This window comes from Adiantum capillus-veneris, chromosome 30 (assembly GCF_014529385.1).
Source record: "Adiantum capillus-veneris isolate H3 chromosome 30, ASM1452938v2, whole genome shotgun sequence".
Lineage (NCBI taxonomy): Eukaryota > Viridiplantae > Streptophyta > Polypodiopsida > Polypodiales > Pteridaceae > Adiantum > Adiantum capillus-veneris.
Genome location: NC_140960.1, coordinates 100,877,459 through 100,949,547, shown reverse-complemented (window position 1 = coordinate 100,949,547; position 72,089 = coordinate 100,877,459). Strand labels below are relative to the sequence as shown.

Here is a 72,089-nt window from a genome sequence, read left to right as displayed (position 1 = left end):
CAAGCTCATAGAGAGTTGCAATTCTCTATGTATGTGTGTGTGTGCGTGTACACATAAGCTACGAAAGTGGTTTATAGTCCCTATATCACTCCACGAAGCTGAAAATTCTCTCTCTCTCTCTCTCTCTCAAGTGTGGTAGATTGGTTATGCCAATTTGCTCTTGAATAACAGGTCTTGAGTTCAATTCTCCTCGTCGGATAGATCTTTAAGGTCTCCTGGGATAGTTTCCTCTACGACCTTAAAATTCTCTTCTTCTTCTTCTTCCTCTCTCTCTCTCTCTCTCTCTCTCTCTTGAGATCAAGACTCGTCGATTAGATCTTTGATATCTAATCGGATTGTTCTTATGACAATAAAAATTATTTCCTTCTTCCTCCCTCCTTCCCTCCCTCTTTGCCTCTCTCCCACCCTCTTTCTCTCTCTCAATGTCATCAAGTCATTAGTCAAGATTGACTCTGTGCGTGCGTGCGCAAAAACCTTCGAAGGTAGGCAATTCATCTCGAAAACTTCTCATTTGCAAGTTTTAAAGTCTGCGGTATAGAGGATTGTGTATCGGTCAATGCTCGAAAAAACTGAGGTTTAGTGTAATCTCAACCATAATTTTTTAGGTTTACCGTTAAATTCTAAATTTGAAGGAAAAAAAATCTAAAAATCCAAAATAAATTTAGCGTAAAAACCTTCAAATTACCTCTAAATTGCTCATATTTAAGTGCATGGTTAACAATAAAAGCGATCTAGTATAATCTTATATGCATGGTTTTCAAGTTTGCATTAAACAGTATTGTGTGTCCTCAAAAAAACCCGGGTTAAGTATAGTTCCAACTACAATATTTTAGGACTTACTTCTAAATTTTAAAGTCGAAGGTGAGAAAATCTACAAAGTCTACAAAATTTACGGTAAAAACCTTCAAATTACCTCTAGAATTTCCTGTGTTTATTAGCATGGTTAACAAAAAAAAAGATTTAGTCTAGTCGCGACTGATAAAATTTTTAGGTTTACCTCTCAATTCTAAATTTGAGGGCAAGTAAGCCAACAAAGCCTAGAAAAATTTAGTGTAAAAAACTTCAAGTCACCTTTAAAATTTCTCATATGTAGGAATGTGGTTAATGTGAGAACGTGGTTACAATGGAGGCGAACGAATGTGTGCTCACCTTGCAAGGTATATGCATGTGCAAATTGTCCCGATGTTCTAATGTGAGTCGTTCTTTGTCTGCTATGGTCGGCCACCACAAATCATCGGTTGTCTTCGAGCACGACTTTGAACATTTCTATCTATTACGTATGGGAGCAAGATCTTGACGAGCGACTTTTGCTTCCTCTTCCTCTCTCTCTCTCTCTCTCTCTCTCTCTCTCTCTCTCTCGCTCGCCCTCCTATGCCTCAACCTCTCTTGCCTTTCTCTCTCTTTGTGTCTTTGTGCACTTGCAACACAAGTGGTCTTGCCCTTGCTCCCCCCCCCCCCTTTTCTCGCATACTCTCAACAATGCTAAAAAAAACCTAGATTTAGTGCAATCCTACCTACATTTTTTTGAGATTTACTGCTAAGTTTTAAATTTGAAGGTGACAAAACCTACAAAATTTAGTGTGAAAACCATTCACAAGAGTCAATTTACCTCCAAAAACTTTTCTATAGGTTTTTCAAGTTTTTGGAAAAAGTGTCTTTCAAGCATTGACTCCCAATCTCTCTCTCTCTCTCTCTCTCTCTCTCTCTTTGTCTTGAATGCACTACTAGAATCCAAACAAATGCGGGAGCACTGTCAATGTGTCAACCCCCCCCCCCCCCGCCCCCCCTCCCCCCCCCCCCCCTCTCTATACACACACACACACACACACACACACACACACACATTGAATGCTCTTCCCTGGGCAAGCCTTACCTTCTGGACTTGCAAACATGGAAGTCTCCATTGGGAAGCACTCATTTTTATGCTTTATCTAAGGCATCACCCACATTAATTCCGCAACTCATCTCACCCTACCATAGAAATGATATGCAACTATAACTCTCTCTCTCTCTCTCTCTCTCTCTCTCTCATAAAAGCTAGTACGTCACATTTATCTTCTATATTATAGAGCAACTGTACTTGGGACTGCCTTGCTCTAGGCTTGTACACCCATGCATGTCTTGGGCTTCCCGCTGAACTTGATCAGTGTCCTCATAATCATGTTGTTGCATATGCTATATTTGATCCAAGCCATGGCCTAGGTGTCATCTTTTGAAGTTATTGCAAACCCATAAGAGCACAGACATGATAGCATCACCTACAATACCTCCGGCAAAGAGCACGCTGGCCATGCACAAAAATAGAACAATGCACAGAGTGTCGGGGGATTTGTGTTCGAAAGGTGAGCAGGGAACACGATTCTGAAGATTGATTACCCAAAGCGGACAATTAACAGTACCGCTGCTTAAATTATTTAAAGTCCTTACATCATGTTAATTTGCCTTCATTGGCTTGCCGAGCTTGCCTTGATAATAATTGTCTCCTTCGTTCTCCCTCTGCTGCTTTAAGATAGATAGATAGATAGAGAGAGAGAGAGAGAGAGAGAGAGAGAGAGAGAGAGAGAAAGATTCCAAGAAAATGGTTAATTATGGCTTGAGAAAAAGATTACGGCTTGGGTTATGGCTTCTTTGATTAGAGTGGCTATGGAAGCTTGGATTAGAGTGGGCTATGGAAGCTTGGAAAAAGAGTTAGAGTGCTCAAAGCTTTTGGCTTCCTCCCTTGATACAGCAGAGAACAAAAACTTGAATATCTCCCAATCGGTGCAGAATTAGCCTCTGTGCGTGAGATGCAAAACTGCTCAAAACGCCCTTTTCCTTCTCCTTATACGGCCTGTTTTGTCCAGAAACCTAGTTCATAAAAATTTTACAGACTAAGACTTTTTTGGCCTCCTTCATGCAGAGGTGTGAAGTCTCTCACACACTTTCCTTTTTACCACTGACCACATGTCTTCCTCTACCCAAGTTGCCTTGTATGTCCTAAGAGCCCTTTCACATGTAAAACATTTTCTTCAAGTATGAACTCTCTACGCTTGGGCCTTTATAACCACATAAAGCATACTCTTTCCGGATCTCCTTGCTTGTTCTCGAGCCCCGATCACTGCTCAATAAACGTGTGAGCTTCAAATAGAATTTTTCTGCTTCTCTTTGCTCTTTTTTCCATCATGGAAACGGAGCCGCATGACAACAAGCACGGGATGAGGCTAAAGAAATGAAGATGGGTGTGAGAAGCACAAGGGTGATGACAATGCCGGTGACGGTGAGGCCATCAAGGAAGAGAGAGACGCCGCTATTGATGAGCATGTTTTGGTTGGATGCAGAAGCATTCTTGTGAGCGCTCTCAAAGATGCTATTTACTCTCTCCCTCTCCCTCTCTCTTTCACATACACACACAGGTTGTGCTCACACGCAACCATACATGTCTCTCTCTCTCTCTCTCTCTCTCTCTCTCTCACACACACACACACACACAAAGGCACAACGTGCTCACACTCTCTCTCTCTCTCTCTCTCTCTCTCTCTCTCACACACACACACACACACACACACACACACACACACACAAAGGCACAACGTGCTCACTCTCTCTCTCTCTCTCTCTCTCTCTCTCTCTCTCTCTCTTACACACACACACACACACATAAAGGCACAACGTGCTCAAACCAACCCTACAAAAGGAGGCAGGATGACACCACAATGACGACGACTCAACGTTGGAGTTAAAAAAGGAGGCAAGACGACACCACAAAGACAAAGGCTCAAAAGTTGGCAGAGGTGCAGTCTATGCAATGCACAAAAAACTCACCGCGTGGAGGCTCTCTCCTTTCTAAACAAGTGAAAGGGTCACGGTGGCTTTTTAAAACAATAAGAAAGTGATAAAATCATTAGGTTGAGTTTAACTAAAATTATATAAGGTGGAGCATTGTTCAAAAATGTCTCTCTTATTAAGCAACCAATTTTCCTCCTTGGGAAAGAAATAAACTGGAAATACTAACATAAATTTTAAAATTTATAGGATTTTTGAAATCAGTTCTCACATGTTTCATTGGTTTTTTCTTCCCTTTACCATGGTTCATTCATTAATATATATATGTGTGTGTGTATCTATAAAATTATTCAAGGTGATGCTTCACTTTATCATTCTAAAAGAATAGAATGCAAGAGAAGTCAAGCCATGTGAGGATGCAAAATGAAAGGTGAAATAATAAGACCCATTTAAGGTAGGTCTCAATCATCGCTGAAAATATTGAAAGTATGCTTAACTCAACTCTCCTCTAAGGCTACTTTTAGAAAGCCAAAAATGTTAAGCTCCATTGTATATAGTATAAAAATAATGATCGAAGATCATTTACGACATGGAAAGTCTGTGAAAACCTACAAAGGGAGGTTCATTGGGTAGGAGATACATGGAAGAAAACTTAGAGAAGCTCTTTACGGCCTTCAAAAATGCAAAGTAAAGGCACCATTCAAATTGTTTTTAAAAACAAAAGTATTGAGTGGGCGTTGGGCAGCCTTGAAATTTTGAGAGTGTGCACTAGGTAGCCTTGAAATTTGAGGGCGGGAGTGAAACTTCATGGCCTTCTCAAAAACTATACATACTAAAAATAGTGTACTAAATTTTTGACTCTACATCGTCACCATTCAAAAGTCTTTTCATTTCCTATCATCTTAATATTTATCCTTGACTTTTGCATTTTAAATTAAATGTTTTTTGAGGTTCTCAAAGGGAAGCAAAGTGTGACACATGGAGGGTCTCTCTTTCCTTGAAAATTTCAAGGTCCATTATATATAGTATAGATAGATGCATGTTTGTTGATGCCAACTTTAGGAACAATGGAATTGACGTTCAAGTTGGAAGCGTATGTGAAGCCCTCACTTTGCACTTGCTACAAATTTTTCAATTCTTCTTAGATCTACCACTATTAGCCATATGCTACAATTAAAGAGAAGCCATCACTCTGCATTGGCTATAAAGTTGTTCTTGGGCCTACCCGTATTGGGAATATGATACAATGAAGGCATTCAAAGATGGACATCCATGATACAATGAAGGCATTCAAAGATGGACATCTTCAAAGTCACCGATCGCGGGGAAGGTGATTAGGGCCATCCATTCACAAGCCATTATCTGGCACATTCCTTGCATGGACCGTCAAATTGACGCCACCTCAGCTCGCAAAAGGTCAAAATACAAGCGACTAGTACTTGCCCTCCACATCAGCAATCAAAATGCATCCTCCTATTGACAACTAAGCATTTAGAACATGCGTTGCTTGCTCCAACCAACGAGGAGCCACTACATCAGCAAGTGAAATCTGAATTGCAGGACTCTCAAGCACTGTCAGATGGCACAAATTGTCATGGATGCTTGAGAGTTAGTCGGTTCTAGAAGATTCTAACCTCCTCAAGAAGAACCTAAAAAGTTCTAACCTCCTCAAGCAGCCTCCTCAAGCACTAGTATAAATAGGGGTCTTGGGCCACAAACCCCTCGGTCTTGCCAACACTAGTTGTGAGGCTCCTATGAGGAAATCCCTCTTTGAGTTCTTATGTTGAAGTCTTGTCCTTGCAATCAAGTCTTGTCTTGTACTCAAGTCATGTAATCCAAGTCTTGTATCTAGTTCTCTTAATAAAGTATTAAGTCTTATAATCAATATGAAGCTTATCATCAAGTTCAAGTTCTTTTACATTGTGAGCGCCTCCTCTTGCTCTCTTCTAGCTCTATACACGTCATAACAATTTGGCAAGACTATCACCTCTTAATCTTCTCAAGCCATCATGGAGCCGACGATGGAAGGTGTCATCAACACATTGCAAAGCATCCAAGGCCAGTTACAAGAACTTCGCGAGAGTAACGCTCAACTTCAAGCAAGGCAACCCCTAATCTTGGGACCGGTGTTGCAAGATCTTCAACATCAAATTCACGAGCTTCAAGAGACAAGCATACATCAAGTACAAGCTGCAAGATCCAGCTATCCTCAACAACATAAGAAGGAGCCGAAGGTCAGCATGCCTGAAAAATTTGATGTGACTAGATCAAAGTTTAGAGGTTTTCTCCAACAAGTGCGTCTCTTCATTCGAAGGCAACGAGAGCATTATCCAGATGATGCCTCTCAAGTAGGCATTATTGGGACCCTTCTCTCGGGTAAGACTCTCTCTTCGTTTGCTCCCTTACTTGAAAAAGAATCTCCTCTCCTTCATGACTTTGAAGCTTTTGTGCGGGAGTTCTCTGCAACCTTTGGGGATACTGATAGAGCAAGGTTTGTTGAAACCAAACTGAGAAATCTCCGCCAAGGATCAAGACCCGCATCCGTCTATTCATCCAAATTTCAACAACTCACTTGTGATCTGAATTGGCATGAAGAATATTTCATTATCCAATTTCGGTGGGGATTAAAGGATGACGTAAACGATCTTTTATTGACTATGCTAAAGGTTCACACATTAAGCGAGTTCATCTCTCAAGCAATGGAATGTGATAATCGACTATTTGAGAGGAGACAAGAGAGGTATCTTGGGGCACCATTGCGACCCCAAACAGAAGTGACATAATGGCTACACACCTCAACAGGGCCATGAATCAAACATTGAGCCCATGCAAATTGATTCAGTACGGTTTTAACCTCTCTCAGCCCCGGAGAAGTAAAGGTGACACATTGATGGCTTATGTATGTATTATGGAGAGTGGGGGCACATTGTTCAACAGTGTCCAAGAAAGAGAAGGATGAAGGTTCATGGTGCAATGGCCTCAACGTGTTCGGAAAACATGGACGTCCAACCCCAATAGAGACCAACTGGTTCGACAAAAGACAAGCAAAAAAAGGTCTCTTTCTTCCCACTGATTCCACTTCAAGTTTTATGCTACCAAGTCAAGATTCATACACCGGGTAGGCACATGGATTGTAAAGCATTACTAGATTCAGGCGCAATGGCGTGTTTCATGGACAAAGAATTTGCAAAAGAACAAGGCATACCACTTCTGGAGAAGTCTAATCCAACAACTGTAGAATTCATTGATGGTTGTCCCCTCGCTTCACGGGATGTCATGTATGAAACTCGCCCCATAGAAGTAACATTGGAGGAGCATGTTTCAAGAATAGCGTTCAATATTATACAAAGCCCAAGCAGCCCAATTGTTATTGGGATACCGTGGTTTGAATTACATACTCCTGACATCGATTGGAGGGCTCACATAATTGAACCACGAAAAGTCCAAAAGAAGAAGGGAAGGCATAATAGGCCTATATATCTTGGAGCCAAGGTCTTCATGTGTGCATCATCGCCTACATCATCACTAGAAGGCTGTACAGGAATCTAGAAGGATCTAGAAGATTTTAGAAGGTTCTCAAAAGTATCAAGGAGATTCTAAAAGTTTCTAGAAGCATGGAGAAGATTTCGAAAGAATCTAGAAGTTTTTGGAAAGCTCTAGAAAGTTGAAGAAGGTTCTAGAAGAACTAGAAGGATCAAGAAGGTTCTAAAAGATTCTAAACTCCTCAAGAAGAACCTAGAAAGTCCTAACCTCCTCAAGCACTAGTATAAATAGGGGTCTTGGGCCACAAGTCCCTCAATCTTGCCAACACCATTTGGAGGTTCCTATGAGAAAATTCCTCTTCTAGGTGTTATGTTCAAGTCTTGTCCTTGCAATCAAGCTTTGTCTTGTACGCAAGTCATGTAATCCAAGTCTTGCATCTAGCTCTCTTAATAAAGTATGAAGTCTTATAATCAATATTTAGCTTATCATCAAGTCCAAGTTCTTTTAAATTGTGAGCACCTCCTCTTGCTCTCTTCTAGCTCTATATGCGCTCATAACACAAATTTTGTTGCAAGTAGTGTAGGTGGCCCCCCTTCCCATGACTTTGTTTCGTTGTCTTATCTCTAAGCTTAATGTTTCGTTGTCTTATCTCTAAGCTTTGCAAACTTTGCAAAAAGAAAACTACCAAAAATTAATGCAAAAGCTTTTTGTGTTTGTGTAAATGGACCACACATTGTCGTAACACTTTGCGTCCACAATGGGAAAAGAGGAGATTAAGTGCTTTGTCCAGTATTTGGGGAAAAGTATGTCATAGCTTAACCTTGAGCTGGTTAGAAAGTTGATTGAGAGGAGGTGAAGAGGGGAAATTCCGCTTGGATTTTGCAAGAGAGCAACGAGTTTTACTTGAGGATTTCCTTCAAGGGATTTCTGTATGTTTGGAGGAAGGCTTTTCTCAATCAATGCTTCAAAAGATTTTTAGGGTATTATTTGCAATTGTTTTGGGTACAAATATGGGCACTTGATCGATTGGGTTTGGTTTTGGGCATTGTGGACAATGGCCTCTGGACATTTTTACGATCACCGAATTGGCAGGTATTCTAACGTCTTCAATGAAGCTCGGAGATGGGATTGACCACGTGCAGAATTTCACCCGAATGTCAAGGTGATTGGAGGGTGCACAAAAGATCAATGGTGTGGACTTCCCCCTTGCGTCCAAGTTTCGAACACACGACCAATGCCTCAACTACACGCTTGTGTGGGTTTCATTGATCCCATAGCCATTTCCGCTATATATAAAGTAAATCAATGCAGATGGAAGTAAGCTCGAATACAAAAAAAAGTAAACTCAAACCCATTGATCGGCTATTGAGCGTTGCAAGAAACATGGGCCCTATTTTTGTGCTATCGATGTCAGACGTAAAGTACAACCGTGGGGGGGGGGGGGGGGGGGGGGGGGGGGTGCAAGGACCTAATCTACACATGTATTTCCGAGGGGGACTACTAAAATAGGGACTAGGGGTCTATATAGGGGCAAGGCTCGATGGTGATTAGCATATGGTAGTCCTCTAGTCCTTTCACTGGTATCAGAGCTCACGGGAGAGGGGCAACAGGGAAGAGGCATGGCGGGCTTTGCATGAAGCATGCCTGGACTCTCTCTCTCTCTCTCTCTCTCTCTCTCTCTCTCTCTCTCTCTTGCATCTCAAACTTCTATGGAGTTGCTCGAACCAACCATGGGAATCAGAGTTTGCATGGCGAGGATGCTCAGAATTGGCATGGGGAATCGTGGGAACACCCACCTACGCACATACAAGGAGGTCTTTAGACTAGCACGAAAAAATGAGCTGCTAAGCGTGGCGTGGTCGCCTTAAGGAGGGGAGTGTTTTGCATCACAATAGCTCGGTGAGGAGCAACCCACATGGGACGTAAGATGTCGCCTACTCTTGCATGCAGGTCCTACCCGCCTCTTGAGATTTGGAGTGGCCAAGGGTTGATTCTTCCCACATTCCTCCCCGTTTTTGCAGCAAGAGGAATTCGTTTTTGCAACATGCATGATAGCCACATCTCCTTGCTCGTTGTCATGGTCATCTATGGACTCACAAAACATTACAGATCTTGTTTTATAATTTTTTTTTTCTAGATTTCCTAACCAAAACGGGCGTCCTTTCCACAATGTGACCGAATGTAACATAAGGGATGTGGCCAAGAAGCTTCATGGTCAGAAGTAAGAAGGTCATTGACCATGAAGGTAGCCAAGGACTTTGACGATAGCCAAGGGTGTCTTTTGACTCCTCTCAAGGGAACAAGTCAGACATTTTCACCACGAGGCAATCACGATAGGCTGTGATACAAATCTTGCTTCCAAGGGCAGTGATCCCAGCCATGGTAACTAGGGTTGCCATGCAAGGACGATTCTAGCATCATGCAAGCCTTTTTGTCAAGTACAACAAATGTCAATAGAGTTTTGTCACTATCAAATGCAATTTTTAGCAAGCACCCAAAATACTCTGAGAGGGCTTTCCAAAGTCGATAAGCAAGTTAAATTTAAAGTTTCACATTTTGAACTTATTGAATCTTGCCAAACACTCTACAATACAAGCACCACAAGAAAAAGTTTCTTATGTAAAGAAAGGTTTTGAAGTGAGGCAACACATGATAGCTAAGGTTCTTGCGATCTCGACATGTAGCAGTCTAAGGTCAATTATTTGGTGATGATCAGCAAGGTCAATTTTCTTTTAACTTTGCCAAGAATGCACAATGGTACATAAGTTTGTAGGTTTCTAGTTTTATGATATTTTGGCACAAAAAAGGGTTTACAACCCCTAATGCTTGACAGGTACATTGCAACATTTTCATTCTCTTTGCTATTTTGGGTGGACAATAGTTTGTTTTGAGTACAAATTTCATGGGTTGTCCCTTGAGAGTTTGGTCATGCATGTCATGTGAATGCATGCTGATGAAACAAAAGTTTTGAGGATAGCAGCTCAACAACTCTGTAAAGCAAGGCTTCCTCTTTTATGATTATGACATAGTACATTCCAAGGTCTAGGATATGCTATGAACATATAGACTTAAGGGGATCTGCAATTTTATGTGCATGATCATTCAAAGGGTGCTCCTATGCACCAAGAAAAGGGTCTTACAAGATACATAGGATGAGTTCTAAGCACATCAAAACCCATAGCTATGAGCTAGAGTCAAAGTAAGCAGATGAGAACCCATGGCTATGAGCTAGAGTCAAAGGAGCATACTTTCAAAATCATGGCTATGGGATGGATTCAATCTACAATTGCAAAATCAGACTAATCTTCTCTCTCAAAACTAAGAATTTTCGTTTGGATTTCAAGACAAGTACTGGCCACAAATGGGTGACAAGGTCACATACAATCTTAAGTTCTTCTTGTTTTTTTAAAAAATTCTATATAACATTTAATTTGGAAAAGATCTTCTACTTTGCAAAGCAAAGTGCTTTGAAGGCCATAACCAAGAGCAAGCCTTCTACTTTGCTCCAAGGCACTACTCATTGACTTACGATCAAGGGAAAAGCACTTAGGTTTAAAAAATTGGCAATATTGGGATATAAGCTCACATTTTACGTATAGAAATGTCGAGTCATGATGTACCCATACCAATATAGATTATGAAAGGCACTATGATATTGGCTCAAACCATTGAGGCTGTCATTATAGCCATGGGCTTATCAATCTATTCTCACATCTGCATGCATGTCATACCAATAAGGTAATATTAATTCCACTCAATCATTAGTCACACTTCCACTGCACCAGCTACTCTATCAAGGACATCATTATCCACCTAATGGTCACGATGTATTCCCTCGATGTGATGTCCACATGCACTGGACTCGCATGCTTCTTTAAGATGAGGTAAGATCTTGTTTGTTTTCAATGATTTTTATTGACGATTCTCCCATTAATGTTGTTGTAGGAGTTATGCATTGTTGTGATCTTCTACTCAAAAGCATTTAAGGCTAGTATCTCTCCTTGTGTTCATTGCATCTCAATGCATTGACAAGCATTGTATATAATTCATTATATGCATATGCACTATAAATGATGGTTTTTGTCTATAATAGATATGGTCTCAATGTCAAGTAGCTAGTTCATGTGATAACATGATTCTTTAAGAGAGTCTCAAGGCAGGCAACCTCTTGTTTTGAAAACTAAAGAATACCTAGTATGACTAGTTCCTTTTTGATATTTCTCTTCTCTCAATGGGGAGATATAATTGTTTCAAAGATCCAATTGTGAATAAGAGTCCAACTTGACATGATATTTTTCTTAGTCTATAGCATGGATTGTGTCTATAGGAGTGGTTTTTTTAGGGGCATGGCTCAATGTTTACGCTCATTGATTGGCCTCTTCACAATTGTACTTTCAAGGAAAGAAGTTCTCAACTGCAAAGGGGTGGTATCTAGGTTCACTTTACCAAACTGCTTACAATCACTATTGGTAGCATGGTAGACTATGTTGGTGTCTTAGCTACCTAATTGTTAGGAAGAAGATGGGGTCTAGGAGGGTCTCTTTATTTTCCATGAGATTAAGGAGGTGATTAAAATTATGACGAATAGGTGCATGCTATGCATGCAAGAATGGTGGGTGTGTAAGAGAGGTGTAAGCGTGATCAAAGGATGCACTTTTCCTCCCAAAAAGTGGGTGGACAACTTTATGATTTTTGACCCTCCATAACTCCTACATACGATCTCGGATTTGAGCGGAGATTGTAGATTTGTAATCAATGCGCCAAGCTCTTTCCATAGATATGCTACATGATATGGTTTTTCTTGCTAGATTTTAAATTTCATTTTGGGGGGAAAATTTGAATTCAAATAAACTAGCCATTTTCCTTATTTGAATTCAAAAGTTGTCCGTTGATTGCTTTCTTAATACTAGAGCTTTGACTCCCTTAAACTACCAAATAAAGAGGCCCTCCTAGACTCCATTCTCTTCCTAATGGATTTAAGTAGTTTCTGTTCAAAAATCTCACCAAGGTTTCAAATTGCTAAGGCAACACTAAGAGTTCTCACTTAAATATTATTTAATCTTCACCTCTACTTTTAGTGTTTAACATGTCAAAGAAATAGAGGAATTTTGGTCATGTATCTTTGAAACTTGAAAATTGTCCTTGATCTCCACGTACCTCATAGTAAGCATATACTTTGGTTTTATTCCTTCTTTGAATATGCTTGCATTGAGAGTTACAAGCAGGATGCATATGTTGCAATATTTTCATCCACTTAATTCTTGAGACACATGACAACGTCATTTATGAGAAAAGGAGTTTGGGAAAGTGGTGTACCCGGTACCATTTTTGCAACCTGCTACTTTCTCTCTTAACTATTTTTCTGACACAATTGAGGGTTCACTCCCTATTACAATGGTTATAGGCCTACCTAGTAGGGTTTTATTTGGCACATGTTGTTAGTCACAAGGTATGGAACATGTCCTAGGAACTCATGGAGCTTGGGTAACCTCATGTGGAGCAAGATTCATAAAGATCCCTCTTTCCTATCGTTGATTATTTTCAGTTAGTACCTCCGCGTCTTGTGCTTCAAAAATGTCATATTTTTTGACATCATTAAATGAGACATATTCCACATGTGGAGAATATGAGTCTGTGGGTTGGTTCCAATTTCTTAATTATATGTCGTGAAAGAGTCCTTGGGTGATGATAAAATATGTTTAATAGACCATTTTGAGCGCGTAGTATCATGAACAATTTCAATGGCCAAAAATTATCGGATGCCTAGTAAGAGATTTGTCAAGGTTACAAATACTAATTAAAAACATTAACATTGCTTATGCATATAGCAAAGCTATGTCATACTAAAAAAAATGTCTCATTGTTTGTACCTAGATGTGATTTATTTTCCACTTTTGATTATGGTCTAAATGTTATAGCAAGGCTTTCAAGTAATTGTAGTGGGAAGTATTTAGTTTCTCTTTGTAGAGATATTTACTCATCTTATTTCGTCCTCTTCCATGTGTTCTATGGGCATAACATTTTCCATAAGTATTCATGAAAATGCAGGTCGGATAAGTTTGTGCTAAATGCATGGACACTAGATGTTATGGCATATATCGCAACAAACGAACTGATGGGCTGCAGCCCTTCCACCTGCAGGTCGCGGCCTCTGTACCTTGATGGGCCCTGACTTGATTGCTCTCGGTTCTGCCAGCCCTATAATCGACTGTGTGGTGCCCCTCTGTTTAGCCCTGCATATGGCCCCTCCTGGTCCTTGTTGTTGATCGACCTTGCTGGCCCCTCTCTGAAACCGGCTTCATAGGCTCTTCTCAATCCTCTAATGCCCCCCCCCCCAGAATCGCATTTGCATGGCCGTTTTTCTCCTCCTCTGCCCACGCCCTTGGCAACCCCCCATATGGCACCGCTTTCCTCCTGGCCGCCATGCTTTCCAATCAGATGGCGCTTCCCCTCAGCTCTGCCCGTCCACCAGATGGCGCTATCTTCATTATGGACTGTAGCTTGCCTTGATCTTTTTTTTTAATAGCATGGCAATCTTTAAAAAAAACTTGACTTGAGACTTAGCGGGTGTTCCCACCAAACGCAACCCACAGCCAATAGCTTTGCATCTCTTACCATAATCTAAGACCTTGCTTTGGAACCAAGGCATTCACGGCTTTAAGTAAACATAATTGATCCACAAGAATCAAATCCCCGGATGCTTTGATAATTGACGATAATGGCGACTGCAACAAACATTGGCCGCTCCGAATCCCAATGCAGCCATGATAGATGGCCACATTCAAACTCTGGTTTGGAATGGATCTCCAAAAGAACTCCGAGTGACAAGCCAAAAAAAACAAGCCATAGAGTAAACAGTGACTATATTTCATGTACGTGCAAATATCTCGATCATTAGAGGCCCAAAATCATCGCTTGACCTGTAAAGTGCCACATCTGGCACACACATCACAATCCAACTTGCTACAATCTGCATCTAGTATTTGCTCCATCGCTTCTTCATGAGTCCTCACAATTCCACACTGAAGCTAGTACCACTATCTTAGGTCGACACAACTCACTTGCACCATCATTGCCCAACCTCTCGTTGAGCATTCATGCTCAACCGTAGCATTATTTAGGTAAAGTAGCATTGCATAATAAAAAGTTGATAGATAGTATTTACATGAAGCAATAGATAGATAGAGTGAATCTAGTAGATAGATAGAGAGCTTATCTGTTTGCTGCACCCGCCTGGGTCAAATAGAAAGCTGCATGCTTCGCCAAGCATGATTCTAGTCCCGCCCGGATAAAAAATGCGGCTTTGGTCATCCGTCTGTAAAACACACACAAACCATCCTTGCTTTGTACCAGAAAACCTGCAAACTAACTACTCTTGCTTGGCATAGCCCGGTCTTGCTTCAACTTGTATCCATAAACTTGCTTTGTACCCTGGATAAGAATGAACTATACCAATTTCTGTAGCAGCGGCATCATATGAAACCAACTCGCCATCGGCTAGAGAGCTGGCCATATCATGCTTGTCTTCAAACAAGATAACCTGTAGCAATCGGCATAGAGACGCTTGCATAGCAACCTTCAGTAGCACATCCGTCAACAACAGCATGGCACCAACGTGTGGCAACTGATCATCCAAAGTAGACACTGGCATATCTTCACCTGTACACTCTTCAAACATCACTGGAAAAGGCAGCAAGCCTTGCATACCTTGTATTCTTGCCATAGCTTTAGCAACCAAAACTTGCGACTCGTCATCTACATCGACCACTGGCTCATCGAATACCCAATCACCTTCATCAAGACATTCTTCTTCAGTCAACATGGCCTGACCATCACAAGGCATGAGAGAGGGTGCCCAACCCCTTGGTCTTTGCAAACTGGCTCTTCACCTGCAACCTGGTGTTCTTTGACCACCTTATCGACATGCATAACATCGTATGTCTCATACCTTGAGAAAGCAGACTCCGTTTCCCATGTGCTGTCCGTACCCAAGGCACTGCTATAGCTCGAATACACCTCGACTTTCTCCACAAAACTCACCGGCTTTGGCACTTCAGCTATCTTCTCCACTGCTTGCTTTTTGGAAGTCATTTGGTCAAGCACATTAGGCGGTACCGAGCGTACTCGGTAAACTTCTCTCTGCAGCTCTGCTGATGCGTCATAGACCCACAAGGGATTGTCTCTACTCTATCATCACACCTACCCGCTTCTACCATATGTGCATCAACAAAGGGTCGGATTACCTGAAGCTCTTCCCTAGCAATTGGACTTCGTACCAATGGACTCGCCAGAACCTGCTTTTCCTGTTGCTTCTTTGAAAGCTTCTTCATCCTCCTCTGTGCATAGGCTACTCCTCCTCGTACGTGTATGGTCCATCTATCTCGACTTTATCCCGCACTTTTACATGCAAACAGTCCACAAACTTGGTCATCTTCAAAGAAGTTGCATTCTCTACAGTAGTTACGTTAACCAACTTGCTCCATATGGATTCAAACTCCCACACAAATTCTCAGAAATCACTGTCAAGGCTTTGCTTTAGGTTGTTTATCATCTACTTCACTTCACTCCACTGCGTGTTGGCCACATATCGGCTTCGGAATGCCGCTTCCAATGTGCTTCAATCCTGTTTTTCTTTAGCCTGCAAGCCCTCGTACCATACCTTTGCTTTGCCAAGAACCAGGAGTGGGAAAGCTTGGGCCACTCCCTCTTCTCCTGACAAGCCGCTCTCCAGCAAAAACAACCGATAGTCTTGCAGCCACACTTCTGCATCTTCAGCACCTATAAAAGTTGGAAAACCCGACCATGCCATTCTTGTTAGATCCTGCTCTTCAAACCGCAACACCGTTGTGAGCGGGATGGAAACACACAGAACACCTCTATAATGACCCGACATACACTCTTGGGATTATACACACACACACACTATGGGGCACCACTCGGCTTATACAACCCACATGGCCGAGAGAGGGAACACACCTATGGAGTGAGAGGAGAGAGACTATCCACTTGCCCACTCCACACAGACACACACACACGCACACCCAAAAAACTCAGCTCAAAAGAGGATAATTTCTGATGTTCAAATACAAATGAGCTTGGGCCAACACCAATGGGGCAAATAGCTCACACAATATGAGTAAAAAAGTACCAGATACAATCACAAATTGGAGCAGAAGTTTCTCTCATAGGAGAAACTTACACAGCAAAAACAGTAGAAAAAGAGTGAGGAATTTGGCAAAATGAACAGCTCCATCGCGTCCGGAACGGCCCACAACCCCAGTCTACAATGTCACAGTGCTCAAATCCAACCTCGGATGAGCAGTTTACGGCCAAAACAGGCTCCAAAATGAGCAAAAACACAGTTGCAGCTGTTCCTCCTCTTCTCTCCACTATTTTTCTGGTCTTCTCTCTTGTTTTTAAATTCCCACACTTAGCTTTATTACTTGAGCACCCTTGGCCTTTTAGATGACCTCAAACGGACCCCGAACAGGCCAAAAACTGACCTCGCAGTGGATAGTTGTCACCTTTTTGCATCCATCCGCACACCTGGCACTCAACGTTTTTCAATAATGCATCCCGAAACCATGTGAAGTGGCCCCAAAATATGGTCCGCATGATGAACTTTTTGCATAATTATCACAAGAAAACATCCACGTCGTGTCCGTACTCATCCACGTGCAAGTATTGACCCATTCGTCCTCCTCACGCCACTAGATGCCATCTGACGCATCTGCTTACTGTTGGGGTATAAAGCCCAATGTGGTCGCCCAGGTAAGTGGGCGGGCCGCTAGGTATGTACACATATTCTTTTGTAAAAACCTAATAAGAACTCACTATGGTCTACACATTACAGTAGAGCGAGTTCACCATATCTTCGTGCTCTTCTTCTCGCACTCTCTCGCGTCGCACTTCCGCTCGTACTCCTTCAATTGGTATCAGAGCTCAGATCGAGGCTCGGGGCAGCACTGCAGGAGGCTAGAGTCACCAGCTTAGATTGGAGTGAAATTCGACAGGCAAAGACACGGCCCCAAATCTTGTGAGGTCATCTCGGTCACTGTTCGGCTTCGACAAAGTTCTGCGCAGGCCATTTTCGACTACGTGGTCTCAGCGGGTGCAGATTCGACTCTGCAAATTTGGGGTTTTTTGGCCTAAGACTGCAGGTGCTGAGGATATCGACACTCCCAGAGTGTTGATTTGTGGCTGTCTACACATCGAAGGACGGCTCACAGTTCTCGGAGGCGTGTCACATACGACACGGGCGCATCTACACACAGACTGTAGGCGACATCCACTAGTTCATCAGGTAGCTTGTGTTTGCTGCTTGATATTCCAGATTTCATCCTGACATTGCAGGTACTTCCACATGGGATGTATTGTCAGCGATGATGTATGTTTGTTGAGGGTTTGCTGGCTGTGAGTCACGCAGCAAACAACCGCCGCAGCGGTTACAACATATAGTGGGAAATTTGTTGATGTATTACTTTGTGGGAAGTCTATGTACTGTCAGATTTACTGCAGCCTTTGTTGAGAGTCGAGTGAGGTTTTATTGAGCTGGGGGATTCTCGAATGTTGAGATCCTTTCGGTGATACAGGTTTTGGAGCGATCCTTCGAGCACCCTTAGATAGGCAGCTAGGATGTATTGACTGTGAGTTAGACAGTTGGGGTTGCATCTTTGCTTTACTGCCGTTGAGGCATTGTCGCAGTCTATGCTTACAGGACAGTGACAGGACAGTCAGAGACAGTACAGGTGCAGGACAGGTTTACCCACAACTTACAGTGTTAGAGAGACAGTGGTTTTTTGAGTTGTTTTTTGGTCTGTTTTTAGTACACCAAAGCCATTTTACAAAGGAGACTCTGCCAAAATTTGTGCAGAATCTGAAGCTTTCTTGGTTCATTTGACAGGTTGATATTGGTTCAGAGGTCAGTTTACAGGGGAAACTCTGCCGAATTTTTCCCAGGAAAGTAAACTACTGTGAAGCGTAGCTATGGATGGATCACAGGACACTGCTCTTTACAATATCAAGAAGCTGGATGGAACCAATTTCTCATTGTGGAAGAAGCAGATTTGGCACGGGTTGGTACAAAAAAAGCAGATAAAATCTATAAAGCTCAAGGGGATAAAACCAGAAGATATGGACGAAGATGAATGGAGCGAAATGGATGAATTGACACTTTCTACCATTATGCTGACATTGGCAGAAAGCGTTTACTTCAATGTAGGAGACGAGATGTCGGCTTATCAAGCATGGTTAAAGCTGAGTGATCTTTATGAGAAGCAGAGTGCAGCTTCACAGATATACTGGCTTAAGAAACTTGTTGACTTGAAGATGAAAGAAGGGACACCTATGTCCAATCATCTGAATGAATTCAACACAATCTATAGTCAGTTGTCAGCTCAAGGTTTCAAGTTTGATGAACCTGTTAGAGCTATGTTCCTGTTGATCACATTGCCGGACAGTTGGGACACTTTTCGCACAGCTTTGAGTAATTCTGCACCTCCAGATGGTTTGAACATAGCAGGTGTAGAAGAAAGTCTGCTTACTGAAGAAACCAATAGAAAGACCATGGACAAAGGCAAAGGAACAACCTTAGTTGTCAGGGGAAGGACCAAAGAAAAGTACAAAGGTGGAAAGAGGAATCAATCTCGTAGCAAGTCCCGCAGTGCTAAAGGCAAGAGTGACATAGAATGCTACCATTGTGGCAAGAAGGGTCACATGAAAAGAGACTGCAGAGAATGGAAAGCAGAAAAAGGCAAAGAGAAAGCTGAAGACCATGGTGAGAAGAACAAGTCCTCAGTGAAGATTCAAGAAATAAATGTGACAAACACTGTTGCAGAGGATGACAATCTAGTGTTAGGAGACATCTACTTCTTGAAGAATACAATGGACTCAGATCTTCTTACAACATCTGATGGAAATGCACTGAGTGACTGGATTATAGACTCAGGGGCATCACTTCGTGTGTCTCCAAACAAGGAGTGGTTTACCTCTTATGTGACCACTAAAGATCATGTTCGGCTAGGCAATGGGAAGACATGTGAGATCTTAGGTGTTGGAGATGTTCAATTGAAGTTTCAAAATGGCTCTTCTTTCACGCTGAAGAATGTGAGACATGTTCCTGCAATTACCAAGAGCTTGATCAGCACAGGTTTACTTGATGCTGCTGGCTACGTCACCACTTTTGGACAGAACATGTGGAAGATATCCAAGGGTTCTATGACAGTACCACATGGAGTAAAGTCTGTAGGACTTTACATGATTTATGTATCAAATGTCTCTAAAAATTTAATCAATGTAACCGAGCAGCCGAACGTTTCTTTGTGGCATAGCCGGTTAGGACATATGTCCAAGAAGGGAATGGAAATCTTGTCTCGTTCTGGTTATTTGCTTGGCTTTTCATTTAATGATTTTGAATTCTGTGAACATTTTCTGTATGGTAAGCAAACACAGCAGCCACATAAGCATAGAAGCAGTAGAAGAGATACACAGTTGGCACTTGTTCATAGTGATTTGTGTGGACCTATGCCTAACCTATCTCTAGGGGGAGCTTCTTACTTTATGACATTTATAGATGATTACTCGAGGAAAGTATGGGTTTACTTTCTCAAGCACAAGGATGAAGCGTTTAGTGTTTTCAAAACGTTTGTGACACTTGTGGAGAATCAGAGTGGCAAGAAGCTTAAATGCTTATGCACTGACAATGGTGGCGAGTATGTTTCAAAGGCCTTTCAGGACTTTTGTGAGTCAAAAGGTATAAACGTGAACTTACTGATCCTTACAATCCTCCTCAAAATGGTGTTGCTGAGAGGATGAATAGGACCATACAAGAGAAGGTCAGAAGTATGTTGTCTAATGCACAACTGCCAAATGGGTTTTGGGCTCAAGCTGTATCAACAGCTATTCATCTTATAAATAGATCTCCTAGCAAGGTTTTGCAGAAGGATTCAGTGCCAGAGATGGTATGGTCAGGCAAAATTCCCTCATACAAGCATCTCAGAGTCTTTGGCTGTGAGGCATATACTCACGTTCCAAAGGAATTTAGGAACAAACTTGAGCCAAAGAGTCAAAAGTGCATCTTTCTAGGTTATGGTAATTCTGGTGAGATGGGGTACAGACTTTGGGATCCCGAATCCAGAAAGGTTGTCCGCAACAATGATATTCACTTTAATGAATCCAAATATCATTCTAAACCAGAGAGGGTTGAGGAGATTAGAAGAGTTGTCTTCCAAGAAGATGGACCTGCACGTGCAAGACAAAATGTCAGGGCTCAAGAGGAGCAAGGACAGAATAGAGTGGAACCACAGGTTGTGGCTGAGCCTGAGCCACCTATTGTGCGTAGATCTGGATGTATCACGCGACCTCTTGATAGGTTTGTTCCATCTATGAACTCTGTCATGTTGACTGATTGCAATGAGCCTTCATGTTACAAGGAAGCAGTACAAATGAAGGACTCCGGGAATTGGCAATTGGCCATGCAGTCAAAGATGACAGCTCTGCATAAAAACCAGACATGGAAGCTAGTTAAATTACCACAGGGCAAAATGGCTCTACCTTGTAAATGGGTTTACGGGTATAAGATCACAGCTCATGATAGTCAGCCAAAGTACAAAGCAAGGCTTGTTGCCAAGGGCTTTAGGCAAGAACAAGGAATTGACTTTGATGAAGTCTTCTCTCCGGTGGTCAAGATGACTACATTGAGATGATTTCTTGCATTGGTTGCCATATTAGATTTGGTGTTGCACCAAATCGATGTCAAGACAGCGTTCTTGCATGGTGATTTAGATGTGGAAATTTACATGCAGCAGCCAAAAGGGTTTGTTGAGAAAGGCAAGGAAGATTGGGTATGCCAGCTGTTAAAGAGTCTTTATGGCTTAAAACAATCACCGAGGGCATGGTACCATAAATTCCACAAGTTTATGCTTTCTCAAGGCTACAAACGTAGTGAGTTCGATCACTGTCTATATACAAAGAAGGCTAAGGATGGTAGTTGGCTGATCCTTATTTTGTATGTGGATGACATGTTGATTGGTGGCAAGCACTTGGAGGAAATTTCAGCTTTGAAGTCAAAGATGGCAAAATCGTTTGACATAAAAGACATGGGTGAGGCAAGTCATATACTTGGTATGCACATTGAGAGAGACAGATCAAAGAAGTTGATTTGGTTATCTCAAACAGAGTATATTGAAAAGGTTTTTCAATGTTTCAATATGGAATAGGGAAAGGCACTGAGTGTTCCATTGCCACCCTATGTGAAACTTAGCAAACAAGATTGTCCTGTGTCTGAGGAAGAACAGGCTGAAATGGATAAGATTCCATATGCGTCTGCAGTGGGTAGTTTGATGTATGCAATGATTGCTACTCGCCCAGACATTGCATTTGCAGTGGGAGTAGTAAGTCGATACATGTCAAACCCAGGAAAGAAACATTGGGAGGCAGTGAAAGGAATATTGAGATACCTGAAAGCTACAAAGAGTATGCGTATATGCTATGGGAGTCAGGAGCTAAGTGTAAAGGGTTTTACAGACTGAGATTATGCAGGTGACTTAGACAACCGAAGGTCTACGTCAGGGTATGTCTTTACATTGGCTGGTGGAGCAGTATCATGGCGTTCTAGATTACAAGATTGTGTTACTCAGTCTACTACAAAGGCTGAATATGTTGCAGCATCAGAGGCATGCAAAGAATCAATTTGGCTTAATCAACTAGTAACAGATTTGGGAATCAAAGAAGAGATGCCTGTGTTATATTGTGATAGTCAAAGTGCTATACAATTGGCTCGCAATCCAGTTTATCACTCAAAGACAAAGCATGTGGATGTGAAGTATCATTTCATTAGGGAAATGCTCGAGGATAAGCAACTTCAGCTTGTCAAAGTTCACACCACAGAAAATCCTACTGATCTACTTACAAAAGGACTTCCCTCAGAGAGCTTTGCGCATTTTCGCAAGCAGTTAGGTGTAGGGTAGTACATCACTTCTCTACATCTCTTGTATATTAGCTTGTATAGTAGCTTCTCTCACACTTAAAGTACCACATTGGACTTTAAGTGGGAGGTTGTTGGGGTATAAAGCCCAATGTGGTCGCCCAGGTAAGTGGGCAGGCCGCCAGGTATGTACACATATTCTTTTGTAAAAACCTAATAAGAACTCACTATGCTCTACACATTACAGTAGAGCGAGTTCATCATATCTTCGTGCTCTTCTTCTCGCACTCTCTCTCGCGTCGCACTTCTGCTCGTACTCCTTCACTTACCTCATGTCGTCGGCCCGCGGATAGCTTCTTCGAGAAGTTTTACGTGCTACCGAATCCTCATTATTTTAGAAAAAACACACTGGTACTAGTGATAGTGAAAATCGATGCACTATGTACATGTTGTCCTACCTGTACACATGTGGGCCCCACGCAACCACCTGGCTCTGGAAAATGGGCAATCCCTTATTTGGTTCACCATGCATGGGTATGTACATATGCGCAATCCATTGCTCCAAATAACTCCTGACATAATTTGCCCATCCCCTAGCCTGCTAGATCATTCATGAACAACAACAACAAAAAGCGATATGAGACTCGCAGCGTCACAAGTCTCCTCATCCTTCACCAACACTGCTTGATCCACAGGAAGGTCATCTTGCTCGACCATCATTAACCTGGCATGATACAATTTAAGACGCAATCCATTTACCCTTGACTTATGTAGAACCCCATCCAGGTTAGCCAACTGATATGTACCATTCGGGAAACACTCCACTACCTTGAAAGGGCCTTCCCACTTAATTTGAAACTTCCTTTCAAAGGTGTTGTCCAACTTACTGTTGTAGCGCAAAACCAAGTCATGCTTCTTGATACCCGTACTTTTGAACTTTTCATTTATCTTTGCTAAAGCCTTATCTTGCATTTGTGCATAATGTTCCAATGCAGTCATTCTATCTAGCTGAAACTCTTGTAACTGTAAGAGCCTCTCTTTGAATGCATCACTAGACGGCCCAAGAAATTTCTCTAGCATCTTTACTGCAGGCAACTCTACCTCCACAGGCAATAGTGCTTCCTTTCCATACACCAAATAAAATGGAGTAAACCCTGTACCTGTCTTCACCGAAGTACGGTAATCCCATAATGCACTAGGAAATTCCAAATCCCAATTCTTTCCTTGGTGCTCTGTCACTTTTGAAAGAATTTGCACCAACTCACCATTGAATCTTTCATTTAAGCCATTACACTATGGGTAATAAGGAGTGGTATGCTGGTGCCTAATTCTCATCTTTGCGCATAAAACATCTAGCAGTTTAGCTCTAAAGCCAGACCCCTTATCTGAAAGTTGCTCCAGTGGCACCCCAAACTTGCAACATATTTCATCATACAAAAATTTTGCCACATCCTTTGCAGTGATCTGTTTTACTGCTATAGCCTCTGCCCATCTAGAGAGATAGTCCACTGAGTTCAAAATATAGCTTTTGCCCCTGCTTGTGATAGGTAACGGGCCTATTGCATCAATCCCCCACTTTTCAAACACATCAAACGCCATAATGGTTTTTCGTAGCTCTGGCTTCAGCACTCTCTTCCCAAATGCTTAACACCTATTGCAAGACCTACACCAATGGTGAACATCCTTGTGCAAACTAGGCCAGACCCCTCTTGCAAGATCTTATGCAAAGTGATCTTTAGAGAAAAATGGCCGCCACATGCGCCTTCATGATTCTCTTCCAACACTCTATAAAGCTCCTCCCGCCAAGGTACACGTCTCAACACTAGATCAACCCCTTTCATGTATAATACATCACCAATCAATTTGTACCTGTATGCTCTACGCACAAAACCATACTTCTTCGACTTCTGAATCTCCTTTGGAATGATTCCTGTTAGCAAAAACTCCTCTTCTTGAGCCAAACTTTCCCGGCCATGATAAAGAGGTAAATTGGTCCTCAACACAAATAGCTCCCCAATCATGCTTTGAGCCGCTTCATGTGCCTCTCCATTTAGAGCACGTTCAATGTGTCTGATGCTTCATGCTTCAAACTTTTTTAATAGGCCTTTAATTCTGAAACACATTTCCTTCAATGAGGTGTTCTTGCTCTTCCACACACCCAGCACTTGCTTCACAACTAACAAGGCATCACCTTTTATGCTCAACCTTCTAACCCCATGCTTCAAACAAATGTGTAATCCAGCTTCCAACATAGCATATTCAGCCTCATTGTTACTATGCGCATCCAACTTGAACCCTCTCTTGCATACTAGCTTCCCCTCTGGATCATAGAGTGCTATACCCCCTGAAGCTGCATCATGGCTCTTTCTGTATGAGCCATCAAAGAACAACACATGTGCATTGTTGATCTGTGGCACTTCTTCGACTACCTTTTTCACCACCTCTTCCTTAACAAGAAGAGGATTCTCCTTGTACGTCAACAAATCAGCTAGGGTAGCACTTGTACTGTCTTCCACTAAAAAAGAGAACTCAAATTCTTGCAGCTCAATTACCCATTTCTTGACCACATTTGACATGTTAGTGCCATTAATTAATTGTGGCAAAAAAGCATAACTCGTCAAGAAAACAAAAGGTCATGGTAGCAAGTAATGAGGAAATCGTTGACAAGCAAATATTACATTGGCCATCACTAGCTCTACTTCTGAGAGTTTTCTCTCTGCCACCAACTTCACTCGGGTTGCACAATACACTGGCCTCATATAATGGCTGCCCTTCCCCTTTTGCAATAACATGGCTCCAATGGCATCATCCCCTACCGATGGATTTACATTAAAAACTTTCTCCCAATCAGGAGCGTACATGGCTGACAACCCCCCCTAACACCTCTTGAAACACTTCTTCACACTTGTCATCCCATTGCAGTGGATCATGCTTTTCCACTTGTTGTAATGGATAAAAGAACTGCGAAGACAATGGAATAAACCGTGCCATGTACTTCACTTTGTGTATAAAGGTTGCCAATTTCTTAGTACTCGTAGGTGATGGAAGAAGAATAATAGACTTAACCTTGTCTGGATCAGCCTCAATGCCATTTTCGGACACCATATGGCCCAATAACTTCACCCTTGGCTATGCTAGATGACATTTCTTTGGATTTAGTTGTCCTCCACATTCATCATATCGAGCCAATACCATCTGCAGCTTCTCATGGTGTTCAACCCTGCTGCTATAGACACAGAAGTCATCCAAAAAACCTTTAACACAATTGCCAATGAAAGGTTCCAATACCCAATTTTCTCTCTCTTGATAGAAAGATGGTCCATTTGACAACCCAAATGGCAATATTGTATAGCAATAGCAACCCCATGGCGTAATGAAAGTTGTTTTTGTGCGGTCCTTAAGAGCAATCTTCAATTGAAAATAGCCTGAAAAACCATCACACACACTGTACCTCTCATAACCTGCCACCACTGAGTCCAAGATCTGATCAATGAATGGAAGAGGATATGGGTTCTTCTTAGTGGCTGCATTTAAAGGCTTAAAATCGACACAAATCCTCCACTTTCCATCCTTCTTTGGACTGACTGCTACTGGACTCACCCATTCTGTGGTCTCCACTGGGACTATGAACCCTGCCTTCAATAACTTGTCCACCTCTTCTCACAAGGCTTCCATTTGCTCTTGACCCATTCTTCTAAGCCTTTGCCGCACTGGCTTAGCACCTTCTTTCAGCTCTATATGCATCTCTTCGCCTTTGAACCCTCTGATCTCTTCATATGAAGTAATGAACAAATCAGGAAAACTAGCTAGCATGTGCAAATATATCTCCTTCTTCATAGCTGAGAGGTCTCCACTGATCATTTGTGTCATCAATTCCTGCTTCTTTGACAACTCAACCTTGGTCTGCATCAGTCCTTCAATCACTTCATAAGGCCCTTCACTTTCATCCTCAACTTCATTTGTAAATGCGACTAAACCAGACTCATGGATTCCTTTGTCCATCAAAAGAAATGCAACATCATCATCCTCATCACTGCAGGTAGTACTATCACTGTCCTCTTCAGTCACTGTGGAAGAGTCTTCATCACTAGACTCATCCTCATCTTCATAAATCTCCTCCAATCGTTTCCTTGTGTCCATATTATATAGCTTCTTGGGACCTGTCTTTCCATAGAGGCTAATCGTACCACGTCTCCAATCCTGAACAGCTCCTACTACACGTAACCATGGTCTACCCAGTATAATAGGATATGCTCCCAACCCCGCTGGCATCACATGAAAATCAACCACTGCCTTTGCATCATATGCTTCCACTTCTAATCTCTTTACAACACCTAAACATTTTACTTTCTGATGGTTTGCTAATCTGATCCGAAAACCTGACACCCCAGTCACTGGAAGACCCATCTTCTCAATGCATGAGTGTGTTATGACACATATTTGGGCTCCGCCATCAACATAACCTTGTCCCAGATTTTTTCTTTTGTGCCACACATCTACTATTGGGCAAATGTCTGGTAGCTCATCCATCGCCAACACTTTCACTGAACCTCTATCTGGCTCTTTCTCCATTGGGTTAACCATCCTCTTCCACTGTCGCTTTAGCTTAGGCACCATCTCTATAAGCTGCCCAAAAGTAACATCGGCTTTCCTGCTTGTCAGATCCTCCTTCAAGTCATAGCTTAATTGCCCATCCCCTAGTGGAAAATCTGAAACATGAAACTTGCGACGAGCCCTCCTTTTTCTATTGGCCTTGACATCCTCGCCTTCATGGCTCTTTCCCTTCTTCTTACTAGGACCTGGGACACTTCTTTCTTCCTTTTCCTCTATGGTCCTCTTCCCAATAGGCATCACTAATGTATCCTCTAGCTTTGATGCCTTCTCCAAGGTGACTACACTTAGCACTTTTGTCTTTCCCTTTTCCTCCCAGGTTAATCCACTGATTCCTTCATCTCCCTTAATTTCGATGCCATAATCATTGCACCTAGTTAGCACCTGTCTTGGCAATGGATACATGTCTCCCCCCATCCTTGGTGGCTTATCACATTGCGGGCTGATGTGGCCCAACTCTCCGCAATTATAACATGTGGGCGTCTGCCTCCAAAACCTACCATTGCTTTGTCCAACACCATTCCTAGGTCTTTCGTCACCTCCTGGCTGATTTTCAAACCTCCCTCGACCTCGATTATTTCCCACTTGACCTAGCATGTTTACGCTGAGATTCTTCATTAAATCTACCACTTGCCTCATGTCTTGCCTTAGTCCATCATCTTGCACTGTTGTAGTGACCACTGTTGGCATAACCTGGAGAGTAACAGCAACCACTGGTTCCTGATGAACCCTTGGCATGCGACCTTGTAACCCTGGCATGCGACCTTGTAAAGAGTCCATAGGCTGAAATTCAGACCTCATGGGCAAAGACTCCACCCCTAACTGGCTCATTTTCCTCAACTTCCACTCTTTGTTCCTTGCCACTTCCAATGCATCTTCATATGTCCTAGGCTTCTTTAGCTCCACTCTCCAACGTATATTCTCCCAACGACTAGCCAAGAACCTATCCTTCTTCATCATATCAGGTGGGGGGACCTGTGGTGCTAAGGCCTTGCACATCCGCTCCCATGCCAATGAGAACTTACGTATGTATGCATCTACTGGCTCATCTTCCTTTTGCACTAAAGCCTGTACTTCTTGCCACACTTTGTCAGGATCTTCTATCTTCACAAACTCCACTTCCAACCCATGCCGTAGATTGTCCCAACTCAATCTTACAGGTGGATCAGCCACACGCAACTCCTCTTCAAATGCTTTAGACCAAACCCGTGCATCACTCTTCAAACAGATTTGGAGAAGACGTAACATCTGTGCAGGATCATGAATATGGTTGCTAATGCAGGCAACCTCCATCTTCTCCAAAAAGTCTTCCACATCTTTATCACTTCTTCCATGAAACTCCGGATAAGAGAAAGCCATGGCTACCCAAATTATGATGCTTTGAGAACCCCTTCGAACACACGTGCAACAACCCAAAACGTTTCACTACCCAATCCCCAGAAACTTCAATGGAGCTCAGCTTTAGATAAGGACAAACACATGCACATCAAATGAGTTTTCATAGTTAATCATTGGAATTACAACAGGCAAAGGACATTCTAGGATCTCTCGTAATCTTCTTGGCCCGAACATAAAGACTATGCGCTACTGAAAAAAAATCTTCCTCGACACATGAACATTTATCTGGATTCTTTGAGTTAAATGAAAAGGAGTGAATTGAGGGCCATTTTGATCATCCATTAAAGCCAACCATGTAGCTCCCAAGAAGGCACATCTGACTTATCCTCTGATTTTGCCAAAATTTCAGCAGCATAATAGCATAAATGGCTCAAAAGACCAAAAATCCAGCCATCATAACTTGGAAAAATTTTGACAGAGTTTCTCCAGAAATAGAGTAGTGAGAACCCAAAATATAGACTGTATATGTATGCATAAAGTGCCAACAATAGAACCCGAGCATCAAGTAAGAACCACTAGTCATAGCCTATGGCGAGGTCACGAAAAGGGTGCTCCAGCTACCTGTATCACCCAAAGGATCTCCACATTTGAGAATCCTCCAGGTCAATAAAACCTGACGCTATCGACCCTCACACGAAGGCTAATGCAAATCGCGTATAGTCAAGTCTCAGAAATGACTATCTTCCAGAGCAAGTCTCAGAAATGGCTCGGACTGCCAAATAAAACCAAGTATGGCTCCACAAAGGCGTACAATGGAAGTTTCCACAAGTAATGCACAATACCAGCAGACAATGCGCTCAAGAAGACGCTAAATGATGCATACCCACAACAACTGCAAGTGACTCCACTGTTAGTATATCACTGTACTCCAGCTACGTGTACCTATGTGAATCACCTGTACCTGCACCTGTAACCTGTAACCTGTAATCTGTAACCTGTAATCCCGAATCTCGAAGCTTGAAGCTCGAGGCCGAAGGTACTCGAAGAAGATCCTCCGTGGGGGGCACGGAATGTGAGCGGGATGGAAACACACATAACACCTCTATAATGACCCCACATACACTCTTGGGATGATATACACACACACTATGGTCCACCACTCGGCTTATACAACCCACCTGGCCGGGACAGGGAACACACCTATGGAGTGAGAGGAGAGAGACTATCCACTTGCCCACTCCACACACACACACACACACACACACCCAAAAAACTCAGCTCAAAAGAGGAGAATTTTCGATGTTTAGATACAAATGAGCTTGGGCCAACACCAATGGGACAAATAGCTCACACAATATGGGTAAAAAAGTACAAGATACAATTACAAATTGGAGCAGAAGTTTGGCTCATAGGAGAAACTTACATAGCAAAAACAGTAGAAAAAGAGTGAGGAATTTGGCAAAATGAACAGCGCCATCGCGTCGGGAACGGCCCAAAACCCTAGTCTACAATGTCACAGTGCTCAAATCCGACCTCAGATGAGCAGTTTACGGCCAAAACAGGCTTCAAAATGAGCAAAAACACAGTTGCGGCTGTTCCTCCTCTTCTCTCCACTCTTTTTCTGGTCTTCTCTCTTCTTTTTCAGTTCCCACACTTATCTTTATTACTTGGGCACCCTTGGTCTTTTAGATGACCTCAAACGAACCTCGAACTGACCAAAAACTGACCTCGCAGTGCATAGTTGTCACCTTTTTGCATCCATCCGCACACCTGGCACTCAACTTTTTTCAATAATGCATCCCGAAACCATGTGAAGTGGCCCCAAAATATGGTCCGCATGATGACCTTTCTGCATAATTATCACAAGAAAACATTCATGTCGTGTCCGTACTCATCCACGTGCAAGTATTGACCCCATTCGTCCTCCTGACGCCACTAGATGCCATCTGACGCATCTGCTTACCTCATGTCGTCGGCCCACGGATAGCTTCTTCGAAAAATTTTATGTGCTATCAACTCCTCATTATTTTAGAAAAAACACACTAGTACTGGTGATAGTGAAAATCGATGCACTATGTACATGTTGTACTACCTGTACACATGTGGGCCCCACGCAACCACCTGGCTCTGGAAAACGGGCAATCCCTTATTTGATGCACCCTGCATGGGTATGTACATATGTGCAATCCCTTGCTCCAAAAAACTCCCGACACCGTCTTCGACTTCACCAAGGAGCAACCAGTAGCTCTGGGGGCACCACTGATGGGATAGGGAATACGGATACAACACCCGGTACACAATATGACTCCCTCTCTATAGCCCAGGGATCAACCCGCACCCCTACCCATACAGAAACACACACGCTCGCACACTTTTTGCAACTTGCACTGAACAACCTCGCTTACGAGAACCTTCGACTACACATAGTCGCATTTACATACGCACACACCAATGCACCCATATCTGTAAACACACTCACATCGGGAGACTCGTACGCCTCGACCGCACACAAAACCACACCCAATGTGCAACCACAATCACTCTCTCCCTCTCTCTCTCTGCACACACACATGCAATCCCGGAGCCAATTCTACCACGGACATATGGCAAAAGACGAGACACAGACGAGATTGATGACGAAATGGGCAAAAAACACAAACCGACTATGTATCACATAAACATTATCCAATACAATGATAGCGGCCCTTGGCGGCTACTGCTCAGTCCATGGAGACTCTTCCAAACATGATTGACGGCGCTCGTGATGACGGCCACACCATGGCGTGCAATCATCCTTGTGCTCCACTTTATGCTATTGGCAGCCCGTATCCCTTGATGACCTTCTACACCTGCTCCAAGGAAAGCCCTCGGCTTCAACAATCCTGGCGGTTCCCCATTGTCATATTCATGGCCACAACCCTTATCCTGAGATGGCCGTTCCCCTCTGCAGACCTCGGCCTCTTCAAAAGCCTCTCCTCCTCTGCTAGGCCTGCAACCCACCCTTCACCTGCGAGACTCGGCTCTCCAAGCTCCTGCAGCGCTCTCCAACAGTCCCCTCTCTTCCTGCATCTCGCACAGCCTTCTGTGGCGCACCACCCTTACACACTTGATGTCTCGGCAGAATCCCTGAAACCGGCTCCTGATCCTTCCTCGGCATATATCACAATGCATGAACTGATGGGCTGCAGCCCTTCCACCTGCAGGTCGCGGCCTCTGTACCTTGATGGGCCCCGACTTGATTGCTCTAGATTTCTGCCAGCCCTGTAACCGACTGTGTGGTGCCCCTCTTTTTAGCCCTACATATGGCCCCTCCTGGTCCTTGTTGTTGATCGACCTTGGCGGCTCCTCTCTGAAACCGGCTTTACAGGCTCTTCTCAATCCTCTAATGCCCCCCCCCCCCCCCCCCCCCCCCAATCGCATGGCCGTTTTTCTTCTCCTCTGCCCACGCCGTTGGCAACCCCCAATCTGGCGCCACTTTCCTCCTGGCCGCCATGCTTTCCAGATAGATGGCACTTCCCCTCAGCTCTGCCCGTCCACCAGATGACGCTATCTTCATTATAGAATGCAGCTTGCTTTCATTTTTTTTTAATAGCATGGCAATCTTTAAAAAAACCTTAACTTGCGACTTAGCGGGTGTTCCCACCAAACGCAACCCGCAGCCAATAGCTTTGCGTCTCTTACCATAACCTGAGACCTTGCTTTGGAACCAAGGCCTTCACGGCTTTAAGTAAACATAATTGACCCACAAGAATCAAATCCCCGGATGCTTTGATACTTGCCGATAATGGCGACTGCAACAAACATTGGCCGCTCCGAATCCCAATGCAGCCATGATACATGGCCACAATCAAGCTCTGGTTTGGAATGGATCTCCAAAAGAACTCCGAATAACAAGCCAAAAAAAACAAGCCATAGAGTAAACGGTGACTATATTTCATGTACCTGCAAACATCTCGATCATTAGAGGCCCAAAATCATCGCTTGACCTCTAAAGTGCCACATCTGGCACACACATCACAATCCAACTTGCTACAATTTGCATCTAGTATTTGCTCCATCGCTTCTTCACGAGTCCTCACAATTCCACACTGATGCTAGTACCACTATCTTAGGTCGACACAACTCAGTTGCACCATCATTGCCCAACCCCTCGTTGAGCATTCATGCTCAACCGTAGCATTATTTAGGTAAAGTACCATTGCATAATTAAAAGTTGATAGATAGTATTTATATGAAGTAGTAGATAGATAGAGTGAATCTAGTAGATAGATAGAGAGCTTCACTATCTGCCGCACCCGCCTGGGTCAAATGGAAAGCTGCATGCTTCCCCAAGCATGATTGTAGTCCCTCCCGGATCAAAAATGCGGCTTTGATCATCGTCATCCGTCTGTAAAACACACACAAACCATCCCTACTTTGTACCCGAAAACCTGTAAACTGACCACTCTTGCTTGGCATAGCCTGGTCTTGCTTCAACTTGTATCCATAAACTTGCTTTGTACCCTGGATAAGAATGTACTATACCAATGTCTGTAGCAACGACATCATATGAAACCAACTCGCCATCGGCTAGAGAGCTCGCGATATCATGCTTGTCATAACATGTAGCAATTGGTATAGAGGCGCTTGCATAGCAACCTTCAGCAGCACGTCCGTCAACAAGAGCATGGCACCAACCTGTGGCAACTGATCATCCAAAGTAGACATTGGCATATCTTCACCTGTACACTCTTCAAACATCACTGGAAAAGGCGACAAGCCTTGCATACCTTGTATTCTCGCCATAGCTTTAGCAACCAAAACTTGTGACTCGTCATCTACATCGACCACTGGCTCATCGAATACCCAATCACCTTCATCAAGACATTCTTCTTCAGTCAACATGGCCTGACCATCACAAGACACGAGAGAGGGTGCCCACCCCCTTGGTCTTTGCAAACTAGCTCTTCACCTGCAACCTGTTGTTCTTTGACCACCTTATCGACATGCATAACATCGTATGTCTCATACCTTGAAAAAGCAGACTCCGTTTCTGATGTGTTGTCCGTACCCAAGGCACTGCTATAGCTCGAATACACCTCGGCTTTCTCCACAAAACTCACCGGCTTTGGCACTTCAGCTATCTTCTCCACTGCTTGCTTTTTGGAAGTCATTTGGTCAAGCACATCAGGCGGTACTCGGTAGACTCCTCTCTGTAGCTGCTGAGGCGTCATAGGCCCACAAGGGATAGTGTCTACTCTATCATCACACCTACCCTCTTCTACCATATGTGCATCAACAAAGGGTCCGATTACCTCAAGCTCTTCCCTAGCAATTGAACTTCGCACCAATGGACTCGCCAGAACCTGCTTTGCCTGTTGCTTCTTCAAAAGCTTCATCGTCCTCCTCTGTGCATAGGCTATTCCTCCTCGTACGTGTATGGTTCATCTATCTCGACTTTATCCCGCACTTTTACATGCAAACAGTCCACAAACTTGGTCATCTTTAAAAAATTTGGATTCTCTGCAGCAGTTACCTTAACCAACTTGCCCCATATGGATTCAAACTCCCACACAAATTCTCAGAAATCACCGTCAAGGCTTTGCTTTAGGTTGTCCATCATCTGCTTCACTTCACTCCACTGCATGTTGGCCACATATCGGCTTCAGAATGCCGCTTCCAATGTGCTCCAATCCTGTTTTTCTTCAGCCTGCAAGCCCTCGTACCATACCTTTACTTTGCCACGAACAAGGAGTGGGAAAGCTTGGGCCACTCCCTCTTCTCTTGACAAGCCGCTCTCCAGCAGAAACAACCCATAGTCCTGCAGCCACACTTCTGCATCTTCAGCACCTGTAAAAGTCGGAAAACCCGACCATGCCATTCTTGTTAGATCCTGCTCTTGAAGTCGCAAAACCGTCTTCGACTTCACCAAGGAGAAATCAGTAGCTCCTCCATGGGGGCACCACTGATGGGATGGGGGAGAAGGATACAACACCCGGTACACAATATGACTGCCTCTCTAGAACCCCGAGATTAACCCGCACCCCTACCCATACAGAAACACACAGCATGCACACTTTCTGGAACTTGCACTGAACAGCCTCGCTTACGAGCAACTTCGTCTACACACAGTCGCATTTACTGACGCACACATAAATGCACCCATATCTATAAACACATGCACACTGGGAGGCCTCGCACGCTTCAACCGCACACAAAACCACACCCAATCTGCAACCACAATCACTCTCTCCCTCTCTCTCTGCACACACACACGCAATCCTGGAGCCACTGCTACCACGGGCATACACGGGCATACGGTAAAAGACGAGATGTAGACGAGATTGATGGCGAACTCGGCAAGAAACACAAACCGACTATGTATCACATAAACATTATCCAATATAATGATAGCGGCCCTTGGCAGCTACTGCTCAGTCCATGGCGACTCTTCCAAACACGATTGACGGCGCTTATTACGACGGCCACACCATGGCGTGCAATCATCCTTGTGCTCCACTTTATGCTATTGGCAGCCCGTATCCCTTGATGAACTGCTACACCTGCTCCAAGGCAAGCCCTCGACTTCAACGATGCTGGCGGTTCCCCTTTGTCATTGTGTTCATGGCCACAACCCTTATCCTGAGATGGCTGCTCCCCTCTGCAGCCCTTGGCCTCTTCAAAAGCTTCTCCTTATACACTAGGCCTGTAGCCCGCCCTTCACCTGCGAGACTCGGCCCTTCAAGCTCCTGCAGCGCTCTCCAACAGTCCCCTCTCTTCTTGCATCTCGCGCAGCCTTCTCTGGCGCACTACCCTTATGCACTTGATGTCTCGGCACAATCGCTGAAACAGTCTCCTCCTTCCTCTGCATATATATATCGCAATAAACGAACTGATTGGCTGCAGCCCTTCCACCTGCAGGTCGCGGCCTCTGTACCTTGATGGGCCCCGACTTGATTGCTCTCGACTTTTGCCAGCCCTGTAACCGACTGTGTGGTGCCCCTCTTTTTAGCCCTACATACGGCCCCTCCTGGTCCTTGTTGTTGATCGACCTTGGCGGCTCCTCTCTGAAACCGGCTTTACAGGCTCTTCTCAATCCTCTAATGCCACCCCCAGAATCGCGCGCCCTTGCATGGCCTTTTTTCTCCTCCTCTGCCCACGCCCTTGGCAACCCCCAATCTGGCGCCACTTTCCTCCTGGCCGCCATGCTTTCCAGATAGATGGCACTTCCCCTCAGTCCACCAGATGGCGCTATCTTCATTATAGAATGCAGCTAGCTTTCATTTTTTTTTAATAGCATGGCAATCTTTAAAAAAACCTTAACCTGCGACTTAGCGGGTGTTCCCACCAAACGCAACCCGCAGCCAATAGCTTTGTATCTCTTACCATAACCTGAGACCTTGCTTTGGAACCAAGGCCTTCACGGCTTTAAGTAAACATAATTGACCCACAAGAATCAAATCCCCAGATGCTTTGATACTTGCCGATAATGGCGACTGCAACAAACATTGGCCGCTCCAAATCCCAATGCAGCCATGATACATGGCCACATTCAAGCTCTGTTTTGGAATGGATCTCCAAAAGAACTCCGAATAACAAGCCAAAAAAAACAAGCCATAGAGTAAACGGTGACTATATTTCATGTACCTGCAAACATCTCGATCATTAGAGGCCCAAAATCATCGCTTGACCTGTAAAGTGCCACATCTGGCACACACATCACAATCCAACTTTCTACAATTTGCATCTAGTATTTGCTCCATTGCTTCTTCATGAGTCCTCACAATTCCACACTGATGCTAATACCACTATCTTAGGTCGACACAACTCAGTTGCACCATCATTGCCCAACCCCTCGTTGAGCATTCATGCTCAACCGTAGCATTATTTAGGTAAAGTACCATTGCATAATTAAAAGTTGATAGATAGTATTCATATGAAGTAGTAGATAGATAGAGTGAATCTAGGAGATAGATAGAGAGCTTCACTATTTGCCGCACCCGCCTGGGTGAAATGGAAAGTTGCATGCTTCCCCAAGCATGATTGTAGTCTCTCCCGGATCAAAAATGCGGCTCTGATCATCGTCATCCGTCTATAAAACACACACAAACCATCCCTACTTTGTACCAGAAAACCTGTAAACTGACCACTCTTGCTTGGCATAGCCTGGTCTTGCTTCAACTTGTATCCATAAACTTGCTTTGTACCCTGGATAAGAATGTACTATACCAATGTCTGTAGCAGCGGCATCATATGAAACCAACTCGCCATCGGCTAGAGAGCTCGCGATATCATGCTTGTCATAACATGTAACAATTGGTATAGAGGCGCTTGCATACACTACTACATTTGCCCCCCTATAGCGACGGCTACAGCGATGAATTTTTGTCGCATTAGCGAGGGAAAAAGGCGTCGTTGTAGCCGTCACTAGTGTACGTCGCATAAACGAGGGCTATAACGACGAGTTACTGTCGCATAAGCAACAGAAATAAGACGTTTACTTTTTGTGGCATAAGCGACGCGTGGCAAAATGCGTGGAATAAGCGGCGCGTGGCATAAGCGGCGAGATGCTTAAGCGAGGAGTTTAAAAAAAAAAAAAAAAAGCGCATCACTGACGGTTTTAACATGACGACTATATGACGTGCAGGGTTTCATAAGTAATCTCTCTCCGCTCCCTCTCTCTCTCACACACACACACACAATACATACAACAATCTAGCTCTAATGCTGTCTCTCTCTCTTTCTCTCTCTCTAGCTCGTCTACACACATACAAACTCTAGCTCTTGAGTGGAACACACACACCCACAAACTCTAACTCTCTCTCTCGCGCCGGTGTTCTTGCATTTGTGATTGCTCTCGTTGCTCATATATTTGTTGATATTTCGCATAGTAGTGTGGGCGTTGATCGGACCGGTGTGTACGTAACCGATATAAATTTACAATTTCGGCTTCAAGATGAATTATGCTAAACAACTCTCTCTCTCTCTCTCTTTGCTAATTTTTTAAGTTAGAACTTTAAATTAAATAAAAAATAGACGATCATGTTTGTTTATTAAAAATATATATTAAAATAAAATAGCAGGTCCTCAAAGCAATATTAAATCTCAAACCCATGATTTCTGTCATATAGCAGACGTTTCTATAAGTCCTAAATCGGATCCCTTTGTTCAGTTAAGAAAAACGTTCTTGATGTATAGCAGAAATAATTCTTGCGAACTTCTAAAATGATCCATTGGTCAGCCGCTTCAGATCTCGTGAGCCATATAGCTTGCCAAGATGCCTCGTTGGCACGTGGACAAGCTATGTGGGCTCACGAGATCTCAAACGGCTCACAAATGGGCCATTTTCAAAGTTCAAACAAGCTGTATAACTTGTTCACATGCCTCATTGGCACGTGGGCTCCATGCGCTAAAGCTCGTCGATTGACCATTTCTGAAGTCCATGACCAAAAAACGCTCGCGGACTACTTTGGAAACGGCCCATTGGCGAACCATTTAAGATTCTGCGAACCCACATAGCTTTTTCGCGTGCCAAAGAGACATGTGGGCAAGCTATAGGACTCGCCGAGAGCTCAAACAGCTGACCGATGTATTGTTTCTGATCGTTTTTTGCTCGAGGACTTTGAGAACGATCCATATATCAAGGAGTTGTTTGAGCTCTTAGCGAGCCGTATAGCTTTACCATTTGCCTCATTGGTACATGGACATTCCATGTGGGCTCACAAGAGCTCCAACGGCTTGCCGATGGACCGTTTCTAGAGTCCACAAAAAAAAATAAAACTTGTCCCTATTTCATACAACTCGGGACATGTGGGTTTAACATGAAAATAAAGAAAATTTGGTACATGTCGGTACTTGGTACTTGGTACATGTCGGTACTTGGTACTTGGTCCTTGCTTTAATTTGGCTGTAGGTTCCATAATAAAACTTCGTACTTGCAATTGGTACATGGTCCATGGTATTAATTGGTCGATGTAACTTTGTGGTACTGTAGTAAATTAACATGAAAACAATAAAACCTCTTTAGTGTTAGATTTGGTATAAGGTACTTGGTACTTAGTACTTGCAACTTGAAACTTGGTACTTGATTTGGTACAAGATATGTAGAATCTGACACTTAGCGTAAAATCTGCTACCTTTACAAAAAATATGAAAATCAAAAGCTTGTTAATACTAGAACCTGACATAGAAACCAAGAAAACTTGTTAGTGTTAGATTTGGCAGTTGATTTAGAGTTTGGTATCAGGTTCCATAATGAAACTTGATAGTTGTCGTTGGTGCATGGTACATGGTACATGGTACATAACTTGCAACTTGGAGCGTATGATGCTTGTAGTTGGTGCATGGTACATGGTACGTAACTTGAAACTTGGAGCGTATGATGCTTGTAGTTGGTGCATGGTACATGGTACGTAACTTGAAACTTGGAGCGTATGATGCTTGTAGTTGGTGCATGGTACATGGTACGTAACTTGAAACTTGGAACGTATGATGCTTGGTACTTTGAAACGTCATAGTTCAAATCTTCATCTTAAAAAAAACATTGTAAGCCTTTTTAACAACGTGTACATCGACCGGGCAAAAAGCCACAGGCGGTGACCCAAACCAGGTTACTTAGGTTAATTATCTGATCGACAAATAATTAATTGTTTGACAATAGACAAATTCAATGATACAACAAACACATGTCAGTATATATCATCAATAAGTTTATGTACACGTGTCCAAATGTGTAGTGATCAATCCTCACATATACAAAACAAATCTCATCATCACATACGATGTAGCAATGCACACTAAAAAATACATATAGAACGATCCCAAATATGCAAAAGAAATCTCTACGCAGGATCACTATGTGATCCATCACTACTGGAAGATTCACTATCATCGGTCTCATGATCGCTAGTGCCACCACCACTAGTCCGAACCGTGGGACTACGACTGTCCCCATCTCCGCGATTGTCACCATCATGGCCAGTGATTAGGCCGTTGCTCCTCCAGCCTCTCGACGTCGCCCCTTGGCCTCCTGTCGAGCCACCTCTGTCATATCAGCCTCCCCATGCTGCTCCTGTATTAGTTAGTGAAATAAAAAAAGAATATATTATAGTTACCATGAAAAAAACTACAAAGCAAAACAAAGATACGTACAAGTGGATCTGGAATGTCAGTAAGTGTCTGACACAAAGCACGATAGCCACAGTATGTGGCGTACTCTATCTCCTTTGCCGTCGGTGCACAACCATAGTCTTTCGTCTACATTAAGACAACCAAAGACTTATTAATTTTTGTATTCAATAAAACTATCTTTAAAAGTTAAAATGTGAATGGTCTATACTCACAAATGTGGCCACAAATCCATCCCGTCCCATCCGCCCTAGTCTAGATGTGTGACGTAAAGCTACTCTCTTTCTTGCTGCCTCCTAAGCAAATTTGAATAAACAAAATAACATAGATTAGAGAAAGTTAGAATCAATCTACGAAAGTTTATATTAATTCTAATATATATTACCAAAGGCACACACCTTTTGTTGGGAAAAATTAATGCGTAGGCGCATCTCCTTGCAGAAGAATTGCCATGTCTCCATGCAAATGGTTGCCTTTCTCTTGTTTGACGGCACCATACAATAGCGCCTGTTTATTTTTTAAATTACAATAAGCGTCAGAATATACCATATAACTATTAGACTTCAATGTTTTGTTGCTTTTATTGAATTTTTTATTTTGGTCATTTGATAAATGTCTCATGTTTTTATGGTAATTGAAATCCAGATTCGGATCAATCAGAGTGTACACCACCACCTCCTACTAGTGGTAGCCGGGGTGCACAGAGTTCCGATACTGCACATGAACCCGTTTACGATGATTTCTACTATGATGAGCCTATTATATGCTGGTGTGCTCGTTGTTATGGCACGTATCGCAGGCCACGACGGGAGTGCTTTTCACATCAGATGACTTATGGTACTTTTGAGCAAGCACCACCACCTGAGGAGCGACATTGACCTATGGTATATTTCATATCTCCCTTTGTTTGATATTGGAGTTTTAAAAATCAAAGAGTAAAATATATAATGTAACTAGATTATATATGTAGGTATCTTCACTTGATGGCGAGGATGACTTTACTACCAGTGGTGCACATATCTCTCGCACACGACACGGACAGGTTATTTGTCAGTTGCAGCTCGAGGTTTCTCGACATCCTCTACCTCCTCCGTTGGAGGCTGAGATGGCCAGGTGGAGATCATCCACTGCCTACTCATTTACAGGATCTAGTACAGAGCTATGATCGTAGACGATACGGAGGCTGGCAAGGAGGACCACTTCCTTCAGATGGAGTGGAAACATAGCAGGTTTAATCAATAGTAGTCGAGGGAGAAGTGCAAGAACCAATTGCACATTTGTGGAGTGTGAGAATAGTCATGAACCAAGACACATGACTAGGGATGTACCAAGATATATAGTTGTCCATGCTATTAAATCATTACGTGCTGGTGATGAATTGATAGTCAATTATGGATGGCGTAGACCTCCACGAGCACCCTTAACAGATGAGGGTTAAGATCTCATTGTATACAATTCCTAATGTTATTTTGAACTCTTGTACCCTAATTCTACACTTTAATTTGCATTACGTTTTGTAATGTCGCTAATTTATTTTGATATTATTTTTTGTTCTTTTCAAATGTTATTGAATTCCATGCACATCTCTCTCTCCTTTTATATATAAGCATGCTATTGATATAATCTTCTTTACCTTCAAATATACAGATTCCAGATTATGACAGATTACAGGTGGAATGGTTTCGTGCCGAGTATAAAGGCAATAGTGCCACAATGAGAAGAGAACCGTCCAAATTTTGGTCCGTCGACTCCTCAAAGTTAATGCGTGCAACAAGAGAGCCTTACATTCTGCCAACTGATGTTGAGCAAGCGTTCTTTTACAAGAACCCAAATTCTCATCCATGGTGGCAAGTTGTGCATGTCCAACCTAGAGGTCGTCAGTAGTTTGATAGCGTTGACCTTGAGGAAGCAAATCAGAATGAATTGGTAACATCCTCGAATCTAGACACATCCATGTTAGAGACGTGTAGAATTTCCCTTGCCGATCATGATGACATTGTAGATGATGAGAACGACAACCATCCGTACTCTGACACTACAGACACCGAAGAGGAAGAAATAGTGAATGTCGAGCATACGAAGAAATGAACTTCAACACAGATTTAACGGCAGAGGAGTTTGAAGAAGTAAACAAAGATAATGAAGATGAGATTTTATTGACGGTTAATCTCAGAGATGACGATGAGGACTATTAGCCGTGCGTATCAACTCAAAAATCAACCTATATTGGGTAAGATTTAATCTCGCAGTAATTCATTTTGTTAAGTAATGATTTTTATTCTTTTGAAATCTTACTAATAAGGGTGGGTGGTGGGGAGTCTCGTGGTGATAGCCTCATATGGCTAGTGTCAGGGTTCGATTCCCTTCAGAATCGTTTTTCTTTTTGTAGCTATGTACAAGGTAATCAAAACACGCCGCTGCTCAAGATACGAGGACGCTGCCACCGATAGTGAAGCCCATTTGAAAAGCCTAGCATTTTGCATGATAGATCAGCCCTGGCGTTTTTGCACTGCAGATCAGTCTCGACAGCAGCAGAAGACAGATCAGCCCTAGCATTAGCAGATTCCACAGCAAGATAGCAGATCAGCCCTAGCGTTTTTGCATCAGCATAACCATCTAGCATTTTGTAGATGTACCGCAACGAAACCCAGATCTAGACCAACGTTTTCAGTTTTCAGCAATCAGACTCCGGTGTAGAATCATCAAACCTCGCAGACCTCACCTTCCCGCAACAGTTCCTCACGCATGGTCAGATCCACGAGCGTTTGCAGTTTCAACCCAAAAAACATAGATTTCAGCATCTGCGTTTTCAGCGCATCGTCGTTGCATCGTCTTCATCAACATAAGAGTCAAAATTCAATGGATAAAGATTCGCAGATTTCAGCCATAGCGTTTTTCATATTCTGGCCCGTCTCGTTGTCGTCCTGATCTTCGTCCACGTTGTCGGCAAGTCCATAGCATATGATTCTTTGCGCTTTGCTCAAGATGACTGCTCCGAACTGTGCTCAAGGTTCCTTTTAGTTCTTATGGAAGGGAGAGCCTTCCGTTATTAATCGAAAGTGCTATGATCACAAACAAAGTGAATGGACACTGCGTGCAAGTGTAGAAACTGAGAGATAGCGAGAGAAGAGAGATACGACACCAGAGACGTTGTAAAACCCTCCTCCGAAGGCCCCACTCTCATCGGCGAGAGTTGTCTACTATTGATTGCACAAAGTCTGCTTTAATTGAGCAGGCTTCCCACTTCCCTGTTGACATGGATGTCACGTACATAGCATGTAAACTATGCCATAAAGCATGAGTTGTACTCTCCCTCGAGACCTGCCAGTAAACAGACTCAACCAGATGCAAACGAATCGTAGACATTGCTAACTCATCAAGATCCTCCCAATCATCATCACGCATAGACTTGGGCTTCGCCGATAAACCACGCAAGGGTTTATCCTATCCCAAATCCGCCAATGCAACAAGCATATGCTCCTTCCAAGCAACAAAATCTGCACCATCAAACTGTGTAGACCATAACGCTGGAAGTCAAATGAAAAATCAACCATAATGCTCGCAAAAGAGAAACCAACACTAAGTAGCAAATGTCAACCAAATCAGCCCTAAACTGGCTCGAATCGCATCAACAAAAGTCTGCAAATATGACTCAAAATCTGATGCAAAATTGCACCAATAACCGTGCAAAACCGTGCATATCCAAAAACCTGTGTACACCTATGAATCTGCTGGTTGCTGCAGAAAATACTCCGTGTGTGTGAGATATACCAAAAACAGTGTTTTTGGGACTCGAAAGGGCACAAACAAACCTGCTGCTATACCTGCTATAATTCAAAGCAGAATTTCAGCAAATAGACATCGCCATCGCTTCTGGAACGTGCCAAAACCCTGATCTAGACTCCTGGATCATGTAGATCTGATTCTGTATGACGGAGCTACGCAAAAAACTGCGTTTTAGAGCCCGAAAATGGCAAAAAACGAGTTGCACATAGTCTTGAACCTGCTCCTGCTCCACTCTGCGTGATGCAATGTCCTCTCAATGCAAGCTCCAATGCAAGAGCTCTGCCACAATAGCATCCAAGCACTCGAATGTCAAGCTCTCCTCCGCCGAGCACTTCTCTATCGAGCTCCACTGAGCTCAAAGCTCCTCTCACCAAGGAAGCCGCAACCAAGCTCCTAAGCTCCAAAGACAGCCCGCTGCCCGGTGTCGAATAACCCCATTCGGGCCAGTACCGGTTAAGGTATAATAGCATGTGCCTAATCACTCGCACAGCACAGCTCCCCGAATGAAAGGTGGGCTGGTGCTGATCGGAGCCCGCCCTCTTGCAATGCGTAGTCGTGTTGCATTTGCACTCAGTGGCTCGCCCGTCTCTTCGAGGGGAAACACATCGGCCATATATAACTTGCCCCAGCATTGCTGTTCTTCTCGTACCTGCATATCTCACCTTGCACCTTATTTGTTTGCTGGCCCTCCGACTCAGCCCGATACCTCCTAGTTGTGGTACATCCCCGATTATGCGATCTAGTCCCTGGCTGCCTGGTATGATGTCGAGTCCACCTGACTCACTCCGCATCCTCTTGCAACCTGCCTTGTCGCTGTGGGATCCAACGGCCATCTGTGGCCTGCATTTGTGCCAGCACTCATCTTGCTACATTCCGTCTGTCAGAACCAGCAAACGGCTTAATCCCGCATCGGCCAAGTATATTCCAGCGTGCTGTCAGCTCAGCACCTCCGCGCATTCGGGTCATTCCGTAAACAAATGCATCCCCGCATGGGTAACCTTCTCCCGGGTCCCATATGCATATCTTCACCTCCAGTAGGTCACTATCCCCTCATCCTCAACCATTTGGTGTCGCCCTCTTCTCTTGCAATGCTAGCGCTTTCCCCTCTTGGAGCCATCGCCAGCAAACAGGCAGATTCAGTGTTTCCTTCACCAAACCACTAACGCCAGGCCATCCTCAGCATAACCAGCGTTTTGCTATTCCTTGGCAGCCGTACCCTGCATTTACTAACGCTAGGAAGCAGGGGCAGATCCGCAACAAATCAGCACTACAAACGCAGGGGAAACTATCAGCAGCAGCAGCGTTTTTCACCATCAGTCGCAGCAGAAGATCCACAGCCAGTAAGGGTGATTTGACACTTGCAAAACAGTCAATTTTCAGCAATAAAAGCCCTGCTGTATCAGCGTTTTCTCAGCCAAAGTTTATCCCCAAAAACGCAGCCTCAGGGAACCCTAAACCTAGCGTTTTTTCGAGCGCTCAGATTCAGCCATAAGCCCACAAGAACAGTCCATTTTCAGCGACGAAAACAGTCCCCATTTCAGCCACGAAGCCGTCGACATCACCATCGTCATTGTCACCGTCACCGTCGTCGTCATCGGCATAGTCCAATAGCATCAGTCCTTTGCATTTGCATTGTACTCTTTCGTGCAATCAAGTAGACCACTCTCGCCGACGAGAGTGGGGCCTTCGGAGGAGGGTTTTACAACCTCTCGGTGTCGTAACTTTCTCTCTCCTTCTCTCAGTCTCATTCACTTGCACGCACTAGATCCACTCACTTTGTTCGTGATCACCGCACTCTCTATAAGACGGAAAGCTCTCTCTTTCCCTAAGAACTAAAAGGAACCTTGAGCTGTAAAGATCACTTATCTCGAGAAAATACAACATTCATTCCGCTGCACCTTCTGCCTCTACTATACGCTACACCTACTCAGAGAGCAGCTCCGAACGATTTCCACCTTGACAGATCGAGAGTCAAGAGACGAGAGAGAGAGAGAGAGAGAGAGAGAGATAGATGTTAAAATTATTTCTTTCTTTCTACTTACCGTGCTGCGTCGCGTCGATGACCCATGAGTTTGCACATTTGCTTGACCATCCACTTGTAACTCCATCCTGTCCCGTACGCTGTCTCTAGTGTGTTGATAACATATTTCTTGTCATCCTCATGCTGATCACTACAGTGCAAAATAAAGTCAATTAGTAATTCAACTAACAAACTAAAATTTACTTTTTTTATGTTAATTAATACTTGCTCCCATGGTATATGAACTTGCTTTAGATAAGACGAGCAAAGGTCTTGCATCCGACGTTTGAGTGCGATGCCGGCTCCGAGCTGGAGGATAGCTCCGTCAGGCAAGATGTCGCATGTGACACCCAAGCTAACAATGCAGTGCGCATTGGTGGAGGTGGAGGCACAGATGGGGAGCTAGTGGCTGAGGCGATGTCTCACATGTCGATCGGCCTGGTGGCGTGCTACTCTGCCGATGATGCCTACATGCACTATAAACATATGGCAGATTAGACGAGAGTTCTTAAAAACTACTTGATATTTAATCCATAATCACCATAATAGATATACCTCTGAGACTGACGGCCACTAGCCTGTGAATCAGGTGTCAACTAAGTACTAGGAGGTACATTAGGAGTAAGCCGCTGACTCTCATGATGTGATGTACCTGGAATAGGAGTCCTAAGCAAACAAAGACATTAAGGGTATACATATATTAAGATTTCTATATTAAAAAAAGAATGACATTACTACTTTATCAATCGAGAAGATTACCGATGTGCTATGGTCTGATCTGCACGAGAGGAAGTCTCCACTCCTGTGTGTGGCTGGGAGGATGTACCCTCTCCAGGACGTACGGGCAAACCCTGAATCGCCCAAGAAACTCGATGGAGCTGTCTAAACTGGCGTCATCCATCTCCATATAATCTGACATAGCCTCCGTCAAAGCCTCTCCTGATAGTCGAGTGGTACGTAGCAAAGTCTTGATGAACGTCAACTTCACTCTATGACCCTGGTCACTCATCGTATCTGTATATTTAAAACAAACCATGTGTCAGACTAACACAAACATCGTATCTACATGTAACATCAATGCAAGTAAAAATATTAATAGATCAAGAATCTACAGATGAGGTCGAAGCAACCATGAATGGAGTGGACTACAATAAAATAGATCAAACAAAAATGCTACAGATGCTTCAAAAGGTTCTGAATCAAATGCAAGATCAGGTAGCAAAGCTAAAAGAGAAACACACTCAATAAAAAATTCAATGCAAGAGTAAGCTACATGAGAGATTTGATGGTTTGTGGTCGAATGCAGCATGAGCTTATAACCATATGGTAGATGTGGACAAAATGAAGCAGACCTGGATGTATTCCTGGAAAGGACTCAACCTGAGCTATATGCTGTTGTTGGCAGCGCTTTCGCTGCCTACTCTCACATGGTATCAGACGCTGAGGTTCTTCTCCTAAACCGACGATCCCCTGCTGATTGCTTCCATCACAAAAAATTCCCTCAAAACTGAGATCGGTCCTCCTTGGTGGCTGTGTTTTCTACAAACAACAACGTTTTCACCTCTCAGGCTGTGTTTTCTGTGCTATGGAGCCAGATCAGCCATCGCTACTCCCTTCTCTCTCATCCCTAAAGGGATTACCCCAGATCAGCCCTAAGATCTTGTTCTTGGCGGACAACACACAAGCCTTGCCTAATTTGCACCTTTGCGTTAACTCTCAGCCCTTGCGTTAATCGCTTACGGGCACCGATTCGATGAAAGGACGCTTGTTCTGCAGCTTTTCGGATAGGTGGCTATGCCGTCTCCCTCAATGTCTCGACTACAATTGCCATCTTATGGTAGCCTATGCTCCTCCTCTCTTTGAGATGCAATCACATATGCTCTAGAATGTTTTCAGCTCCTACGCTCCTGCTCTCTTCCAAATGCAATCACATATGCTCCAGAATGTTTTCAGCTAATGCAGAGAGAGGGCATCTCTCCAAATGCAATGTTATCTTAAGGAGTGCGTTGATTGCAGGATGAGATATGTTTTCAACAGACGCAGAGAGAGGGCATCTCTCCAAATGAAATCAAGTACACTTGCATCTTGAAGGCATATGGCATTGCACAAGATGCTGATATAGGCAAAAGAATTCATTTTGATCTTGTTAGTCAGTGTTAATTGTGCTTGGTAGTGGGGCACTACCTTGGTCAACATGTATGCCTAATGTGGTGCACTTTATAGATCACAAAAAGGGGGAGGGATTCTGGCTCCCTCCCCGGCCACATGTAGCGTTTTTCTTATTCATCACGATGGTGTTCTTTGCAGCCCCGAGGGAGATAGCGCAGATAGACAGAGAGACGTGCTGACACATTGTTAGAGAGATGAGAGAGAGAGAGAGTCAGCTGTCTAGCAGGGCTAGAAAAATACACTTTCCATAACCAAAGAAAATAAAGGAAAACTTGGAACAGCAGCATTCTGAGGCCATTGAGCAGCGTGACTCGAGCTTTTAGGACATGTAGGTGGCTAGGCCGTCTCCCTCAATGTCTCGCATACGACTGTCAGCTTATGGTAGCCTATGCTCCTGCTCTCTTCTAGATGCAATCACAGATGCTCTAGAATATGTCCAGCAGTATCAGGTCAGGAAGAGAGAGATCTGTTTTCAACAGATGCAGAGAGATCTCCAAATACAATCAGGTACGCTTGCACTTTGAAGGCATATGGCATTGCACAAGATGCTGATTGTGATTGTGCTTGGCACTACCTTGTTCGACATGTATAACTAATGTGGTGCACTTCATAGATCACAAAAATTCCTTTAGGAGCTTCCTATCGCGGATGTCGTCTGAATGTGGGATATGCCTAACTTGGCACGGCCAAGGAGCTCCACGCTGTTTACACCGGAATGTGACATCGTGCTTGACATTGACTTGGTCGACATGTATGCCACCTATAGTGCACTTCATGAAGCACAAGAAGTTCTTGAGGAGCTTTATGTCCGAGATGTCTCTCGAAATGCAGTGACTGCAGGATATGCCCAACGTGGGCAGGGCCAAGGAGCTCTGGTCTTCTTTCAATGGAAAAAGCGAGGATATCTCTCTAGACGATCAGAGGCAATCGAGTAGATCGACTCGAGATTTTAGGACAAGTGGCTAGGCCGTCTCCCTCACTGTCTCACCTACTGTCACGTGACACATCCCAACCCTATGTGTCCGTGGACAAGCTACAACATAGCAGGGTTTCCGTCAAGTCCAGTCAAGTTAGATTAGAAGTAATCTGGCACTTTTGTGAGTCTATTCGTAGACCGTGCATGCCCAGTCACTTAGCAATAGATGCATATCCTCCGGTTGCACATAGCATGATCATCAGTATTCCCTTCAGAAACCATTAGATCAGTTAGGGGATTTTTCAAGTGACTTTATCCCATTTTCCCTATTTTTGACAATTTTCACTTATTTATTAAGTGACTTTTGTTGGGAACTGAGTAGGGAAAATTGGGTAAGTTAATATATAAGCAACCCAAAGCTAGCACTCGATAGCAGAAGAGGAAGCAGGAGCTTCCCGCTCAACAAGCAACTTCTCAGCAGTACCCCCCTCAGCACCCCTAGCGTTTTCTAGCTCTAGGCCAACCCCCATCCTTGGCGTGTTCCCCCAACATGCCATCGCCATCAAGCACCCCTTTCTTGGCGTTTTTCCTCAGAACCGGCAACCCGATACCGGCCACAATCTCCTAGCGTTTTTCAGCCCAAAACGCTACAGCCATCATTGGCGTTTTTGGATTTCCGACCCAGATCACCATTAGCGTTTTTGCTAGCATCAGCCATACATCAGCGTTTTTGACTTTCAGCCCTAATCTGCAGCATATACACAGCGTCTTCAGCCTATGACTCCGTAGCAGATCAGCCCTAGATTGGTTGCAGATGTTTCCCCCATTTTCAGCCATAAAAACGCAGCCAAAACAATCATTTTCAGCCACTGAAACAGTCCCGAAAAACAACAGTTAGAAGACCACAGATTTCAACCACCAAGTCGTCGTCGTCACCACCGTCGTCGTCATCGGCATAGTCCCATTGCATCAATCCATTGCATTCGCATTGTACACCTTTGTGCAATCAAAGTTAGACCACTCTCGCTGACGAGAGTGGGGCCTTCGGAGGAGGGTTTTACAACCTCTCGGGTCTCGTATCTCTTCTCTCTCTTTCTCTCAGTCTCATTCACTTGCACGCACAATATCCACTCACTTTGTTCGTGATCATAGCACTCTCCATAAAGACGGAAGGCTCTCTCCTTCCCTAAGAACTAAAAGGAACCTTGAGCAAATAAAGATCACTAATCTTGAGAAAATACAACATTCATTCCGCTGCACCTAGCACCTACAACTGCCAGCTTACGATAGCCTACGCTCCTGCTCTCTTCCTGATGCAATCACATATGCTCTAGAATGTTTTCAGCTGATGCAGAGAGAGGGCATCTCTCGAAATGCAATGTTATATCAAGGAGTGCATTGATTGCAGTAGTGTCAGGTCAGGAAGGGAGAGATTTGTTTTCAACAGATGCAGAGAGAGGGCATCTCTCTTCAATAACAGATCTTGAGTTCAACTCTCGTCGGATAGATCTTTGAGGTCTCTTGGGATAGTTTCCTACGACGTTAAAATCCTCTTCTTCTTTTTCTTCTTCTCTAAATGCAATCAAGTACACTTGCACCTTGAAGGCATATGGTATTGCACAAGATGCTAATATGGAGAAAAGAATTCATTTTGATATTATTAGTTAGTGGTTGTGCTTGGCACTACCTTGGTCGACATGTATGCCTAATGTGGTGTAGTCCATAGATCACAAAAAGTATACTTACAGTAAGAGGTCAAGCCAAGGGTTCAAGATCCTTCGCCTACATGCTCGTTCTACTCGTTTCGCCCACTAAGAGTAGGGAAGGCTCGCTGGGGTGCGTTGACGGACGGCACTTGGGCTTGCAGTGGAGGCATGGTGGATTGTGGGTTGAGGTCAAGACAAGGGTTCAAGAGCCTTCGCCTACTACAGGCTTGTTCTACTCCTTTCGCCCAGTAAGAGCAGGGAAGGCTCGCTGGGGTGGGTTGACGGACGGCACGTGGGCTTGCAGTGGAGGCAGGGTGGATTGTGGGCTGAGGTCGATGCAGAGGACCGCCCTGGGTGGGGGCACCTGGCTGCAGAATCCTCTTCGGCTGCCCTGGCTCTTCATTTTTTGACAGCAGGAGCTGGCTTGTGCTGATTTCTCCTTCGGAGATCAACATGTAAGCCTCGGTTCCTGGCATTCTGTTGGGTTTGGGAGGTGGTGTCGCTCCAGTGGCAAGGGAGCCCCATTCGTGTGGCACTCTCAGATCCATGCTGTGGTTTGAAGATGGGATTGGCTCCTTAGCATCCAAGAGGTTCTTCTGGCGGCTCAAATCGAGAGGGTTTGTGCATGGTAGCCGTGCATTTCAAAAGACGACATCCTGGACAGGAAGCTCATCAAGTACTTTTTCCGCTTTATGAAGTGCACCACATTTGGCATACATGTCGACCAAGGCAGTGCCAAGCACAACATTTTCTTTCAACAACCACTCACTAACAATATCATCATAACTTCTTTTGCCCATATCAACATCTTGTGTACTACCACATGCCCTCAAGGTACCACTGTACATGATTGCATTTGGAGAGATGCAGTCTCTCTGCATCTGCTTAAAAAAGCTCTCTCTCTCTCTTCCTGACCTTACCTTGTAGCAATCAATGCACTGCTTGAAATAACATTACATCTAGAGAGAGACCCTCACTTCGCATTAGCTGAAAATAGGCTAGAGTGTATGTGACTGCGTCTAGAGAGACACCCTCACTTCATCCACTAAAAAACGACCAGAGCTCCTTGGCCCTGCCCAAGTTGGGCATATCCCCCAATCAGTGCATCTTAAGAGACGACATTTCAGACAGAAAGCTCCTCAAGCACTTCGTGTGCTTCATGAACTGCACTACATATGGCATACATGTCGACCAAGGCAGTGGCAAGCACGACGTCCCATTCCATTGAAAACAGCCTAGAGCTCCTGAGCCCTGTCCAAGTTAGGCATATCCCGCAATCAGGCGACATCCGTGACAGGAAGCTCTTAAAGTACTTTTTGTGATGATCGATGAAGTGCACCACATTAGGCATACATATCAATCAAGGTAGTTCCAAGCACAACCATTGACTAACAATATCAAGTGAATTCTTTTGTCCATATTAGCAGCTTGTGCAATACCACATGCCTTCAAGGTTGACTCTGTAGATGAGCTCTTCGATGAGTTTCGACTCTTTGTCAGCCAAATGAGAGGCTGCAAGCTCTCACTGAGTCCCCCACCAGGAACCAACGCCTAATTCTCATGGACTTCCACCATGTCCTTGATGATGGTCGGACTCTCGCCCAACAACACGTACTGAGATCTCTCTCTCTCTCTCTCTCTCTCTCTCTCTCTCTCTCTCTCTCTCTCACTCACACACACACACACACACACACACACAGGCACAAGCACTCTGCTATCACATGAGAGGCTACCAAATGAGAGGCTACAGCGCAGTTGGCCAGGGTAGCCATGGCGCTAGCAAATGAGGAGGCGATGAAAGGCAAGAAACACTCGCGCAGCTCATACAAAGAAAACACACCATCTAGCTCTTCTATCTTCACCCCTTCTCCTTCAAAGCTCACTACCAGACTTGATGGTGGTGAAGATGATGATGGTTCTTGCATACGCTTGCGTTGTTGACGTTGTTGCTCGATGCCTGCAACTCCATCTTCGACTCGTGCTTCTCGTTTCACTCTCTTCTTCTTCTTTGTCTCCACCTCTTTTTTTAGCCACGACATTGACGAAAAATTTCAGCAATACGTGCGCTCCGTGCATCTTCAATGGCGCTCGATCATATGCCAAAGTTGCCTCCTCAGCCATGTCAAAGGTCCCTAGCCAAACACGGGCCCCTTGCCTTGCAGAGTCTCGGATCTCGGCTACATATTTGCCCCACGGCCGACTCCGTACTCCTCGGTAATGCTTCTTGTTGGAGCTCTTGGCAAGCTCTGCGGGTGTTAATGATGTTCTTGAAGGGGCAGAGCACAATGTAGAGGCAACACCATTTTTTATGCCTTTCTTTAGAGGAGTTGTATTTTGCGGTGTTGATGATCTGGGTGCAAGGTGACTCTCCGTCGATGCATCTTCGCATTTTGAGGTGGGCGGAACCCATCCTGTTTTGTTCACAGCTTCTTTAAGAATGCCATACACCATCATGTCATCTGAGTCATTTTCATTCAATGGCAAATTAGAGCTTGTGCCCAAGCATGATCTCAAGCAAGTTGGGGTGACTTGAGAGGAAGGAAGTCTCCATGGACTGCTAGCCATGGCAAGCTTTGTGGACAGATTATGTGAACAATCTGTACGAGCAAACGAGAGTGGGTCGAGGGGCCGGACTTGGCGACACCCGTTTGAAGGATGTTTCCTCGCTTATACGACATAAACCTCGTCTATGCGTGCTTAGCACTTGAGTCCTCTCTACAGTAGCTACAAGGAGATATAACATGCTGGTATGGAGAGATGACATCATGGTTTGAGCTACATGGATTCAGCATGGACTCATTGCTCCCCTTCCACTACTCATTAGATGCCTCCTCTTTGACTCTTACACAATCCAAGATCACCACTCATTCGTGAGGACCTGAATCAGCTGGATACCAAGAGGAAATAATCTTAATGTCATTACATGTAGAGGACAACTCTTCAACCATTGTTAGAGAGGACCTACTGCCACACTAACAATGAATAAAAGTAACACAATCAATTAAATACTATTTCTTGAAAGACGAACGCACTTACTACCTAGTAGCAAGTCAATCTCATACACTTGAAAACAGATTAATAATAGAACAGAATTTTCCTCTTGTGAAGATATCTATTTCCCTCTCAATTTTCAAACCAACGCAATTGTTGGAATTTGTCAAATAATGGCTGAATGGATCACCTTGCACGGTCTCCCTCGCGTATAAGCTATAGCTCTTCAACAACTACTTGGATCATAATCGTTTGCCAAACAACGATGACCTCCCCGCCAACAAAATATATAGGGATGGGTGCAACTCAATTTTTGTTTTTGCCTAGCGACACTCAGTCATGAACAGCACTACAGAACACCCACTCACCATCCTACAATGCTTAGCAAAATGGTAGCTGATCCTATGGAGACAACTTCACCGCTCTGTTGTGTGGTGGATAGAGATACTTACTAGGATAAGATCAGCTTTGCGGAGAAATTGGACTTGATGTGTCACAAGGAATCTAGTTTTCCTTTCCAAGGCTCCAAGCAAGCAATCCTGCAAAAGCTTAAGTAGTCAGTAGACTTGATACTCAGCATTTGTTCATAACCGTATTAGCACATTGACCTTGAATAGGGAAGACCCCGTGTGCGCATCTAGTGCGCTGAATATATCATCTAGGAAATAGACGTCAAAATCTTGATATACTGCCCTAGCTAGCTGAATCCTTTGTTTCTGTCCACCACTAAGGTTAATGCTTCTTTCACCTATCTCTGTTTCATCACCAAACTCGAACAAGGCTATATCTTGCTCCAAGGCAATTACTTTGATGGTTCTCTGATACTTGACCGTCCCACTCTGAATCCATGCTGTCTACGGAACATAGGCAGTTGTACCATGTACCTCAACCTGCACGCACAACAATAGAAAATATAATGTACGTGAAATGACCTTATGCTCTCAAACAATGCCATGAAGACAAAGGAAATGACATTATGCTCTCAAACCTGCCCCTCGTTCGGCCTGTAGTAGTTTTCGTGGAGAGCTTGTGGCGCTGCTGTGCTTCCCGCGAGTCAAATTTCAAAGGCGTGAGCAGGTCTATTGAAAAAGAGCCTCGCATGAGAGAAGTGCCTCGCATGAGAGACGTAGGGGCAGTGTGCACGCGTCGTTACTAGCCTCGTTGCTCTGCGTCGTATAAGCAAGACAATTTTTAGGCGTCGATTATGCGACGTCTTAAAATTTTGGGCGTCGATTATGCAACGATAGCCGTTGTTTATGCGATGGTTAATTTTAAAATATATATATATCTTCGTTAATACGACATAAACCTCGTCTATGCGACGCATTCTTCATCGATTAAACGACGTCTATCAATTATTAGTCCCTCGCAAACCCCCCCTATGGCTAGTAGTGATAGCAACCTTCAGCAACACATCCGTCAAGAACAACATGGCACCAACCTGTGGCAACTGATCATCCAAAGTAGACATTGACATATCTTCACCTGTACACTCTTCAAACATCACTAGAAAAGGCGGCAAGCCTTGCATACCTTGTATTCTCGCCATAGCTTTAGCAACCAAAACTTGTGACTCGTCCTCTACATCGACCACTGGCTCATCGAATACCCAATCACCTTCATCAAGACATTCTTCTTCAGTCAACATGGCCTGACCATCACAAGACACGAGAGAGGGTGCCCACCCCCTGGTCTTTGCAAACTAGCTCTTCACCTGCAACCTGTTGTTCTTTGACCACCTTATCGACATGCATAACATCGTATGTCTCATACCTTGAGAAAGCAGACTCCGTTTCCGATGTGTTGTCCGTACCCAAGGCACTGCTATAGCTCGAATACACCTCGGCTTTCTCCACAAAACTCACCGGCTTTGGCACTTCAGCTATCTTCTCCATTGCTTGCGTTTTGGAAGTCATTTGGTCAAGCACATCAGGCGGTACTCGGTAGACTCCTCTCTGTAGCTGCTGAGGCGTCATAGGCCCACAAGGGATCGTGTCTACTCTATCATCACACCTACCCTTTTCTACCATATGTGCATCAACAAAGGGTCCGATTACCTCAAGCTCTTCCCTAGCAATTGAACTTCGCACCAATGGACTCGCCAGAACCTGCTTTGCCTGTTGCTTCTTCAAAAGCTTCATCCTCCTCCTCTGTGCATAGGCTATTCCTCCTCGTACGTGTATGGTCCATCTATCTCGACTTTATCCCGCACTTTTACATGCAAACAGTCCACAAACTTGGTCATCTTTAAAAATTTTGCATTCTCTGCAGTAGTTACCTTAACCAACTTGCCCCATATGGATTCAAACTCCCACACAAATTCTCAGAAATCACCGCCAAGGCTTTGCTTTAGGTTGTCCATCATCTGCTTCACTTCACTCCACTACATGTTGGCCACATATCGGCTTCAGAATGCCGCTTCCAATGTGCTCCAATCTTGTTTTTCTTCAGCCTGCAAGCCCTCGTACCATACCTTTGCTTTGCCACGAACCAGGAGTGGGAAAGCTTGGGCCACTCCCTCTTCTCTTGACAAGCCACTCTCCAGCAGAAACAACCCATAGTCCTGCAGCCACACTTCTGCATCTTCAGCACCTGTAAAAGTCGGAAAACCCGACCATGCCATTCTTGTTAGATCCTGCTCTTGAAGTCGCAAAACCGTCTTCGACTTCACCAAGGAGAAATCAGTAGCTCCTCCATGGGGGCACCACTGATGGGATGGGGGAGAAGGATACAACACCCGGTACACAATATGATTGCCTCTCTAGAACCCCGGGATTAACCCGCACCCCTACCCATACAGAAACACACAGCATGCACACTTTCTGGAACTTGCACTGAACAGCCTCGCTTACGAGCAACTTCGTCTACACACAGTCGCATTTACTGACGCACACATAAATGCACCCATATCTGTAAACACATGCACACAGGGAGGCCTCGCACGCCTCAACCACACACAAAACCACACCCAATCTGCAACCACAATCACTCTCTCCCTCTCTCTCTCTCTGCACACACACACGCAATCCTGGAGCCACTGCTACCACGGGCATACACGGGCATACGGTAAAAGACGAGATGTAGACGAGATTGATGGCGAACTCGGCAAGAAACACAAACCGACTATGTATCACATAAACATTATCCAATATAATGATAGCGGCCCTTGGCAGCTACTGCTCAGTCCATGGCGACTCTTCCAAACACGATTGACGGCGCTTATTACGATGGCCACACCATGGCGTGCAATCATCCTTGTGCTCCACTTTATGCTATTGGCAGCCCGTATCCCTTGATGAACTTCTACACCTGCTCCAAGGCAAGCCCTCGACTTCAACAATCCTGGCGGTTCCCCTTTGTCATTGTGTTCATGGCCACAACCCTTATCCTGAGATGGCTGCTCCCCTCTGCAGCCCTTGGCCTCTTCAAAAGCCTCTCCTCCTACACTAGGCCTGTAGCCCGCCCTTCACCTGCGAGACTCGGCCCTTTAAGCTCCTGCAGCGCTCTCCAACATTCCCCTCTCTTCTTGCATCTCGCGCAGCCTTCTCTGGCGCACTACCCTTATGCACTTGATGTCTCGGCACAATCACTGAAACAGGCTCCTCCTTCCTCGGCATATATATATCGCAACAAACGAACTGATGGGCTGCAGCCCTTCCACCTGCAGGTCGCGGCCTCTGTACCTTGATGGGCCCAGACTTGATTACTCTCGACTTCTGCCAGCCCTGTAACCGACTGTGTGGTGCCCCTCTTTTTAGCCCTACATATGGCCCTCCTGGTCCTTGTTGTTGATCGACCTTGGCGGCTCCTCTCTGAAACCGGCTTTACAGGCTCTTCTCAATCCTCTAATGCCCCCCCCAGAATCGCCCTTGCATGGCCGTTTTTCTCCTCCTCTGCCCACGCCCTTGGAAACCCCCCATCAGGCGCCACTTTCCTCCTGGCCGCCATGCTTTCCAGATAGATGGGACTTCCCCTCAGCTCTGCCCGTCCACCAGATGGCGCTATCTTCATTATGGAATGCAGCTTGCTTTCATTTTTTTTTTATAGCATGGCAATCTTTAAAAAAACCTTAACTTGCTACCTAGCGGGTGTTCCCACCAAACGCAACCCGCAACCAATAGCTTTGCATCTCTTACCATAACCTGAGACCTTGCTTTGGAACCAAGGTCTTCACGGCTTTAAGTAAACATAATTGACCCACAAGAATCAAATCCTCGGATGCTTTGATACTTGCCGATAATGGCGATTGCAACAAACATTGGCCGCTCCGAATCCCAATGCAACCATGATAGATGGCCACATTCAAGATCTGGTTTGGAATGGATCTCCAAAAGAACTCCGAATAACAAGCAAAAAAAAACAAGCCATAGAGTAAACGATGACTATATTTCATGTACCTGCAAACATCTCGATCATTAGAGGCCCAAAATCATCGCTTGACCTGTAAAGTGCCATATCTGGCACACACATCACAATCCAACTTGCTGCAATCTGCATCTAGTATTTGCTCCATCGCTTCTTCATGAGTCCTCACAATTCCACACTGATGCTAGTACCACTATCTTAGGTCGACACAACTCAGTTGCAGTAACGGCATGCAAATTGATGAGTTTAATAGATAATGAAGCTTTCCACACCACAAGTGTAGTACTTCTATGGGATTTATTGTGGGTGTACCAACCACCATACGAGGTGATGGCTTTGTATGGGTACTTGTAGATAGATTACCTATAATTTTTAAGTGCTTTCCAATCAAGTCCACTCTTCAACCAAGTTGGTTATTCACATTCTAAATAGATTATATGGTTAACACCGTAATTTTGTGAGTAATTGTTGTGAATCCATGTTTACCAATCACTTCTAGAAGACTATAAATGGTTGGGGAACACAACTCAATATCAGTATTACCAATCATCTAGAGATGGATGGACAACTTTCAAGTGTTAGAGAAAATATAATATAATCGTATATGTTATTGTAATGGCTATTGCCCGCACAGGAGCAATAGGCATTACGGGAATGATTACCCGCAACTACATTATATGAACATCAACATATAAAAATGACAAGAGAAGGAAGTACACAGTACACAGGCCCAGAACACCTCTTGCTTCATTCATTTGTATTCCAGACACAGAGTTACAACAATAGTTTCCATGAATATCATAGAGATTGGTTAAGTTTCATCAAAAGACAGGTATGTCCCTCGATATACAACCACTGCTCTAGCGTAGATCGGGAATGGTGCACACACTCCTGTCCCATGATATCCTGTGAAGAACTGCCGCTACGGCTGCCGCATACCGCATACCCCTGATCCGCAGTGTCCAGACCTCCGCAGGACCGCATGTGCGGCTAATGTCGTAACACCTGGCACGCACGATGGATTGCACGAACCCACACTCAGCCCCTCCGGTTGGAAGGTTCCAGTTGTTGCTCTTCCCACAATGCCATTCGGATTTGAATATATCCACTAAATCCATCCAAAAAAGTGTACATCTCATGTCCTGCTACATCATCCAAAATGGAATCCAAAAATGGAAGAGGAAAAGGATCTAGAACAGTAGCTGCATTCAATTTCCAGTAATCCACACAAATTCGGATTTGCTTATTTTTCTTTGGTACTACCACAATTGGAGAAATCCACTCCGGATTATCAATAGGGGTAATAAAACCTACTTCCAACAGGCGATCAATTTCCATCTTAACTTGTTTTGCCACATTCGGATTCATCCTGTATGAGTGCTGCTTCACTGGCACCGCATCCGGTTTCAGATTGATCGTATGCTGATAAAACTTAGGATCCAATCCCTGCATATCCGCATATTCCCATGCAAAAACATCCTTAAACTCTGTCAGAAACTTGATCAAATCATCTCTTAAACTGACCTCCAACTGCTTATTAATGTATATAGGCTGCGACTCCGCTTGCTCCCCAAGAAAAACCTTTTCTTATTCATCTTCTTTAACCCTTGTAATTTTTCCCATTTGCGCCTCAAATGCTCGTTCTTGCTGAATCACGTCCTCCAATGATTCAGGACTTGGAAGCACCTGTTGTTGCTCCCCTATTCCTGCTCGAGTTCCTGAAACCCCCACCGACTTCCCTTTCGGAATCAGAGAAATATTTGCAAGATATAAAGAAACCAAATCCAGATTAGCTTTGAGAAATTGTTCCTCTTCATCCTCTTCTAATCCTTCCACCATATTGACTATTTCGGCTATCACCGGCCATGCTGCCTGAACTGGCTGTCTGCATGTTCCCAACATCACACACTTTTCTTCTACCCTTCTTTACTGTAAGCATATTCCCAATTATGCTTTACCCTCGCTTGTCGTAACCAGGGTCTCCCCAAGATAATGTGATAATCCTGATTATGATCTTCAATATTCAAGACTACTAAGGAAACAGTAAAGGATAAGCCCGCCATATCCAAAACAATGCCTCGAAGTAAACCCACTGGTTGCACTCTTCTTTGATCTGCCATGCGGACTACAAAGGGTGCAGGCTCCCAATCACTAAGACCAAAACGCTCACAAGCTGCTTGGGTGATAATGTTTACTCCCGCTCCACCATCCAATAGTACCTTGTCAATGTATGTTCCATGGTATCGAATTGAAAGCTCCGGAATGCGGGTATCCGTGATCCTATTCGCCGGCAACGTGGCTGAATCATCCTCCGCACTTTCAACTTTCCCAATGGCAACTCCCCTCAGCTCAATGGTCGTTTGTCGCATCAATGCATTATGGAAATTCGGGACCAATTTCAGCAATGAACCTAGAGGTACTTGAATTGGTGACGTGAGGACCTCTTTCCAAACTGAATTCCAATCCTTCTGTTCTTTAATATCATTCTTATTTCCAGCTTTTCCTTCATTTATTTCTAGGCCCACAGTCGATAGCGTAGTCGATGGTCCTGCTGTCTTCACTGGTGGGGCGGATTGTGGCAACCAGGACACAGTCTCTTTCCGCACCTCTTCCTGAGCCGTCCAATCCGGAATCTTCACATCAGGAGTTGGAACTACATTTTTACCCGATCGCGTGATTAATGAAACCACTGGATCAGACTCCTCCAGTCCTTCAATCTAAACCATAGCCACACTAGGCTGTTTCCCTGCAGCGCGTTCCTGCTTTTTCCGATCGTATTCCATAGCTTCAATACACTCAGATCGCCAGTGTCCATCTCCCAAATAGAAAAGGCATGTCTTGGGGCGATTAGTATCTCGGCCACCTCTTCCGCGACCTCGTCCTCCCCCTTTACCCCGTCCTCCTGCTTGACCTTGCACAGGCGTCTCTGATGTATGAGCATGAGCCATCGCCACAGCAGGCTCTTGTCGTTGCCAGGTAGAAGAGTCCCCTCGACTCCGACGACCCCGACCATTGAAATAACACTCCACTGTATTATGAGAATTGGTCGTGAGAATCGCACACCACTTCTGATTCATTGCGCACTCTTGAGCAGCATGGCCTGGATTCTGACATTGGGTACACCATAGTTCCTTCAGACTTTTAGCCACCGCAGCCGATTCCGACGATCCGGATGAAACACCTTTCCCGTGACGCTGGGATTTTTTTCGCGGTGTCTCTTCCGATTCTTTCCCCGAATCGCTATTGCCTGAGTCCGAGGAATCTGATACTGCGGATTCCGACTCTGAACTATCACTGCCACTGTCTTGCGACTTGCGATGATATTTCTTCCTGTCTTTTTTCTTTGACTTCTTTGGAGATTCCGTATCCTCTAAGGCCTCTCCTGCTACTACAGCCCTAGCGATTACATTATCCAGTGGAGTAGTTACCTTATCCACTGTTGCCATAGCCGTTCTAAGATCCTTGTTGAGCCCCCGCAAAAAATAATCATTCAGCACTTTGGCTACCGGCCTTTGTGCCTGAGGTACCCTCTGCAAAAGCATCCGAAATTTTGCAGCGTAATCCTCCATTGGCAATGACTTTTGTCGGAGCGTTCGAAGCTTCTTCAAATGTTGAGGGACTGTCTTTTCCGTTCAAAACCTTCGTAGAAACGCTATGGATCCGTCAGCATACGTCTGGAAATGATCATCAGGGTATTCAGACAACCATTTTGCAGCTTTCCTTGAGAGTGTAGATTCAAACACTGATTGTTGATGGAGAGGAATCACCACCTTAGGATGATTCAATCCATAAGCTTTATTGAACTCCATATCCTTCTCAAAGCATTAAGAAGTGGAGGCCTACACCAACAACTCTTGGCTATGGAATGCAAATCCAACCAAGAGCCAAGCTTCAATGGCATACTCATCTCCTCTACCATGCTAATTACTAAGCTAAGCTATGCTATTAGAGTGATTATGTGAGAAAAATACTTCTTTCTTGTCAGATACCTCTTCTCCCTCTCAATCTATCCTCATTCCTTGCTAGCTCTCACCATTGTTGAAGGTGTGTGAGGTCTTGGGACTGAGGCTAGGGACACTAGGTGTGTTTTTCAAGCATAATTTGGTGCAAGAAGCTTCCATCTTCATTGCACCAATGAGTGTTGTCAAGAAACACAAGAATTGTATTGTACAAAAGTCTCCTTTGATGGGAGAAGCTATAAAACAAAGCCTTTATGGAGGGGGGACCAGCTCCATGTAAATCCGGTCCTCAATTGCTTTCAATTGTTTGATTTCTCTCTCTTTTCAAGTATTGTCAATGCCAAATTAGCTAGGTGTAAATTGTTAGGTTGCTTTCTGAAATTAAGTACTCTCTCTATGCGCATTAGGAAGTTGTTCTTAATGAAATGCTCACTGTGTTATCAATTTCCGCTACACACAAGTTACTAGTGCATTAAATTTTACAACTAAGATGGATGTAACACCTTTACGGCATTAGCCACACATGCGGTCCTACGGTCCTACGGAGGTCTGGACACTGCGGATCAGGGGTATGCGGTATGCGGCGGCCGTAGCGGCAGTTCTTCACAGGATATCATGGGATAGGAGTGTGTGAACCGTTCCCGATCTGCGCTGGAGCATCGGTTGTATATGGAGGGGCATACCTGTCTTTTGATGAAACTTAACCAATCTCTATGATATTCATGGCAACTACTGTTGTAACTTTGTGTCTGGAATACAAATGAATGAAGCAAGAGGTGTTCTGGGCCTGTGTACTGTGTACTTCCTTCTCTTGTCATTTTTATATGTTGATGTTCATATAATGTAGTTGCAGGTAATCATTCCCGTAATGCCTATTGCTCCTGTGCAGGCAATAGCCATTACATCTGGCGACCACGATGCGTGATGGATGGCCTGCGATGAACATGCATGCGCACTAGGTCGCAGGGTCCGCCTGACCCTGTGGTTCCAATTGTAGGAAGACGAGGGAGGAGAGGCGGTTAGATGAATTTGTTTTTTCTTCACCGCAGATTGAGGAATCTGTATCTCCATCACCAAGCCCGGTGTGTGATAGGCGGTTGCGGCGAGCGAGATCTACTCCACGCAGTCAGTCATGTCCTCTTGTCATACGTTCACCCTCACCCACACAAGTTGCTCCACCACCGTCTTCGGTAAGAAATCCGAGGGTATCTCCGCCACTGTCTCCACCTCCTAGCGCTCGTCAACATTTTCCGGGAGGAGGAGGAACAGTTGGGCAAGGGGTGATGGCTCATCCTCAGATTAAGTATAGTCGGTTTTGAGGTCTTTCGAGTGAAGATCCTGATGCACATTTGTGCCAAACAGGATGGCATCCTATATTGGCACCTCTAAAGCTTAGCCAATCACAAATTAGAAGCATAATTGATAGCGTTTTGACAAGTGTCCCCCTTTCCCCTTCTGTGAGAGCTTTACGTGATTTAAATAATTCAATTTGGACCTCTTATTCTTCTGGCCAATAGGAATCGGGCAAGCAATTGGGCTGTTGAATGCTCATTGGACCCCTTGGTAGATTGTCCAATAGTCTTCTAGGGAGCTTAATTTATATTGGTTATTTTATTAAGCATTTTTTAATTGATAGACTAATTTTACTCTAGCCTAATTCTCAATGGTCCACCTCTATGGACATCCAATAGGATTTGAGGGGAGGTTGGGGGCAACTGGCCTAGGAACCTGACATGTGTCCATTATTCTTTTTGTGTAAAGGGGGAGCCTTGGAGTGTGTGTGTGTGTCTTTCTCTCTCATTCCCTACGAACAGGGCTCACCTCCTTCTTCCTAGGGATGTGGGAAGACTTTTTAGTCTTCCCATGACCATCCAAATTTCCCCTTGCTTTGGCCATTAAATTAATGAGTTAATTTTTAGAACCTTAGCCTATGGAAGTCTTAATGGAGCTGAACCTTAGTTCCTTTAAGCCCCATTGAAGCACATTGCTCTTTTGTAGACTGTCCCCCTTTGGATCCCTGACAAAGACCGGTCTGGCAGCCTTACCAATATTCTAGCTTTTACTCCCCTAGTACTTCCCTATATTAAATGATTAGTTTAACATGAGAAAATCATTTGGGAGTATTAGACATAAGTTTTTATGACATTACTTCTCTCTTGAAAACATAGTCGTCCGCGACTATGAGGTAGAGAAGATAAAGCCTATTCATTAGTTTGTTTGCTAGTGGGACATAGAGGATCCTTTTTTTACCCTACGACACCGTTCTAGAATGGATGACTAGTCAATTTGGTGCTTGAGATTCTTAGCTGCCGCTAGCATGTATGCACATTATTCCGTATCAATATTCCATACTAGAGTGACAAGCTCTACTTGGTGTTCGGGAGACGTCGCCTCCACAAACATGATCCTAAGCATGTATACTTATTAACATTTGCACACAATAAATAAAAAGAGAGTCTTATAAGAAAAACTTTATTCATTTATACATACTTATATTTGCTTACTGTAGGGAGTTATTGTTGTAAGCATCAAAAAGGTTTAGGTTATCCTTTATTTGTATGCCTTGCATCCATCTAGCATCTTCAAAAGGATAATTTTTAAACTTGATAAGATATCGTCGAATAGTCTTACCGCCTCGTAATACCCTGTCTTTGTGTCGGAGAATGGACTCGGCTTGCAACACCTCTTCTTGGTCCTCGATCTCCGATGGGTCTTTAATGATTGCTTCTTGAGGTGGCTCTCCTTTCTAAGGCTTTAATAGGATCACATGGAAAGCATTGTGCATGCACCAATGGTTGGGCACTTGAGTTGATAGGTCATCTCATTAATTGGCCTAAGAATTTGAAAGGGACCATAGTACCTTTTTGCTAACTTAGCATAGTACTTTTAGTGTTCTGTAGGATTCTTGCCCTTTGTGTGCCTTAATCGAGCCTTGAGAAACTTGAGCAAGACCCAATCATTTTGTTTAAAGGCTAGGGATCTTTTGTGCTTATTAGCAGCAGCCCTTTGCCTTTGTTGAGAGATGTATATAGCATCCTTAATCTTTTGGAAAGATTCTTGCAGGTCTTGACTATATTCATCTGCAACGAAGATCTTCCCATGTATCCTCTATCACCTCAAAAGGTTCTTTCCCCATGGAAGTATGTACAGTGTTATTGTAAGCATACTCCACTAAGAATAAGTACTTCTCCCATTGGGACTTTTGATCTACTTCTATGACATAAGCTTTTAGTAGATTAAGAATTCTTAGGTTAGCTATTTCACTTTGGCCATCCGTTTGGGGATGATAGGCTGAAGAGAAGTTTAGTATTTGTGGACAAACCGAACGGATGCCCACCTGGCCGAACATGTAGCCGGACACCACATTTGTACTCTATTAGTTTTCCAAGCTAGTGTAGTAATACTATGTGTAAATCCTAATTGCAAAGTAGCAGTCAATTCCCTGAGTTGTAATTCTGTCATGACAATTGTAAAGGTCCGTGTGAGCCGGCCATTGGTCATTTAGAATGCCCTAGGTATAAAGGTCAATATCCTTAATGTGAAAGGAGGCTTATCTTTAGAAGAAGTGGGAGCTCAAGAAACATACGCTCAAGCTACGAGCTACTCCAATTTGTAATCGACACAATTAATGAATGGGTAATCAATTTTCAAATCCAAAAGTTGCATCGTGTTACTCTCTCTTTGCTCTTTAGTTTAAGTGTAAGCATTGTCAGTTTTGTTGTGGTTCACGACTACACGTCTGTGAGCTATAATTGCAGATTTGAGTGCCTAAATTGCTGATTTTAGTCATTTTGACCATAGGAGAGTGTTCTTAGACCATAGGACCACAACAGATTTGAGTGCTTGAATCACTGTTTTTAGTCGTTTTGACCATAGGAAAGTGTTCTTAGACCATAGGACGAAAGTTCTGGATAGTTCTGTTGCAGGGTTCAGGACCTTTTTCATGATGGATCGTGATTTTGGTACCTTCTCGGATTGCGACCAAACTTGCTAGGATAGTGCCCCTAGGTGTCCTAAACCTCCTCCTAAAGTTCCGTTGCATTTTGAGTCCGTTCGAGTGCCGAAATGGCGTGATGACCTAGAGCTGTGAGAACGGACATAGGCAAATTTTCCTCATCATTGAGTGTTGGTTTGCTTGTTGAGCTAGTGTGTTTTCTTGTTAAGGTTCACTTCGTGAGATTGACGATCTCATAGAGTCTCCGTGCCCCATCTGAGTCACTTTCCCTAAGTATTGACATTATGTTAGTGCCAAAAAGCTATGCTGCAGACGTCCGTGGCGGCGACCCGCTAACATTGGCGCCATTGCCGGGGACATGATCCTTAGATGGTGAGTGACCTAGTGTGTTTTTAGATCATTCTTTTTCTAAGATTTGTCTCTCCATTCCATTTACACCTTAGCTGTGAAGCAGCTAGACACGGGGTTTAGTGATTGGTAGAGTCTAGAAGTCGAGGACTTGCTAGATCTATTCTTGAGAAGTAAAGAGGGTTGTGAGTGAGATAGCCAAAAGCATTTCATTCTTCGATTTTCTCTATGCTTTCAAAGTGCTGTTCCATTTTTTGTTTCGACTTTATTTTGTACCATTTTGTTTATTTTTGTTTCATGTTTCATTTCAGTACTTAGGAGTAGGGTAAGTAGAAACTACCACCATCAAATTTGGGCTAAAAGATTGAGGGAAAAAAGGGTGAAAACCATATTTTGGCAAAAATGACCATAACTCTAAAATTCTAAAAATTTGATGGTAGAGATCTCAAAAGTGATCCAAGTTCAAAAGTTTGTGGATCAAGGGCATCAACATACTCTCTAGAATCAATCTGGAAAGTTTGGCAAGAATCTGTGGAGGCACATGGATCGCGATCCATGTACCCCAAAAAACCATTTTTGGTGAAAAGTTACTAGTTACAGTGAGCATCAGTGGGAAACCACTATGGTCAAGTTTGCTTAAAAGAAAAACTCAAAAATCACTTCAGAATTGGCTGGTAGGGAAAAAATAGTAAAACAGGCATTGCAGACACAAAATTGGGTAAATCTTGAGATTTTGGGATCCAAATTCAAAAAGGGGTGAGATTTGGCTTCTACAGGGCATAAAGAACCAATAGAACAAAAATAATGAAAAAATGCTGCCAAACATGGATCCCGATCCATGTACCTTTTTGAAATTCTGGGCTAATATTTGACAAGTACATTCCTGATATCATTTGGAACAACTTTGCCAAAAAAGACCATGTCAAAAAATTGGTCAAAATAGCCAAATATAGAAACTAGTCAAAAACCGCAGGGCAGATAGAAAAACTCACTTTTGACTAGGAAAAATTTGTCCAAATTCAAAAAGATTTGGGGAAGAGTATCACCATAACATGGACTACAAGCTGACCAAGTTTCATGTCAAATGTGGTCAAACATGGATTGCGATCCATGTACCTCATGAATTTTTTTTGGATGTGATTTGAGCAATGGATAACTAACAAATAGACAAACACTTTTTCCAAAAGAACCATATACAAAAAAGTTGCAAAAAGTGGTCAAAAGAGCCAAAAACAGTTCATTGTCTAAACTGCCACAATAGACTGTAGAAGTCAGATTTGGTAGGGCAAAACTGATCCAAATTCCAAAAACATTTGTGAGCAGTCTTCAAACATCACTAGCTATTAGCACACAAAACTTTCAGATCTGAAGGTGGTGGAACATGGATCGCGATCCATGTACCCCGGAGAAATTTTTGGACAGAAACTTTTCGAGCTTGTAGGTGAGACCATTGTGAACAAAAGTCCCCAAAGAAGCATTGTCAAAAAAGTTCAAAAAGTGGGTGAAAAGAGCCAAAAACTGTTAAAAAAGGAAGACCCTAAAACAGACTTAGGGATTGACTTTTTCTTGGCCTAAACAAGTCCAAATCACACAAAAACCACATAGCCAACATCAGGAGACCAAAGGGAAGCTGTGTGCCAAGTTTCATTATCATCTAACACATAGGTACATGGATCGCTATCCATGTTCCTTTGTCACAGACTGATACCAAACTTGCACCATAGCTAGAGGACATCACCAGGAGTCTAGTGGTCTTTTCAAAAGTGAATTTTGATATCAAAAACCTTTCCAAAAGCACAGAACTGTCAAGCATTCTGACAAAGTGCCAGAATTGACCTAACTTTCAATCCACAGGTCCATTTTCAAAAAAATTGATACCATAGGACCCCCTAAGCATGGTGATTCTGATGGTACCAAAAAAAGTCAATTTGGGCTCCAAACATGGATTGCGATCCATGTACCCATAGTGACAGCTTGACCTAAAACTTTCCAGATCAGTAGTGCTTACACAAGAAAACATATCCCCATGTCCAGTTTTGTAAAAAATTGAGCAAATTTGGGTCAAAAGGGAGCAAAACGGTGACAGACTGAAAACCGCAGTGCAGACCTAGTATTGGCTATTTGACCTATCAAACCAAGTCCAAATCCAAAAATATTTGAGATTTAGCTTGTGGACATAGTTAGAAACAAACTCCTAAGAGGACAAGTCCAAATGTGGTTGAACATGGATCGCAATCTATGTACCTCCACCTCAGAATTTACTAAAAATTGGCATAGAACCTGCACATGACCTTGTCTACACACAGTAAAAATTTGGAGAAAAAAAATTTGACAGGGAACATGGATCGCGATCCATGTACCTCTCAACATAGTGGGGGTATCTGAGTTGATGATCTTTGTAGACATACTTGAGAACATCCCAAATCTCAAGTTTGAGCTGAAAATACCTTCGAGAGGCCAAGATACAAGCCAAAGTTCCTGTGTTCTGGTCCTGAGACTGTTTTGAGTGCTGTTTCAAGTGAAATTCACTAAAAGTGCTCTAACTTTTGATAAATAACTCCAAATTGAGTCAGGTATAGGAAGAAAGCTTGCGGGCAAGAGCTAATTTTACTAGGTTTCCTCGATCGAAACTTTTAGGGTACCCCAAGATCAGTTTCCAAAGACCAAAGAGTCAAAAAATCCTAACTTCTGAGAGACCTCATCAAGGGAAAAAGGGGATAGGTTTCACTAAGCCAAAGTGGGATTGTCAAGGACTATCTTGAGACTTTTGAGTGAGCCTTAACCATGACAAATCATCCACCACTAGGGTTCTTTACTTCACTCGGAGACATGAGAAACGCAAGAAACGATGCAATGCCTTCAACAGAGGGATTGAGAGAATACATAGAGGAGGGACATCCTCTAATTGACAAACCAAACGTGAGATTCATCAAAGCCAATGAACCCATGAAAGTGCTCATAGATTATGCTCATGAGGGCTTATATAGATTCACAAACGGGGATCCATACATCTTCTACAGGTGTGTAGAGCCCAATGCCAGGGAGTTGACCACCAATAAGAACCTCTATGCATTCACGTATACAGATGCCAATGGAGTGCAAGTTTTAATAGAAGATAAGTATGGATGTGAGTACAAACTTGTTGATCCAATTGACTTAGAACAATACACATACAAGGGTACTCTGGTGTCTACTTACTTCCAACCAAAAAAAATGCTAGAGTATACATCAGAGAGGATTTCACCGGGATTTTCTCCAAGACTAGAGGAGAGAGCGAGAGACGTCTTTCCAAGAGACCATGAATTGGTAAGATTGGTAACTGGACCACAACGATTAAGACCATATCAAGTGGCTCAATGTGTCAAGACAAAGTACAGTGGGTTAGGGGATCCATATGCTCATGTCTCACTCTTCAAACAAGTTTTGAGAGCTGAACAGATTGCAGATTTCCATACTCAGTATGAAGAATTCGGATTGACATTAAAAGGAACAGCTTTGACGTGGTTCCAACCTCTAAACGGAGATGATTTTCTAAATATAGCACAACTCTTACAAGAGTTTGTAGAGGAATTTTCAAAAAGGGGAATCAAACATAACATAGTGTCCCAAAACTACTCTTTCAAACAAAAAGCGAACGAAAGAGTGAAGGAAGCTTTGCTTCGCTTTAAACAATACATTGATAGATGTCCTATGAGAGAGTTACCACAAGATGAGAGATTATCAGTTCTCTTCATAGAGGGCTTGAGGAATGAAACTCTCAAAAAGGACCTAAATTTGAAAGGATGCACGGCGTTTGAGAAAGTCACTAGAGAAGCTCTGTATCTAGTTGACAATTGCAAGGCCTACGGAGAGGTGACTGAAGATACAAACAACACGGCCAATAGCGTCTTGTCTTTGAAGAGTGAATCAACCACAATCAACCACAAAGCAAGATGTTCAAACTCTTTGGGAACCAATCATTAATCAAGTGGTTGAGGGGTGGATTAGAAGAGTAAACCAAGGCTACATACGGAACTCGATTGTACAACAGCCTCAATTGAGGATATGTAATACTTGTGGAGGGGATCACCCCACTCCATGGTGTAACACTCATCCAAAGCCACAACGTGTGCTAGGGCAACAACCACCACTTTTGAATGATGGGAGAGTGATGGTCAACTACTCTCAACCAACGTATGTGCCACAACCCGTGAAAAACCAGTACTCCATGGATGCGAATACATTCATGTTCATAGCCAATCAGCAGTATGGTTCGAAGAACATTCTAACAAGGCAAGAACAATCATTGGATGGATCTCTAGCTATGAAACAAGAAGGTCCATGCTATGAGTGTGGAGGTGACCATTGGGCACAAAGTTATCCAAACAAGGGTCCACAAATCGAATTATTTGTATTCTGTGAATGTTGTGGTATAGACCATCTACGCCAACACTGTGTTAAAAATCAAGACTACAAAGGGAAAGCAACAATGAATGTTGTAGGCATGATGCCTTCTTCAAGCGGATCCGAGGTAGAAACGGCCATTCCTTTAAACGTGATGACGAGCTCAAGCTCAAGAAGCTACCAAAAACAAACGAGCTGAAAAAGCCACATTGCCTGTTCAAACAGAATTTGAGAACAAGCCGGTGAGAAGCTTCGAAAGAAGATCATGTAAAGGCAGACGGGACAAAATGAAATTGAAGAGGCTGAAGGAGAAAGCGGTTTGGAAATTGAACTGAATCAAACAAGAGAGCAGCTTATACAAGAGCAAGAAAGGAACAAAAACACAAAGGGACCTAAAGAGTCAAAGACTAACTCGGGAGGTTCAGTCTTGGTCGACAAAGTGGCTTAACCTTTGGATGCAATCTTGAAAGCTTATGAAGCTAGGCTAAAACCCAACCAAACCCAGGAGGATAGATGGCTGACGTATCCTCATCCAAGGTATGAAAAAGAGAGGTTGAAAATCTGCAAGGAGCTCATCCAAAAGGCCCAAGCTCTTATGAAACCACATGTTCCAAATGCTCCAAAAATGGAGGTGCTAATCCGCGATAAAGTCCAAGAATTGGAGAGCCAAGGTATTGTAAAGTAATACCAGGAAGAGACGGGAGTTGAGGCACCTTTAGATACAAGGGAAGTAGCCAATACCACAGATGGGGTGGGCTCACAAGCAGTGATGCCTATTCCGGAGGTAGAAGAACTGTGGCCACTATCCTTGTGGGAATCGACTAGAAACCGAAAAGATGGTAGTGCTACCTTACAGTCAGCACCTATTCCTGAGATAAACATGGATCACGAATTTTTCCCAGGGGATATACGATCTTTATATGGGATTTCGGGTCTGTCGCATCTGAAGAGAGTAAACCAGGCTCTCTAAAGACTTTGCCATATTTCATAAGAGAACACGAGACAAAATCCGAGGTTAAAATGGTACCTTCTCAGTGGAAAGACACACTAAAAATGATGGATACCAAGAGCTTGCATGAATTGATGTCTTCTGCTGTACAATGCACACTTTATCTCTCAAAGCTACTAAAAATTAGACCGCATCTATGGAGCCAAATGGGCAAACACCTGGAAAAGAGGGGGCTAAAAATCCCTTCACATGACCAACTTGCGGACAAAAACATGGATGACACCTTGCCTAAGAAACCACAGACAAAGCCAATACCGATAAATAAGGTGGGTGACTACTGTGAAGGAGATGAAGGAAACACCACCTTACCACTTGAGTACAAAGGAGTAAAGACGGTTGCTATATTAGATAGTAGGGTAGGAATTTCCATTGCAACCAAAGAGGTATGGAAAAAATGGGAAAAGCCTGCTCTTAGGAAAACTTGAATGAAACTGCAATTAGCGGATGGATACACGGAGAAACCAATTGGAATATTAGAACAAACCATTGTATCCTCGTGTGGCATCGAGTATGAGCATACCTTTGCCATAATGGATTTTGACAAGAGCAACAACTTTGATATCATATTGGGCAGACCATTCATGCGTCATCTCAAAATGGTACAAGACTGGGGCTATGACTATATCTACTTGAGACACAAAGACGTCACAATGAAAATCAATGTCAAAGATCATAGTTATAAAGATGTAGTACGAACCCCGGGGGAAGACTTAAACTCCACAACTGATTTGGAAAGCAAAGTGCATATTTGGATGTACGGAGCTCCTGAGAGTGGAAGTCTTGGAAAGTAGGATTGCATCCTAGAGCGTTCAGTAGGAGATGAGGCATATGTACCAGAGCCATTTCCAGAGGAGTTATTTGAACCCTTTGGATGGGATCAAATACTGGCGACTCTTGATGTGTGTGTGAATGAGGTGACCCCGACTAAATTCTGTGATGAGGAAGGGTACTATATAATTTCCATACTTGAGATAAAGGTGTTGAAGGAAGCTAACGAGATTTGTGAGTGTGAAAGTAGAAAAGGTGAAACAGATAGCTACGTCATGGAGCATGATGCCAAAGTGCACATGAAGGAAGCAGAGCAACAACGAGAATATGTCATCATTGACATACCTAAAGAATCACTAGAATCTGTTTCAAAGAAGCCAACTCTAGAAAAAGTGCAAATGAAAGTAGATGAAGGGGAAAAGCTTCCAAGTTCAACGTCAAATGTTCAACAAACTCAAGATCAAAAGAAGAACAGTGACAAGGAAGAAGAT

At 43.7% G+C, this 72,089-nt stretch overlaps 4 protein-coding genes and 6 pseudogenes across 4 annotated transcripts; 4 read left to right on the top strand and 6 right to left on the bottom strand.

Annotated features, from left to right (window-relative positions):
• Positions 1–14,614: 14,614 nt before the first annotated feature.
• Positions 14,615–15,575, bottom strand: LOC147418521 (uncharacterized; annotated as a pseudogene).
• Positions 15,576–30,769: 15,194 nt separating this feature from the next.
• Positions 30,770–31,478, top strand: LOC147418520 (uncharacterized). Its single transcript, XM_086507511.1, has one exon. The coding sequence runs from the start codon at positions 30,845–30,847 to the stop codon at positions 31,382–31,384; it is 540 nt and encodes a 179-aa protein (XP_086363637.1). The 5' UTR covers positions 30,770–30,844; the 3' UTR covers positions 31,385–31,478.
• Positions 31,479–31,548: 70 nt separating this feature from the next.
• Positions 31,549–33,503, bottom strand: LOC147418519 (uncharacterized; annotated as a pseudogene).
• A 36-nt stretch (positions 33,504–33,539) lies between these two features.
• Positions 33,540–35,256, top strand: LOC147418518 (uncharacterized). Its single transcript, XM_086506888.1, has one exon. It carries the CDS (start codon positions 34,538–34,540, stop codon positions 35,036–35,038), a length of 501 nt encoding a protein of 166 aa, XP_086363014.1. The 5' UTR covers positions 33,540–34,537; the 3' UTR covers positions 35,039–35,256.
• Positions 35,257–38,936: 3,680 nt separating this feature from the next.
• Positions 38,937–53,907, bottom strand: LOC147418514 (uncharacterized). Its single transcript, XM_086506994.1, has 13 exons — positions 53,420–53,907; positions 53,264–53,350; positions 45,872–46,043; positions 45,789–45,807; positions 45,682–45,695; positions 45,585–45,607; positions 45,456–45,505; positions 45,280–45,338; positions 45,052–45,180; positions 39,622–39,730; positions 39,439–39,519; positions 39,248–39,352; positions 38,937–39,167 (listed from the first exon to the last, which is right to left on the bottom strand). The coding sequence occupies exons 3-13, from the start codon at positions 46,036–46,038 to the stop codon at positions 39,081–39,083; spliced, it is 843 nt and encodes a 280-aa protein (XP_086363120.1). The 5' UTR covers positions 46,039–46,043; positions 53,264–53,350; positions 53,420–53,907; the 3' UTR covers positions 38,937–39,080.
• LOC147418517 (uncharacterized) lies at positions 39,753–41,570 on the top strand (annotated as a pseudogene).
• Positions 43,580–44,323, bottom strand: LOC147418516 (uncharacterized; annotated as a pseudogene).
• LOC147418515 (uncharacterized) lies at positions 46,138–53,766 on the bottom strand (annotated as a pseudogene).
• A 22-nt stretch (positions 53,908–53,929) lies between the features above and the next one.
• LOC147418513 (uncharacterized) lies at positions 53,930–54,976 on the bottom strand (annotated as a pseudogene).
• A 1-nt stretch (position 54,977) lies between these two features.
• LOC147418512 (uncharacterized) lies at positions 54,978–56,783 on the top strand. Its single transcript, XM_086506993.1, has one exon. The coding sequence runs from the start codon at positions 55,999–56,001 to the stop codon at positions 56,497–56,499; it is 501 nt and encodes a 166-aa protein (XP_086363119.1). The 5' UTR covers positions 54,978–55,998; the 3' UTR covers positions 56,500–56,783.
• Positions 56,784–72,089: the final 15,306 nt, after the last annotated feature.

Coding starts and splice junctions, on each gene's coding strand:
- LOC147418520 (XM_086507511.1), top strand. CDS start 30,845: ATGGAGACTCTTCCAAACATGATTGACGGCGCTCGTGATGACGGCCAC.
- LOC147418518 (XM_086506888.1), top strand. CDS start 34,538: ATGGCGACTCTTCCAAACACGATTGACGGCGCTTATTACGACGGCCAC.
- LOC147418514 (XM_086506994.1), bottom strand. CDS start 46,038: ATGAGTGACCAGGGTCATAGAGTGAAGTTGACGTTCATCAAGACTTTG. Junction 45,339..45,455: donor GCCACCAGGCCGATCGACAT/GTGAGACATCGC, acceptor GCTATCCTCCAG/CTCGGAGCCGGCATCGCACT. Junction 39,353..39,438: donor ATGGATTTGTGGCCACATTT/GTGAGTATAGAC, acceptor GTCTTAATGTAG/ACGAAAGACTATGGTTGTGC.
- LOC147418512 (XM_086506993.1), top strand. CDS start 55,999: ATGGCGACTCTTCCAAACACGATTGACGGCGCTTATTACGATGGCCAC.